General features: G+C 42.3%; 2 protein-coding genes across 5 annotated transcripts in view; one reads left to right on the top strand and one right to left on the bottom strand.

Annotated features, from left to right (window-relative positions):
* The window catches only part of THG1L (tRNA-histidine guanylyltransferase 1 like), a 10434-nt gene extending 2591 nt beyond the window's left edge, over window positions 1-7843 (top strand). Inside the window, exons 2-6 of one of the 4 annotated variants that reach the window (XM_018555597.1) lie at window positions 152-385; window positions 2229-2398; window positions 5744-5832; window positions 6938-7045; window positions 7570-7843. In XM_018555597.1, coding sequence (XP_018411099.1) covers window positions 152-385; window positions 2229-2398; window positions 5744-5832; window positions 6938-7045; window positions 7570-7728 — 760 coding nt within the window. In that variant the 3' untranslated portion in view covers window positions 7729-7843. Of the gene's footprint in view, window positions 1-151; window positions 386-2228; window positions 2399-5743; window positions 5833-6937; window positions 7046-7569 lie in introns of those variants that run through there. The other 3 variants (XM_018555598.1, XM_018555600.1, XM_018555599.1) reach the window with 3 other exon arrangements.
* Window positions 7844-17100: 9257 nt separating this feature from the next.
* On the bottom strand, window positions 17101-59027 carry CCDC69 (coiled-coil domain containing 69). Its single transcript, XM_018555601.1, has 9 exons — window positions 58798-59027; window positions 36204-36261; window positions 34564-34712; window positions 30604-30691; window positions 29337-29410; window positions 25914-26015; window positions 21002-21121; window positions 19677-19774; window positions 17101-17497 (listed from the first exon to the last, which is right to left on the bottom strand). Exons 1-9 carry the CDS (start codon window positions 58843-58845, stop codon window positions 17326-17328), a joined length of 909 nt encoding a protein of 302 aa, XP_018411103.1. The 5' UTR covers window positions 58846-59027; the 3' UTR covers window positions 17101-17325.
* Window positions 59028-61601: the final 2574 nt, after the last annotated feature.

Consider the following 61601-nt stretch of genomic DNA (forward strand, 5'->3'; position numbering starts at 1 on the left):
GCTCGAGGGACAAGGTAAGATACGCGCTGTGTATTCCCGAGTGTGGCTTGGGGTTACCACTTATGGTACAGAAAATTAACCCCGAGCCACACTCGGGAATACCGCCAGGAAGGGTAAGCTAATATTCCCAGAATTGATTGTTCCTGTTTAGGGTGTTTGCTTATCTGTGCGATCCTCTGTATGTTCTCACTGATCTCTGTTCCAACAGGTTCTCGGAGCAGCATAACTTTAGTAAACCCAATGACATCCGTGCTCTCCAGCTCATGAACCGCTGTGCACAGAATGTGATGGAAGAACTGAAAGACATCTGTCTGGCATATGGACAAAGCGATGAGTACAGCTTTGTCTTTCACAGGAAATCTAACTGGTACAAAAGGCGAGCAAGGTCAGTACATTTATAGTTTGCCTTTTCACTTTGAAGCATTGGGGTAAATTTAAGGCCTAATTCTTTTTGATGTGAAGAACATCATGTATAAAAAGCAAATGTTTTATCAGGTTTCTTTAAAAACTCTTAAATCACCATTCATGTCTAATGTAGGAATGTCAGATGGTGGTCTTAGGATTTCCAGCTTCATCTTTAACCCCTTCATGACTGAGGCCTTTTTTTCATTTTTTGCACCCATGTTATATTCCACATTTTAGGCCTGAAAATTACTTGAAACCCCCACACATTATATATTTTCTGAATGCCAAGACCCTATACAATATAATAGTGGTAGTTGCAAATTTTTATGTTGCGCAATATTAGCGCAACTCCTTATTAAACCCCAAAATTTCGTGATAAATTTAATTAAATGCCCCAAAACACAACAAAATACAATTTTTTTTTAATGAAATATAAAAGATGAGGTTACAACGAGTAAAACGATACCCAACATGCCCAGTTTACAAATTGCGTGCGTCCGTGAAACGGCGAAAAACTGCAGTACCCCAAAAAGTCCACAGAAGGCGCTTTAAAAGCCCCCACAGGGCATCAATTTAGAGATGCCCTAGAGTTATTGCTCTCACTCCGGCGTGCGCGGCAATACCCAACATGTGTAGCGCTTTATCGTTTTCATACGTAGGCGCACCCGACGCGTGTTTACGTGGCGACACGGGGGATTTTTAAAATTTTTTTATTATTAAATTTATTTGATTTGATTTTAATTTTAAAAAAATGTTTTTTTTTTGTTTGTTTTTTTAACTTTACTTTGACTGCTATCACAAGCCCCCCCATGTGATAGCAGATGGTGGTGACAGGTACTCTTTAAGGTGATGCTGGGGGTCCAAAAGACCCCCAGTGTCACCTTTACACTGGAAATAAGCTATTGAAGTGCAGATCGCACTATTAGCAAAAACCTAGTGAAATCCTGTCTAAAGCAAAACCCAGCACCCTTTTGAAGATCTGTGTTTACATTAGAGAGCTTTCCCTGTCCTGATGACTACACAGAAAGGGAAAAGACATATGCCCAGTTAGCATTAATGTGATACTGTCACTTTGGCCAGTTAAGGTTTTGAAATGATCCAAGTTGCTTTCTCAGCAGCTCAGCCCACCCTGCTCCCCACATTCAGCAGTGATTTATCAGCACCACTCCCTGAAAATGCTGAAATGCTGCTGATTTAATACTGGAAAAGGGGCAGCTGAGTGAATTGAGCTTGTGGTCTCTACTTTAAAACATATCTTTACTTTGCAGTCAAATTTGAGAAACTGCCACTATGTTTGTGTTTCATTTAGCACACATACTGATAACATGCACTGATAATGATCTGCCAGCACAGTACAGCAGAACCATCATTCTTGGAGAAATCCTTGCATTCATTTCTGTGATTGGCGGAGGGGAGATTGTGCTGTTCATCCACACCTCCTCCAATCACAGAGCACTTTTTTTCTGAATGGCGGATGTTTACTCACTGTGATCAGTGTACTATGGCTGGAACAAGAAATCTCAGCGCCGGACATTCAGTGCCAATGTCCGGCATCAGTGCTAACTTATTTTTTACTGTGCAAATCTACTAAATCGTTTATGACTAGAGTTCATTTTAAAGCTCATCTTTAATGTAACTATTTTCATTTAGTGTCTGGACAAAGCAGTCATTTTATATTTACCAACTAGTGCATTCTACATGAGAAAAATGTCTGACGTTGCATATTGATTTTGTGTGTGTGATTGATATTTATATTGCATTAAATAAACTTTAAGAATAATATTTGTCACAACTGAATGTTTTATGTTTTTTCTTTTTGCAAGCAAGTTTATGACGCACGTGGTCTCGCAGTTTGCCTCCAGTTATGTCTTCTACTGGAAGGAGTTCTTCCCGGATCAACCAATCTTGTACCCGCCTGGGTTTGACGGCAGAGTGGTCTTGTACCCCAGTGAGCAGAACCTCAAGGATTATCTCAGCTGGAGACAGGCTGACTGTAAGGAGCCATTGTAATACTCTTAGATCATAACAGTGACGTGTAAAAGTATCACCCAGATTTTGTTTTCATAAAATGTGGCCTTTGAATTCACATAGAACCAGCCGTTTGTACTGAATCTATAAGCTGCATTTACTTACAGCCAATTGTTTTACTTTATGGCTTCTGTGGATAAAAGAACATTTCTTAAAAGAGAACTAAAGTTTATTTTCTGTAATTTTTCCTTAAAGGAGAACTATGGGGTCAGGGCTTTTCCCCATACTTCTCCTAGGGTTAACGGGAGGACACAAACTAGCGTCCTCCCGTCACCCAAAGCTCAGTATACCGCGGTATACTGAGACGCCGCAGCCGGGACGGATCCTGGCAATTCTGTCTGGATTCATCGAGCTGCGTGAGTGACAGCTGGCTCTGCCTATCTAGAGGCAGAGCCAGCTGTACCCGCCCCCTCCCCCGTCCGTTCCGCCAGTCAGCCCTGGAGGATCAGACAGGGGAGGGGCGGGAATCCCTGCAGGGAGCCGTGAGTGACAGTCACGGCTCTCTGCACGGATAGATTGAGAAGTGAGCGAGCGCCGGTATGTGTTCCCTCACTTCCCGATCTACTGAGCCGACGTGTGACAGTTTCATTGTCACAGGTCGGCTCAGATTATGAGGCTGAGTGAAAATCACTCGCCTCATAATTCTCCTTTTAACACAGTTCTCTTCCTGCAGTCCTCAGAATCCACAGTTCACCTTTTTCTTTGTGCTATCCACACATGTAATCAATATAGAGCAAAGGCAGCCCACACAAGAGACGGGAGGAAATTTATCAAAATCTGGAGCAGCTGTGCAGTGCAGCCAATCAGCTTCTCTCTTCAGTTTGTTCAGTTATGATTTGAAAATGAAAGAAAGAAGATGATTGGTTGCCATGCACAGCTGCTCCATATTTTGTCTGCTCCCATTTTGATCAATTCTCTTCAAGGTCATCTCTGATAACAATTAGAAAAACTAGTAGGCCAGAGGCGCCTCCTTGTGAATTATGTTTTAATTGTAATTATATAAAATCATTATAGTATCATTACAGGTACTCACAATAAAATAGGATTGTCAAGCGCTCATCATTTGACAAAAACACCCTTGTGTCTCTCTCCGCTACGTAAATATTCTCTGCAGTTCTCCCTTCAATATGTCCAATTAAAGCAGTTAAAAGAAATCCTCAGACTGGGAGGCACAGGCTACACAGTTAGACACGCTTACAACTCGCTTGTCAAACCAAAAATGATCTGACTACCACGTTTTCAGGGCACGCTCCCTTCATCAAAATGTATCTTGTTCGGGACCAACGTGAAAGACTCTGAAGGGGGCGTGTCCCAGAAACGCATTAGCCAGATATTTTTTTTAGTTTGACATGCGAGTTGTAAGTGTGCTTATCTCCGTGTAGTAAGGTTTGTTTACCTCTTTGGTTGGACGCATTGCAGTGAGAACTGCAGATATTTACATAGGTGAGAGAGTGCTTGACAACCTATGATGAGCGCTTGACAGGCTATTTTATTGTGAGTACCTGTCTATTTTGGTTTTATATCATTACTATTAAACATATTTCATGAGGAGGCGCCTCTGGTTTTTGTGTTTGGTTTTTTTCTTCCTTTTTGTAATGCAAATTCTTTGACATCACAAGTAAAAATAGCTATGTGTGTTGTCTTTCTCTATAGGTTTCCCAGCTGATATGCTGGCTTAGCAGCATGACCTAAGATTCTCTATAACCTCTTGGTCATAAACATCCCACACTTTCCTTTTATTATGTTGTTATGCTCCTATATGTGCATAACAGGCAAAGACCATCACTGCACAGAACAATGTAGCTTCTCCCAGGCCTATCCTGTGTTCTGTCTAAATGATAGACAGCTGCACTTAGTTTAAAAAAAAAAAAGTAGCAATAGGAGCAGAAGAGGAAGGAGAATGGAGGGGATAGAGCTAAGAGTAAGGCCTTGTTCACACCAAGTGCAGAGCAGATCAGTTACAGACCGGATCAAAACTGTCCAATGTATTCCAATGGTATTTTTAGCTCCAGTTCACATCGCAGCGTGCAGGTCCAGAGCAGGTGAAAAAACTGCAGCAGGCCCTATTTTACCTGCTCTGGATCTGCAAACGCATGCAAATGCCGGGAACGCACTGAAAGCCCATTTTAAACTTTAAAAAAAAAAGACTAGCGTGCGTGTGACCGGATCTTCTCTGCATTTGGTGTGAACAAGGCCTAAAAGTAGTTGCTGCAGGGAGCTTCTGTGAGGGAATGATTATATCGCTTCCCCAGACAGAAGAACTGGCTTCATCACCTCCCACTAATGCTGAGGAAGTACACGGAGGAGACTCTGCAATTTTAAAGTGTTTGCATTTAAAAAAAAAAAAAAAGATACTTTAGTTCTGCTTTAGGGGCAAAGTTCACTGTAAATTGGTTCTTCTATAATGAGTGAGTGCTGGTGAGCTACATCATCCATTGCCTTCTTTATCTGGGGGACTCTGGTGGAGAGCTTTTCAGTGGTGTTCCTGACTCCACTCTCCCACACATTCCTCCATCACCAAAAATAAATAAAACTGCAGGCGAGAGGTTAGACAAGTGCTAATAACATTTCCAGAGCCCATGAGATATTGAAGGGAAGAGTTGGATCCATTTTCAGGTTTTTATTGCTGTCTGAGGCCCGATTAGGAAAATTTCCCCTCGTTTCCTGTGCCAGTGACAACATTGAAGGGACATCTTTTCATGGTCACAGACAGCAATTGAAAACTGTAAAAGGCTTCTAGTCTTTCCAGATCTAATTTTTTTTAAAAAATGTCTTAATGGAATATCTTTGTTGAAGAACTTTCACCTTCACTTTCTATTAATGGAAAACGTTTTGCAGAAACCTCAATAAAAATCAGACTGAGGCTTATCCAATTCAAAGAAAAGTGTTGCTTGAGTTCAACTTATTATGCAGTTATTTCTATAAAAATACATTTATAATATCTAAATAATGCCTTTATATCTGCCTCCTGTATTCCATATACAGCAGCACTAGCTGAGGAAGGGGCAGCACTTTGAGCTAAGGGGATAATAACCTCTTCATTATGTTGATATTTATTATTCAGTCTTGGGATTGCTCTTGGACCATACTGTATTTGTTTATCTGCCAGGAGGTCCACGACCTAGTTGTCCTGTCTGGCAGGGGTGTTTGCATCACAAGACTAGCTGAACAGAATTATGCATCCTTTGGCTAGTAAAACAGGTAAAATATATACATGTCATCTGTGTTTTTAGCTGATTGCCTGTACACGTTATGTGGCACTCTTACGCCCTTTGGTAACTTACATTTTTTTGTGCTTGCCTTCCTGCAGGCCACATCAACAATCTATACAACACCGTTTTCTGGTTGTTGGTACAGAGGGGAGGATTAACTCCAGCACTGGCTCAGGACCGGCTACGGGTAAGTTTTTTATGTCAATGTTTTTCACTTTTAGCCCTCACGTTTACCCGCACGTCCATGCGTGTATCCCTGCTCGGACGTAGACAGGATCCATCCTGTCAGCGTAGGAGTACGGACACCCACACAGACGTGCAGTTCAGGTGAGCGTACAGCCGTGTACTCCCATAGAGGAAAACGGGCTCCTGCGTACAATCACACGCAGCACCTGTCCTTGGGAGCGGCCCAATACGGATCTGTACTGGTCGGCTGTCGTGTGAATGAGGGATAAGTGTTTTCAGTCAGCATCACTAAGAATACTTTCAGGTCGTACAAGAATGTTCTCCTGCCACACAACCTACCGCCAAAGTTCATCCTGGAATATGTATAGCTGAGTGCCCTGCTCCTTCAGTGCAGGCACTGCATAAAAACCTGATTATTGGCCTGCATAAAAAATACAGACCAGCGTCTTCCTTAGTTCTGAGTAGCACTTTAAAGTCCTGGCAGTGTAAGATTGAACTTGCGTTTTCAGTTTAGCTGAAGTCGTCAGCTTAACTTCTGAATATATTCTGGAGGGATAATGTACTAGAAAAAAAATCATACAGGATTTCTGTGCCAGCACTCTCTAGTGACTTCTCCTTGGCGACATGTATAATTCACTTAGGGCCCAGTTATATTGCTGTATGTTTAAAATACAGAATGAGGGGAATTTGCTAAGACTGGAGCAGACACATTCTCAAGCAGCTGTGCATGGCAACCAGTCAACTTTTCAAAGCTTAAAGTGACTCTAAGCCTCTGGAGTTGAATCTTAAAAATACATTCAAGTACCTTAACAAAAATGTTTCTTATTTGTGTATCACTCGGCTGTAGATCCTCAAATCATCTCTGAATTGTGCTGATACCGTCCTTCCTTCTGGAGGGTGGATACATTTGTTCTCCATGGTCCTTGTGTGTGTTGTAAAGTAGTCACCGCTCCAAGCTCACTCCTGTGATAGGCTATAACTTCAATAGAAATTAGTAAACTAGACATAAGATTATAGTCTCAATCTGTTGTAGGGGGGAAGGGTTCCATGATGGATACTTTGCAGAATTACAGACCTGCTGTATTTTGTTTTTTCTCGCCCTACAGGGAACACTTGCTGCCGATAAGAATGAAATATTATTTTCAGAGTTTAACATCAACTACAATAACGAGCCGTTACTGTATAGGAAAGGATCTGTCATCCTAAAGAAGAAGGTAATAAGAACTTTTGTTTTACAGTCTATATACTGGTGAAGCTAAATAAAACATTGGGTTAAAACATCTGAACAAAAGAAAATCCTCCATGAGATTTGAAAACTCTGAAACCTTGCTGAGTGCTGCACTGACTCTTCAAAAATCTCACAGCCATGCATCTGTGCTTCAATCTCCATTCATTCCTATTAAAAGGTCATCCACCTTTCACTGTAGGGGTGCATGGCCTGTCCATAAGAATGAATGCAGATTGTGGTGCACATGCATGGGAAGAGGCCAGCAACGCATAGCTGGCCTAACACAAAGATCTCAGAGGAGTGATGACTGGTAATTGTAAGGCATGGAGGAAGGTGCCTGGCCTCAATAAGGATATCTGTACTAAAAGTAGTTATCCTTTAAGTGCTTGTTGACTGTTGTCATTAGAGATCACATGAGGTTCTGTGTGCTTCAAATGAGATGACTGCCTCTAATACTTGAATTGTTTTTGTACCTTTTTGTTTTTTCTTAACTTGTACTTTCTGTTTTAGGTGAATGAAATCAGCAAGAAAGTAATAAAGCTGAAAGGTGAAGAGGAGAAGGAAGTGGAGGTATCCCGTGTACGGAACCAGTTCGCCATTCTGCATTGTGATGTAATCAGCGACAAGTTTTGGGAGGAGAACCCAGATATACTTTCAGCTGAGAGCTGAATAAAGTGCTTTTTTCCCCTGCTTCTTGTTGACGCCCCATAACTGACACTACTGGGATGTATGGACCAAAGAAGTTGGCAGAAAGTTTAGTCTCTCAATTACTCAAATTATTTATGGGAACATTTTAGAATAAAACCTTTTTTTGTAAGCAAAGTCTGTGATTGTTGTCTGCGTAAAATCTCGTCTAAAGGTGTGCTGCAGGAGAAGGGCTGTTAGACTTGCCTTTTTGGCGACCCAAGTCTCCTACATCCCCATCCAGAGGGTTGAATGCCTGTGTTCCCACCACACATCTTGGTTCCAATCCGCTATCTCCTAAATCACTGTTGTGTCCTATTGGATGGGAAAGTAGGGAGCAGATGCTTGTGAGATTGGTAAATTGTTCCTTCAACCTATACTTGCTGCACAGGCATTTAAATACTTAGTGGTATGGTAGTGTAGAGGACCAGATGAGGCTCTCAAAGTATACTCCAGTCAACGTTGCAAATTAGAAAGAGAAACACTGAAAAGCTGCATGCTTTGTGTCCCTTTCAAAATCTCTCCTACTTCTACTGTGTTGTTGCTGACTGAAGTCTGTACAATATTTCTTGCCTTTGTCTCGGAAATAATACACAATAAAACCTGCCTCATCTCTCTTACATTGCAGCCCAGTAAAACCATTTACATGATGTGCAGCGTGTCTGTGTAATGTATCTGGCTTTTATCTTTGACATTATACACTATACATTTTGTGTCACACTAAAAACCTTCCTCGTCTCTCCCTCTTACAGTGCAGCAAAGTAAAACTGCTTGCATAGTGTGCAGCAAGTCTGTACAATATTTCTGGCTGCTGTTCCTTAAATAACATTTTTATTTCTTAATAAAAACTGCCTTACCTCTCCTTCCTACATTGCTGCTCAATCAATCTGTTTGCACACTCCAGCCACTGACCTTTATGTTTGGGTATTGTCTCTGAAATATGGCTTTATAATTTTTATTACACCATAGCAACTGCCTTGTCTTTGGAATGTGGGGTTGCAGTTTTGAAGTGGTTTTGTGCAGTCTGTGTCATTTTATTAAAGTTTGTAGACAATACATTGTTGTACTGCACTAAAAGATCACACGCTATGCTATAAAACATTTTTTGCCACTGTTTGGCAACTGTTTTAAAGTTGAGGGCTTAAGCTTAACTCTTTTTAAAGTGTAAACCGTCTAATAGTTTTTAGATCCCAAGCTTTTGGAGAATGAAAATGGGTAGAATTGATTTTTAGCATCTGCCCCAAATTGACTGCAATGAGGTTCAGATTAAAATTTACAATTTCTGGATTTTACAATAAATTTGTAAAATTATTTTACAATAAGTTTAATGGATGCCCTGCAGTTAGAACCCAGACACTTTCACTCATCACGACTTAGAAGCATCCTGGTCTCTTGGAGCAGAGACTTTTGCTGACTTCTGGAATGAAGATTGGCCACCTTTCCAGTTCTTCAGCTTCTGGCCCGGCCTGTAGGAGGGCATCACTTTAGAGCAATTTAGATTCTGGTTCTGGACTGCGTTCTTCTCTGTCTCTCATCAAAATAAAGGAAAAGAAGCATGGAAAAAATAAAACAAGGCCAGACACCACACCTACAGACTGGTAAGCGGAAATATTTTACAGTGTAAAATATATGTAAAACTCTAACTGCATTACATTGCGGTTGCAAAACCACTGTGTATCAACAGCCCCACCCACGATATGACTGTTTTTACCTTTTTATTTTCATCCTCTTTTGCAACTAAGTGATCAACAGAAATTTGCTAATTGCCGTTCTAAATTTTTATTTAACATTCTGTTTTGGCATGAATGTTTATAAATAAGTTAGATCGAGAAACATTTTCCAAATGCTCCTTCAAATTTTTTGGTCACTGCAGTTGAAATCGATAGCCGGTTTGACCCCATTAACGATTAAAACGTCGAACAAACGTTTTGTTCGTTTTAAATTCTAACCATGTATACCCTTTGTTATGGAGCTGATTGCATATCTACAGCTATGGGACTATAGAACAGGAGTGTTTAAGCACCGAAAGTGCGCTGCTATTTTTAAGGAGGAATTCAAACCAAATGGTATTATTCAGGGTGCAATTAACATTTCTAGACATTCCCTATATGATAGCAAATATTTACATTTAGAATGAAGAGGAATACCAACAAAGTTGTATGTGACTGTCATTGTGCAGGACTCTAAGGTCACTGGTGCATTTCACACATTGGTATGAATACTATAGCTGTACTGTACTATACTATACAAAGTCTGAGCTCAAGAAAAGCAGAGAGGTTGCATACCACATTTGGATAATAAAGCTACAGGGACCAGTGTTGAAATGGATACAATTTGTTTATTAAAAGGTATTTGAGAAATGGAAATGGTACAGTGAAACATCACTATAAATGATATAGCATACAGAACAATTTCTAATCAAGCCAAAAGTGGTCAGGCATCTTAAAAATAATTTACATGTTACTGAAAACGTAAGCATGGTTCATAAAGAACAGTGCTTTACCATGTATAGGGCTAGTAATGCTAAATCCTACCATTAAACTGGACTTAAATGAAACCTGTACTGCAAGGTATTTTGAAGGTGCCATGGCTAATCTTCTGAAAATGCTAACTGCAATTGTCTGGCTGCAGTATTTGTTTGGACAATAACATAGAACAAGTATCCAGATCAGGAAAGTCAGAGTGAAGTCAGAGCTCCTAATCTGCATACTAACTCCAGGTTAGTGACTTAGAAGCCTATCGATTAGCATGGCCGACAGTAAACTAGTCATTTTAGATTGGGAGGTCAGCAATGGCAACTTCCATACTGCTTCAGTGCACTTTTCCTTACAGGGAATGCAATAAAGTAAGAAACTGTGCAGATATGCCAATACTACCCCTTTGGGATCTGAGCCCAACAACCACACAACACATTTTAAACAAAAAAGCAACTACACAATACCTCTCTACCCTATGTAATGGTGATGGAGAGGGGAAGGTGTTTGTAGTTACAATCAGAAGAGAAGCCTAGAGTGACAACGCTACTCCTGCACAGATACAGAGTAGGCATGGTCACCCTTGGGCAGGAAGTGTGCTACTAGCAGGATCAGCAAATGAAAATAAAAGGAAAGTAATGGTGCAGTGAATGGCACTTTAGATGCGCTATAAACAGCTTTAATATTGGAAGTCTTATTTAATTGTTTGAGAATGTGACCTCTTTTATATACTACCTACATCCAGTCAGTCAGTATATGACAGTTGTTTCCATGGTGCAACTAAACAAATCAGTGGCTCAGCAAATATTTCACACTGCGATGGTGCAATAGTAGCAAATAAAAAGTGACATTCTTTATTACAAAATGTGCTTGCTATGAGTCAGTATGACAAAGTGCTCTTAAAGTGCTATAGCAGGGTTCTACACCACCTAGAGCATTCAGCAGAAAACATACAGGGTGTTGCATCTGAGCGAATGTGAGCCTACTGTTGGGCTGCTGTAAAGACTATTTAAAATGCTGAACAACTTGCCGAAACAAAAACAGAATACAGTTAGGATCATTGAAGTGACATTTCCACTCTAACACTAGTCAGTTTATATTCGTGTTGTCAGTTTACCTGGTAACAGTATCTACAGCCACTTTACATCTCTATTTGTGGTTCTATTTAAGCCTTAGGGATAAGTGCACTTTTGTGATAAAAACTAAAATTCTTACATTGCTGGCCAGAGTTGATTCAGTGGCAACAGCCCAAGCATTGTTTTTGTACAGCACATGCATTCAGTGAAGTGCAGAAAAGGATATGTGCGGAAGCAAAAGAGTCAGGGCATGCTTTCCAGTGTTTATGAAATAAGAGATCCGTGGTTTGCCTTAAGATGTGCATGCTTACTACCAGACAATCATGAGCTATCAAGTAGGCATATCAAAGGGTTATCAGGGATGCCTCTTTTGACTCCATATAAGAAAGTCCTGTGTAACAGGTCCGAGCACACACACTTTATTATTTCCAGATAACACTGGGACGGTATCTTCTGCTTCGACATTGTGGGAGCATAAGTCAGTCATTCGTGGTCACTTGATTTAGATTGCCTCTGAACATAAACACAACCAACAAATCCAGTGCTTTGAAGATGATCTAGATCGCGCGTCCCATGCTTTTATGTCAAACCCTTTGGTTTCTAACTGCAAACAATTGGAAGCGATTTTAGCAGACCTTGATTTGTGTCTCAATGATAGGGCTGAACACTCCCTGCGATGGGCAAAACCAAAATTTTACTCTAAAGGCAAGAAGCCGGACTCTAAGCTGGCCAAGCGGCTTTGGACGTTCGACAATGCTCCAACTCCTATGTCCCTTAAGACTAGTCTTGCTACTTGAACCAGTGATCTGGTCCAAATCCTAAGCGAATTTCGCCACCAACCTTCTAAAATATACTCTGCCTTTTCATTGGACACCATCCGCGAGTTTTTTGCTTGAGTCACCCTTCTGGAGATCCCGCAGAGTGGTCACGATCTTCTGGAATCGGAGATCACTGTTCTTGAAATACAGGCCAAAAATATTTTCAGTGTAGTAAGCAGTCGGGACCGGATGGTTTCTCAGCATTGTTCTATAAAAAAAACCTTTGAGGATTTATCTTCTCACTTGGTTGCCCTGTTTAATGGTCTCCTGAAGGGTGACTATGTTCCTGGAGATGCTCACGGCTAACATTGTTATGTTACCCAAACCTGATAGGGATCCCCACTCCTGGACCAATTACCATCCTATGTCCTTAATAAATGTAGATATCAAAATTATTTCTAAGGTTCTCACTGCCTGTATCAATCGGTTCCTGGGATGTTTGGTTAAGAAGGATCAAGTTGGCTCTATTTCCTCTGGTGACAGCGTTCATAGAGTTCTGCATTTAATCCATCTGGCCAAGTCTCGCTCGCAGTAAATAATAATATTATCTTTAGATATTTCCAAGGCTTTTGATATGTTGTCAAGGCCTTATGTTTTTGAGGTCCTCCGTTACTGTGGTTTTGGCTCTCATTTCTCATCATGGATTAAGGCCCTATACTCTTCTCCCCAAGCCAAACTCATATATTGTCGCTTTGAATCTTCTCTATTACCTATTGCTTGGGGCACCCATCACCCATTCTTTTTAACCTGGCCCTTCAGCGGAATACATCAGATCATACCCTGATATTAGCGCCCTTGAAGTGGCAAGTGTACATAACAAAGTGTCCCTTTTCGCTGATTATGTCCTTCTGACCTTGACTTACCCTCTTTTGTCTCTTCTAAATCTCTTTAAAGCGCTGTCTGACTTTGGTTAACCTGCAGATTAGAGATGAGAGCAATCTAAATCCCGGGCCCTTGATGTCTCTTTACTGCCCAGAACGCTCCTTACCATTCACTTGGACCTCTTCTCTCAAATATTTTGGTACTCATTTAACCTCTTCTTATGATACCTTGTACACAGTTAACATCCCTTCCCTCTTGAAGTCCCTCGGCAGCTTACTTACTTCATGGAAGCAGCACCCTATCTCCTGGATTGGGCGAATCCACCCAGTTAAAATGACCTATTTGCCTAAACTACTCTATATATTCCGAGTCCTACCGAATCATATCCCTAGTCATGTCCTTCGCACCTCGCAGTGTAAGGTTATTTTGTTTATCTGGGATAACTCTAGACCCAGGATAAACCAAAAAGTACTTTATCGCCCTAGATCTTGCAGAGGTCTAGCTGTCCTGAATCTTCGACTGTACTACGCTGCTGCAAACATAGCCCCCCTGGCTTTTTTGCATTCAATGGTTCAGCTCCCTCTCTGGGCCTGTTTGGAACTAGAGGAATGCCATCCCACTCCTATTTCATCACGGTTATGGCTACCACCTCCTAATCATCCAACAGCTCTTAATCCTTTTCTTTCCCATTCTTTGAAGGTATGGGACAGAGTAAAGTATTCTGGCAACTTGATGTCACCGCATTTTCCCTTGCCTAATTTATTTAATTGTCCCCTTTTTCACCCTGGTGCTTCTGGCCCTCAAGCGTTCTCTCGGTGGGCGCACAACGGCTTATGCACCGTATATTCTTTTACCCCTTCGGGAATTATATCTTTTCAGCAGCTATGTGACTCTTATACTATCCCCCTCCGAGAATGGTACCGCTATACCCAAATTAGTCACTTTATCAAAGCTTTGATAAAAAATAATGCTACTGCTATGCAATTAACTCAGTTTGAACATTATTGCCACACTAACCTGCATTCTCCTTGCCTTATTTCTATAATCTACTCCTCTGTACTTTCTTCATCTTCCCTTACTCTTACCCTCTACCAGCATAGGTGGCATAAGGAATTGGGTAGGTCCTTGACTTCTGAAGATTGGCAAGCCATTTGGCATTCTGTGGCTCGTTGCTCTCGCAATGTGCTGGCAAAATTCGTATAAGGTGTTGTATCGTTGGTATTATACACCTGCCCGCCTCGCAAAATGTATCCCATTGTACCCTCCACATTGTTTTAGGGGATGCCTAATATCTGGCACTCCATGCGGTGCACCTGCCCCTGCGTATCTAATTTGGATTAGAGTTTATAACTTGATTCTCTCTCTTTTTCATGTATTTCATGTATCCTTGCAGAAGGATCCGTGCGAGGCGCTGTTACTGAAACCCATTCCACAATTAAACCGGTTGCAGAGGATCCTGGTTTCTCACATTTTCATTGCTGCTAAATTGACTATCGCAAGATCGTGGAAGACACCGTCCTTGCGTTTCGGAGAAGTCAAAAATCAACTTAACGATATCCTAGTGAATGAGAAATTGATGGGTGTCCTATCTGACACACACGATCACTTCTTGGCAATCTGGCAGCCCTGGATCGACTATTCCAGACAGCAGTCATTTGATTCTGAGTTGTTGTCCATTTAGGGATTCTGTGCTTCCCTTCATTCTATACTACCCTCTCTTATGTTCCTTTTCTCTCCCCTACCTTCGGGTTCTATTTTCCTGGCTCTTTGCTTGTTGATCTGGAATTCCCCTCCCTTTACTATCATTTTATTTCTTTTTTTTTTTTATCTGTCCACTTAATACATTGCCGCATGTTGACTGCACTGTAGGCTTTCCCTATATGGGAACTAGGCCGCCTATATGCCTCCTCAGAATGCACTTTCCTTCAAGTGCCCTTTTTCCGTAGGCCGGTACGGTTTTGTGTCTTTGCACAGTGGTGTTTTAGGACATCTATTTACCCATACTGTCGATTCGGAAATGTATTCTACTGTGCTCTGTGCAGCATCAGTCATGTTTTTGTTTTTATTTTCTTCTTGGCATATGGCCCTTACTTCTGTTACATTTATATTTTGGAAAAAAAAAATCAATAAAATTATTGTCAAAGAAAGAAAAAAAAAAACTTTCAGAGAATTATTTCCATGATTATTCATTGCTCTGGTATGCAAATGTATAGCAGATTCAAGTCTACAGGTTTGCATACATGGACCACTGGATGGAACCTTTAAGACTTCCGTTAATTTCATCTACAGTCAAACATGACAAAGATTGTTAAACTGGAAGCAATCAGTAGTGTACGGCAAGCTGATAAAAGGGATTCAACTCATATTCCAAGAATATAAAGGAGTTATAAATGAATACACATGGAAGATGTAGCAATTTCTCTGGTTTCTAACCAGTCATATAATTAAACTCTTATAATGTAACATTCAAAGACATTATACAATTGGGAAAACTGCAACTGCCAGATTTTGAGCCATTAGGAACTCTGTATTCAATCATGCTTGGCTCCTAGAGCAAGCTGGGAACCAGGCTTTAATGAAATCCACAGGCTGTCTCTACACAGTAACAGAAATAAAAATATAATGATTTTCATACAAAAAATGGTGTTAGCAACACACAAAGATGGCTAAAACTATACCGAGGACAAAAATATATACATCTGTGACTTGCCAGGACTGGTGGTGTGAAAAGGAAAATTAAAAAAGCCCATTCAAACACATTGCTCATTTTTGGGTAGGCTCCATTAGATTTGATAACCAAATATCCCAAGTTGTTCTCAACTGGTGGGTCACTGCATGCCTTCCACTTTTCTAGGCGAGAGGCTCCTCAGCCTCCCCCTAGCGCAGCACTGTTCGTTCTCACGCCAAGCAGCCATTCAAAATTTGCTGCCCGGTGCCAAGTGTCAGCTTGAGGTGGGGTGGATTGGGTGTATGGCTGCAAGGGACCTCTATTTATACATGCATTGCTTACAGCTTCCTCGCATGTCCCGTAGAGGTGCCTGGACCGGAGTGACGTCACATTCTGGCTACACGGCGCAAAACATCAGTTGTACAAGCAATGCACACATGGATGGAGATTCGTAACAGCAAAGCAGCCAATACTGACACCAGGCTGAGGATCCAGTTCTTGTAAGATAGGGAGACTGGGTGGATGTGTCATAATGTGTCTGTGGTTGTGTGCGTCTGTCAGTGTTTTTGAGGGCTTGTTCACACGCACTGTAACACGCAAAATTGCACCTACCGCAAATTCTGGTGTGCGAAGTGTGTTGCGTTGCCATTAATTTGAATGGCACCCCAAACGCACCTCCCACCCACAGTTCGATCGCCCACACTGGAATGCGCGGTACCGCAATGCCGTGTGTTCCAGTGCGGTGAGACTTGGGTCATGACTTAATGACCAAGGACAAATGTAGGTCCTGAGGTTACACAGGGTGAGAACCACTACTCTGCATCATATCTTAAGCTGGTCATACACCTATAGATTATCTGCAGATTCTCTATTGTCAGATGGAAAAAGTGCAACAGATTCCTCCATCTACGCTAAAATGTGTGTATGGAGGAATCTCCCACTGGGCCAAGTTTCAGTATCTTGCTAGTCAGCTCTACTGGCTCTCAAAACACCTGAACAATGCCTGCATCCAATCAGATTGTTCAGGTATTTTGACAGCCAGCAGGGCCGACAACCTAGAAGGAGATCAAACCCGCAGAAGCCTAAATTTAAATATTCACTATTGGGTGAAAAACTATATGTCCAGACAAAACATTTTCTTTAGTTTTTGATAGAGTGGGGAGGGATAAGAACCCATGTAAGGTTTTTACTGCTGTCTCTCTGTTAGGTTTCCCCTTTGCTTTTTTTGTCTCTGTGACAACAGTTTTACCAGACAGGAAGCAAAGGAAAATCTGCAAAAGGGACACAGCGGTAAAAACAACCTTCCCCTCCCCTACTGAAAAAGAAGCTTTTTTGTTTGTCTGTGTTGCTTTGGAGATTTCCACTCACCCTTGGTGAAACCAGTGTCACTGGAACAGGAAGTAAGGTGGAATCTCTACAATCCCGCGAGAGCAGTAAAAACCTGACCAGGGTTCTAACCCTTGCCCCTCCCCCATCCAAATCAAAATTTTGGAAGGACATAGACATTTTTGGTTTTAAATAAAAGATATTGCATAGAAGAACTGTTACCAGTCATGGATACCATAAACATGTATATACAGTTTCAATAATTAAAACAAGAAAATAAATATGAATTGCTTCCATGAGAGGAAATTTCTAGCATGTTTTAGGTTATCAGTATTGCTTAGGTCCTCTGAATAAAAAAGGATTTTGACCCTTTGTCCATGATGCGAGATCTCTTTCTCCTAGGTCACTTTAATGGAGTCCTGTGTAGTCATTGGCAGAGAAAATGGGAGTGGGCCATCCCCGTTCACCGTTCGGTAAAAGTGCTGCTCCTTGTCACGCTGTAGTTGTTCGTGAAGCTGTTTCTCTTTTTCTAGGGCCACCTGAGCGTCCAGCAGCTCTTCTGTCAAACGGCTACAACAAAACAGAGAATGAAACGATGACTTATGTGTGTACGAGAATGTAGGGAACTCTTTGGAAGTCACAAATACTTTCGGCAGAAGGTGACCTTTAAAAAGGTTTTTTTTTTAGATGTGGCTGCCGTCGCCCGTTCAAGTTAATGACCGTGTGACAGCAGCTGCATCTGTAAGCGGCAGTCTAACGTGTGCCCAGTAGCAGTAATCTATTCCAAACCAAACGTAATTGTAGCACATACGATTACATGTGGACTGACGCTTACAGATGAGACTGCTGTCACCTGTTCAGTAACAGTGGCCGCATCTAAACCAGAGGTTTAGGATTACTGCTGGAAGGAAGCAGAGATCTTGCGGCACTCCTTACCTGGACATCAAGGGGCCCGTGAAGACAGGTGGGTGCTTGTAGTGACCACGGATGGCACCGTGAGAAACTCAAATGAAGAAATAACGTCACCAGCACTCCAAATGATAATTTAGCAATAGTCCATTTATTGACATATTGCCATTCAATGCAAGCGCTTTCGGGGCCTCAAGGGGTCCCCTTCATCAGGCTCAGTCATTCTGAATGCATTGTTTTATTCTTCACATTGCTGGAAGGAATCCCAAATCGCACATTCACGCATAGTGTGAATGTAGCCTGACAGTCCAAGTTTCCAAGTGGAAATAAGAAAAGTGATAGAAATTATATTCAAAAGTATACTCCAATCATTTTTAAGGCAATTCTACTAGTTATATCTGTGATAAATAAGTCAAGGCAACTGGACTTGCTGTATTTTTTTTTGAAGACGTTTCACTGGTCATCCGACCAGCTTTCTCAATTCAGAATTACATTCTGAATTGAGAAGAGTCATTCTGAATTGAGAAAACTGGTCGGATGACCAGTGAAATGTCTTCAAGAAAAATAGAGCAGGTCCAGTCGCCTTGACTTATTTTTTACAGATATACCATGACCTGGATAAATGAGAACCTTCACAGACACAATTCTACTAGTTATTCCCCGTTCATTAACGAATTCACCTTTGGGGTCGGGTATTATTTAGTCATCCATCAGCCTATTTAAGCACGTCGTTACTGGATCAATTTTAAAAAATTTCACACACATGTTAAAATTTGAGTTTTTTGCTAGAAAATAGTTTTAAACCCCAACAATTATATATTTTCTGAAAGCAGAGGCCCTGAAGAATAAAACAAAAATGCTAGTTGCGAATTTTTATGTTGCACGATACTTGCACAAATGTTTATTAAATCCACATTTCTAGGAAAAAACACACTCCAAAAATTTTTCGTGCAAACTATGGTAAAATCGAAACTGGCATATATGATGCAGTCAGTCACTGGCATTAATACTGTGCACATTGGTACAGCAAACCTGGTATTTTTCTATTTCCAGTAATAAGGTGACAACACTGTTTGTTCTGAGGTGAAATTTCAGGGTTGTCGCCATATGCGGCAGGGTAGTCTTATGCTAACCATACGTAGTCTGAATTTCAGTCATATCCATTTGGAGCCATGGGTGGCCGATTCGGCACCAGCAGGCTTGACAAACTTAAATTTTAAAAATCAAAGGATCTGGGTGGAAAATTGTCAGCCAAACAGTGTACATCCAATCATACAGACTGCATCATATATCTCATTTTATTTTGCATAGGTACATTTTAAAGCCTCCAGGACACTGCCAGAGTGACCTCCTATACTGCCATTAACTCCATACTAAGCATCATTGTCACTCAGCTATATGTAATCCTATGTGGTGTCTACCACCAATATGCCACAAAAATCATTTCTGAATAAGAATATATGTAGAATCAAAGTGTTGCCAATGCAGAAAGCAGTGGGCAGGACTAGATGCTGCCAAGTGTTGATTGACAAGCTGCCGGCTTGTAACAATGCTGATAGTCATGCTCCTTGCAACATGCATCATGCCGCTATAGTGCAAGCAGGCAAAGCCTACAGAAGAGTAACAACACGGCACTGAAATCAGTAGCATTGTTGCCTTGCCATCACTGGATGCTGCATTAGGTGGACTTCACTAGTAGGATAAACAGGCATTCATGGGACTTTGCATGGGGGAGCTAAGAGAAAACTGTAAGTGCAGATGCACTTATAATTAAGTGTTGGAAAACATTTTTTGAAAAGGAGGCGACATTTTCATTTTAATGATTAGTGTCAAAGCTTACATGGTCATTGCTGCCTGGTTCTGGGCCTGGGCTCGTAAGGCTTCAATCTCCTGCTGCAGACTGTGGACTTTCTCTTCCAATATAACATTCCTGTCCATCTACCATAAAAACAGAAGGAAATCATCATCATCTGTGAAAGCAAAACCCAGGGTGATACAAATAGGACCATCATACAGAAAAAACAGTGCTATGGAGCCAAGGTAGATCAGATTCGGATTGCCAGGTGCTGTAGAACTACAAATCTCTGCAAATTTCTCCAGCAAGCTGCCCAAGCTTCATGGTAAGCAGAGTGATAAACAAAGAACAATGAAACCAAATGAAAGATGTGGGGTAAGGTGGCTGCACATAAAAATCGAACAAGAAAAATACTAACTCCCTCTGCTTTGTTTTTGTAAATGGCCAATATGAAAATGCTTGGATAAAGCTATGGCATGTGACCCATCTGCCTGTTCAGAGAAAGTCTTGGAACATTTTCCTGTTAAAGTGAATCTAAACTTTATTACAAGACTGTAATCTTTAACTTATCAATCGGCATACAGCATATATGTCTCAGACAAAATCAGGGTTTCACGCATACTTGTGCTTAATCATAGAGCATTGGATCCAAGAGGACTGACCTGGAGCAGCACCTAACACACGTATCTGACTGTGGGCCTAGGCTCCATCCAGATCTAGTCCCCGGTGAGCCGGTCACAGTGTTGGCCCAAATTTCTTAGGCAGTCAGTAGCACCTCTCACTTACATATCCCACCCAGCTCATTGACTAGGTAACTGATGAAGCATATGAACTACAGCTGGAGGTAGCCATGTCCTGCTGTCAGGCAAGTGTTAGAGGCATTTTAGGTGGAAGCTGAAGGCACAAACTGTCAAATCAATCACAGGAGTAGCCAAAAAGGACAGTCCTTCCATTACTAATAGATGGTGTACAGTTTGTTCACCCAATGTCACTGTATATCTTTCTGAATCTCTAGTTGTATATTGTCTACACCTGAGTTCCCAGCTCCACCCACCTATAACAACGTCAGGAAGTTAATACTCTCCTGCTGGATTTCTCATTTATTTTACATTACAGATGACCTTGGAAAGGTGAAAAGTCTGAGACTCTACCATAGGGAAAGGCTGACCTTATTGCCAGAGACCCTGAGTTATGTGCAAAGCCATTGGGTAATTTATGAAATGCGGCAGCTTCCAAGTATGTGTTTCATTAAAATAGCTCAGCTCCTCCCTTCAGCAACTTCATATAAAACAGAAAATAGTAAAGCTGAAACAATTAATTCCAAAATGGTCACCACAATCAGCTAGCATACAGCACATTTCAAATCTTACCGTAGCTTGCTGGGCCTGGAGCCTTTTTTCTTGTTCCCTGATCCGCTCGCTTTTCATTTCAATTACAAAATGCAGACTTTGTAGCTCCTGTTCCCAGAATTCACCAGGGCTACCATGATCCTATGAATTAGAAATCCGTATTATTAATAACTTACAACCACCTGCGATTCAACATGATTTAGAGAAGACAAAACGTGCTTTGTGGTAAATGTGAAGGTGTTAATGGAAATGTATCATATTTTAAAATCTTCCTTTGAGGTGCTTGTCAAAATAAAAAAAAGAACATATTCAGTACATCTGCAGTATGCGCACATTTCCCCACGATGCTGCAAGTACACAAAATACCTTTTGATCTGCCATTGAGATCCTAACTTCCTGTTTGAGCGGACAACACAGTGCCTTTGCTGCACTGAGCAAGCAGTGTTTTCAGTCCTGTCCAGGTCTTCTCTCTTGGACTGCAGAACACATTCCCCTCTGCTAAATTCCATCAGGGGGATGTCCTGTAGTCCAGCAGGGGAGAATACAGGTACGCCTGACAACGCTGCTTGGGATATCAGTGCAGCAGAGGCTTAATACAGAAGTTAATGGCACACTGAATTTCTGGTAGAGCATTTTTAAAGGGATACACATGGAAAAATGTGCAGAGATCTACTGAATATGTTTTTAAACGTTTTATAAAACTCCAAAGACATGCTGGTAGGTTAATTGGCTCCTCTCTAAGTTGGCCCTCTATGTATGCATGTGAAAAAGGGACCTTGGATTGTAAGCTCCTTGAGGGTAGGGACTGATGTGAATGTGCAACTATGCAAAGTGCTGCGTAAATTGTCGGCGCTATGTAAATACCTGTAATAAATAAATAAAGAACATGTGCATTTCCAGACAAAGCGCACTTATTATTATTGCCTTAAGCCAGTGGTTCTCAACCTTTCTAGGGCCGGGACACCTTGGTAACATTTGCCAAGTTGAGGTGACCACCAAAGGTAAAATTTAGGGATGACGCGGCTGCTGCAGCGACATCTGGAGGCGTGGCGGGAGAACTGACACTGCTGTGCTAGGAGAGAGCTGAGGAGGACTCTCACCTAGCACAGCTACCCACAGGTTGAGAACCACTGCTATAGGCAAAGACAGGACCGGGCTCTGCAGCTGGAACTAGAAGAATTGGATTTAAAGTGTGTGGCTATATAACGTATGAGGTACATACTCCGCAGTACTGTCACTGATAGGGATGGGCTCGGGCGTGTTCGCAGCTCCACGTGCCGAGCCCGCCAGGAAGCTGACAGCGCCAATCACAGGCACTGAGACATTTCCCGATCTCTGCAGCTGCGGACCGGGAAAATGGAATGCATAGCTAGAGGTGTGTTTTACATATTTTTTTGCTTGAATACATACATATTGCACCCGCCCTCTGCTGCTGTCAATCACTAGAAGGGGACCTGATGGAGAACTTCAGGTCCCCCTCTGCTGATTGGCAGCATCAGAGGGCGGGTGCAATAGCTAGTTTGCTATTGGCTTTTGCAAAGTGAAAGTTTTTTTCTGACTTACGGTGGCCCCCGATTTAAAAAAAAAAAAAACAGAGCAGAGAAAGGTCCCGACCTTTCTGGGAGAAAGTGTTTCTCTCCCGGTGGCCGAGAGCCACTAGGCGACCCCTGGCAAATCGTCATTCGACCCCCGAGGGGGTCCCGACCCACAGGTTGAGAACCACTGCCTTAAGCTCTTTTTTTTTTATAATGTTTTAGACTTTTTTTTTTGGAGTCCTATAAGTTCAGTTCACACCCCTGTGCTGTAGTGTAGCTAGAAGAAAAAAAATATTAGGAAAAATAATACTTGTTTTCAGCACAGCGTGTTGTGACAATTCAATAAAGAAAAACTTAAAACATTTGATGTGTCATAACAGTGTTCACTTTACAGCACATGCCAGTCGCTGTGGTATAACATGCAAACGAGCCCTTAGTCACTTTGTCGTTTGTATGCAGCTAGCAAATATAAAGGTAATGCAATGCTCAGGTTTGAACGGGCCCATTGAGAATAATGGGATTCTTCATCTTGAGTGTTGTCATACTTTGGGAATCGCGTGACAAAACGATCAGGTTTGAACGGGCCCATTGAGAATAATGGGGCTCTTCATCTTGAGCACTGCCACGCTTTGGAACTTGAGCGTCAAAACGCTAATTTTTAAATGGGGTCAACAGGTTTTGTGCTCCTTAGAATTGCTTCTCTCCCCATCTAATGTAAATGGGAGTTCAAAACCATTGCAAAGCAGGTTGATGCCGTTTAGGAGGTCAAATGAAGGCCAAAAGAGGTCAACTGCACCTGTCAATTAACAGAATGATCTCAGACGCTTCTCAAATCAATGTCAACATGCAAGCAGAATGCACCTGAAATCCAGCTTCATTTGCCCATCGACATGCCCCAAAAAAGTCAACGCAGACACTTCAAATAACCTAGCCCCGAGGACTGCAAAACTCACAACATGACGCTCCTGTGCCATGACCTGTTCTCTAACAGATAGGTATTAGGGCATTTTTAACTCCAAGGTCTGCATTCGGTAAAAAGCAACAAGTGTTGTCCTCCCCTTTCCTGGTTCCTGAGCCCCACATTCCAAAGCTGCAAAAGAAATGTGGTAATCACTTTGCCAGTGTACCACCCACGTCCTTGCGGAAACTTCACCCTGCACAGACAAATCCGACATCAGTGTCCCGGCTCATGACAGTGAAACAAAATATGTATTCGAGAAACTGGTATTACATACTGAAATATGTAAGCATCTGGTTTAAACTTTTGAACTTCTTAAAAGGCACCTCCTGCATTGTCTGCTAGGAACACAAGTCGGCTCCTTTCAAATTCCTTCCTGCGTGATTACAGGGAGGCCTGGAATCTGGCAGCGCACCTAAGTGTGGACAGATTACCAAAGGCAAAGGATTACTGTACTGTGCCCTGAAGTAACTGTTTGTGTGTGAGGAACACCGGATAAAGAACACTTCAGTGAAATAAACAGAACCTACACGGAGTACCGGTTCAAAGCCAAGAAAGATCTTTCATTATGCACGTAGACAATACTCTGCTCAACAGAGGTCAAACCATCACAAGCTGATATTTCCAGTGTATCTTTATCTAAATTATATATTTTTTTTAAATTTTGGATGGAGTGTGGGAAGGGTAGAACCGTTTGTCTCTGCTAGGGAAATTTACCCCTCTGCTGATAACTGTGGTCACTTGGATGAATAAAGAAAGTGATGGGAAATCCAAAATGTTACGGGTGCATGGGCGACCGAAAGCGAGAGGACAAAATATCCTTGAATTTTCGTGCTCTGCCCTTTACAAATCCGCCATTATGAAACCAGTAATGTAAAATAATAAGAAAACTAACATCTGAGAGTCAGAACCCCTTCATATTGGCAGGTGGGACAACCTGTTAATAGCATCCACCTAAAACTAACAAATATATTTTGGGTTTGGGGTCAGTATATGAGATTTCCTGGGGTAAAGTGAACCTGTAATTTGTCCATGCAGGAATTCGACAGGTGATCTCTACCACAGGATGGCATCCACAGAAAGATAGCCAATCAGCATCTCTGCCTAAACTCTAATCCAGGTCAAACAACCGGTCAGTTTTAATAGATTAGCCCATACACAGGGGGGGGGACGGGACGGGACACACACACACAAAGAAACGGCTGTATGACGACCACATACTGTACACTGGCCAAGTTTTTCTTGTCTCATATCTATTAATATTGATCAGTTGCAAGAGTCATGACTTAACAGCTTAAAGGGACTCTGCCCTTTAAGCTGATAAAATAAAATAAAATAAAAAAAACTGCTACAGGTGTAAAAAAAACAAAAAACCCGCACATAGCAATTGCCTGCACAAACCGCAGCAACTTAAAGAACCCATCAGATACAGGTAGTGTCACAGCTTGAGGCTATCCTCTGGCTCCACACAATCCTATTAACCTTTAAGTATGGGCTGCCCCACTGGCCAATAGAAAAGGAGACAAGAAGGGGCAGACAAGCTTCAGGAACTATGAGGAAGTACCGAAGTTTTGCCAGAATGTTAAAATGGCTGCAGATATGTGCAGGCATCTCTAGATGCTATTACAGCTATCTAAACCAGCGTTTTGCAACCTTTTTTCAGCCACGTCACCCTTTAAAAGTATGCAAATATCTCCAGGCACCCCAGTCTAAAATGTAAAAACCGTAAATGTAAAAATGCATACCAGACCCTTATCCCAGATAGGGGTCTGGTATGGATTTTAAGGGACAAGCCCACAAAAAAATGGAGCCCCCCTTCTCATTTGAGTTCCCTTTTAAAATCAGGACCCCCATTTTACATTAGGAGCCCCCTTCACATCAGAAGTCCCTCTTTTTTACATCAGAAGCCATCTTCCCATTAGAACCCCCCTTTTATATCAGGAGCTGCAGCATGGCGGAGGTTGGGAGGAGGTGCAGGCCTGGAGAACTACCAACCTTTTCTGAATGGATTCCACCCTCACTGGATTACCACCATTCATTTCCATGGTGCTGGTCAAGACTTTGAGGCACCCCTGAGGAAGCTAGAAGGCACCCTGGTTGAGAAAGGCTGTTCTATATACACTGGAGTTTCTAATAAAAAGGTAACCAGTGATACTACCTGCTGTCTACTATGAAAAGAAAAAACAAAGCTGGGTTAAAATAAGGTCCTTCATATAAACCATAGAAAATCTAACAGTGGGCCTATGCTTTGCCCCTGCAAGAGCAAATTACAGGTTATCTTTAGGAATTTTTCAGATGGTTATGCAAAATGTAAATCATTCATTGGGTTACCCCAATTCTTTGAGGGTTCTGCTATGGTCATAAGATGCGGTATTTGATGTGTTGTTATAGCCATAAAATAAGTTTTATTAGACTGGCTGTAAGAATTTTAATATAATACCTGAATGTGTATTTTGTAGTCTTGATTCAGGACTGACTCTTCGACCCGTTTCATTTTCTCTTGGAAGGATGCCAACTGCCCACTTAACTCAGCGACAGTCTCCTGCAAAGAAAATAAATCAGTTACTATGCTTATGTGATAGGCAATATAAAGAACAATGACAGTATGCAAAGTGCAATAACCACAGGAACTATCCAGTATTAAAGCTCATTCACTACTTTCCTTATGTTAACATAAGCCCATTCATTTCAATGCAGGAAAAATTCACCTATACAATTATTCACACTAGAGCACACTACAATGCACAGAACATTCACATGTGTGTTGTGGTGTGCTATATATCAGGTGTGTTAAGGTCTACTGTAAGTGTGTTGGGGTGCTATTCAGAATGAATAGCACTGAACTTAGATGCTGACTCTTTAAGTCTGACCACTGGACCAAGTGAGTTACACTATATTGCCAAAAGTATTGGGACGCCTGCCTTTACACGCACATGAACTTTAATAGCATCCCAGTCTTAGTCTGTAGGGTTCAATATTGAGTTGGCCCACCCTTTGCAGCTATAACAGCTTCAACCCTTCTGGGAAGGCGTCCACAAGGTTTAGAAGTGTGTCTATGGGAATGTTTGACCATTCTTCCAGAAGCACATTTGTGAGGTCAGGTACTGATGTTGGACGAGAACGCCTGGCTCGCAGTCCCCGCTCTAATTCATCGCAAAGGTGTTCCATCGGGTTGAGGTCAGGACTCTGTGCAGGCCAGTCAAGTTCCTCCACCCCAAACTCACTCATCCATGTCTTTATGGCCCTTGCTTTGTACACTGGTGCACAGTCATGTTGGAACAGGAAGGGACCATCCCCAAACTGTTCCCACAAAGTTGGAAACATGAAATTGCCCAAAATGTCTTGTTATGCTGATGCCTTAAAAGGAAAACTATGGGGTTAAGGCTTTTCCCCATAGTTCTCCTTAGGGTAACAAAGAAGTATGATTCGTCACTCAAGAGAACACCATCTCCACTTCTCTCGAGTCCAGTGGCGGCGTGCTTTACACCACTGCATCCGATGCTTTGCATTGCACTTGGTGATGTAAGACTTGGATGCAGCTGCTCGGCCATGGAAACCCATTCCATGAAGCTCTCTACGCACTGTTGTTGTGCCAACCTGAAGGCCACACGAAGTTTGGAGGTCTGTAGCTATTGACTCTGCAGACAGTTGGCGACTTCTGCACACTGTGTGCTTCAGCATGCGCTGACCCCGCTCTGTCATTTTACGTGGCCTGCCACTTCGTGGCTGAGTTGCTGTTGTGTCCAGTTGCTTCCAATTTGTTATAATACCAATAACAGGTGACTCTGGAATATTTAGTAGGAAGGACATTTCACGTAACACCTGAATCCAATGATTTGGAGGGCTGTCCCAATACTTCTGTCAATATAGTGTATGTCAATATATGGCCTTTGCACTTCTAAGTGTCTTCACCATTCAGAACATCACTGAGTACAAAGTCACTGCTCTTTGCACTCCCTTACTGATTAAGGCACAGATATCATTATGTCAGCAGCTTTTACAGTCTGATTTCATCGTAAAGTGCATTTAGACTCACAGCCAAATTGGGATAACACCTATTTAATCTTTGTTGCATGTTCTCATTCACATAGCATAAGCTAAATGAAAATATTTTAAAAATGCATTCTCCAGTTTAAACAGCTCTTACTTGGGTTACTCGGTTTCTTGGCTTGGGGTTAAAATTTCTACTTGCTTCTCCTTTGTAATGCTAGGAGGGGTTGTGATGGGTTTAACCCTGTCTGTACGGTGCTGGCTGATTTAGTTATAATTTGTAATGGTGATTTGAACATTGCTTATTCTAAGAAATGGTTAAAGAATGTATAGCCTGTCTTCTGAATTGTATGTTAATAAAGTTAATGAGAAAAACACAATCCTCACATTTCAGTCCCTTTCTAAAAAGGACAGATCACTGTGAAGGTGCTCAAAAAAACCTGGATTCAAGCATTTTGCCTGCTGCAACAAAACATAAAAAATTATAAATATATTTTTTTGCATTCGACTGCAAAAGTGGAAATACACTAAGATAAGTTATCATTTCCAGTTATCCAAACCCTATATACAACCTCACCCAATAATTATTAGTGGCCTGTACGTTATATGATCTCACGCACAACACAATTTTTGTATAATTCAGCTACCTCATGTATCATTTCCCCCTCCTCTTTTAGATTGTAAGCCCTCAGGGGCAGGGCCCTCCTTACCATCTTGTCTTGAATTGTATTGCAACTGTAATGTCTTCCTTATATTGTAAAGCGCTGCACAAACTGTTGGCGCTATATAAATACTATGTAATAATAATAATTCAACTTTAGTCTAGATTGCATAATCCAGTTGAATCTTTCATCTAGATTGGCCTCTTTCCTAGCAACTGGAGATTAGTTAATGGACAACTGTCAGAAATATGGGTGTTACCCTTGCTGAATAGCTTTCAAAACAAAACAAAAAAACTTAGGGGTTCAATTATCACCATTCCACCATTTAGGAAATTCCTAAACTCATCAGCACCTCTAGGGGCACTAATGCCATAAGATAGCAGGGCAGAACTTTATAAATGAACCCCTATGGGACTGTTAAGACTATCCTTACTTCAATACTCAGTCTCTAACCAAATAATCCGGCCAGCAATCTCAACTACACAGGCTGTATTCTTGTTCTGGAACAGCGAATCACTAAAGCAGTGAGGCAAGAATAAAGATGTCACTCAATGAGCGTGCACCCTCAAAAGGAGTTACTGTATTTTCATTCTGACGGATTCCAGACAGCCTGAAAAATATATACCTGTGTCTCCATCACATCACGGGGTAGACAAATGCACAAGGCGACCCCACAAAGGCTCCAGCTTTTTGAAATTCTTTCCACCAGTGCCTAAAGCTGGCCATATACCTATAGATTTCCTATGGTCAGATGGAAAAAGTTCAACAGATTCACCATCTACACTAAACTGTGTGGATGGAGGAATCCCCCACTGGGCCAAGCTTCAGTATCTTGCTAGTCGGCCCCGCTGGCTGTCAAAATACCTGAACAATCTGATTGGATGCAGGCATTGTTCAGGTGCTAAGCAAGATACTGAAGCTTGGCCAAACGGGAGATTCCTCCATCCACACAGTTTAGCATAGATGGAGGAATCTGTGGCACTTTTTCCATCTGGCCATAGAAAATCTGCACAAAATCTATAGGTGTATGTCCTGCTTAAATCTACTTATCATAGAAAGGGCTATTTTTTTAAATTACATTTTATTGGGGTGATATTATATGACCAGTTTAGATTCTGCTTCCTTCTTATATTCTCATGTTGATTATGCACTACTTCATTGCAAGTTAAACAAGCTTTTAATTATGTTGCAAACCGATAAAATCAGCAGACCTGAAGGGAAGTGGTTAACGTTTCGTACGTTTCTTTGAGAGATGCCTTTTCATCATCATAGTGCTTCTTTAGCTCTGTTGGAATAAATACAGTGCAGTCATTTCCTCCCAAAGTAATGCTGTACACACATATACATAAACCCTAAGTGCAAAACACATAAGTGCAAAAAGGTTTCACTTCCTTTATAAGAGATGGTAATCCACACTACACCCTGCTACATATAACATACTACATTTACAGCTGCTACATAATAATGTCCCCAAGAATTCGAAAGACACCCAAGATCTAAGAAAGATCTAAGACAAATCCTATCACAGCCGCAAAAATAACAATAGAATGATGCCAAGGATTCTATACACATCTCTAAGGGGCCCATTTATAAAAGCAGAGGTGTGGTCTAACCATGGCCATACTGCTGCTTTTCTATTGAAAGCATCTCTGGAACATTCAAAAATGCTAAGCAAAGGTTTGTGCCTCCTTTGCTTCGAGACTCTGAAAGCATGCTAAAAGCTATTTAGTCTAATAAATGGGGGACAAAATGTGGCAGGGGGGGAGAAAAGCTGTCACATGATGTGTAAAAGATCATGTGGTGGTGTACATCCATATAGATGTGGATGAATGCCCCTGGATGCAGACTGTCTGTACAGATGTGCACGCTCGCAGCAGCAGTTACTCGCATACTGCTGTAGCAGGTCATCGACTTATACAGCATGACACCTGTGGCTCCTGGGTTCATAGATATGGACAGCTTTTGCGGTACATAAACACCTCACCTAAGTGTATGAATCCTAATACATCCCTAAGTTCACAGCAATTTAAAAGTCAACCTTGGCCTTGCCTTCTCCCTAGGCTCTTGGTTTGTGGGGCTGCCCATAACATTAAAAGGACCAATTAAGGAGGTGGGGAGGGGTGAATCCAAGCTCACCTTTCTTTTAAATTATTTAGCTGTATATCTACATATTTTATTAAGTGGTTGTTTTCACAGAACATAACCATTGTGTGTGCATTTTTTATTTTATGCTCAGTGTAAATTGCCCCAGTTTGTGACTTATGAATTTAAAGGCGCATCGGGATAGAACAAAAAAAAATGCACATTTATGAGTAAAAATAAATAAACTTGACCAAGGAATGTTTTTTCCTCTATTTGTGACCAGCCTATAATGTACATTTTCACTACATTTCTTATAAAGTTATCTTTTGTCCTTCAGAAGGAATGAAAAAAAGATGACTCAAACCTGCATGACACCCACAGCTGCTTCTGTTTTACCTTCAAATCTGTTATCCAGTTCAGCTTTCAGACATGAAGCCTGTTCTGCAAGACGTTTTTCCAGGTCTGCTTCCGCATCTTGTTTAGCCTGTAGAAAAGCAACAATATTGATCAATGACTGTGTAAAAAAAATCCAAACTTCGAGCAAATGAGTCCACCATTGTCAAGGCACCTTCTTCCCAGAGTGGAGAACGAGCACTGCAGTCCGGGATTGGCACTGACCAGTCTTGTTGCAGCCCACTGTCATGATATCATCACACCATTGCCGGCTTATGGTGTCTGAGAAGACCCCCATACTGGACAACTAATGGTAAGTGATCACATCACCCAAGCAGTGTGGTGGGCACCTGAAGAAGGATTCACTGCAGTCCAGAAGGGAGAAGACTCAGTACCCAGGAGTGTCACATGACCACAAATACAGGAAAAATAAAAAAGGTGTTTTTTTTTGTAGTGGGGCCGGGGTGGTGGTGGTGGTGGGGGGCTGAGTTTCCAGACAAGAGCTATAAAAGCTCGACTTGAAGTAACTAAATACACATTTTAAATACACATATGCACAAGGCATTATAATTCCATCCAGCCATTTTTGTTATTCATTCACATCTACCAGACAGCACACCCAGGAAGGTGACACTACTTTCTCTGTCAGAATTAGGGAATACAGTGGTGTCACCTCTTCAGCCTGCTGAAGGAGCACCACTATGATTAGTTATCAGCTCTTCCTGGCAGTACATGTGCATGAAGCAGAGCCTGGTTGGCTGCTAGTGCTGCCCCCCTTCTATCAGTATGAGTATTGCAGACAGAGCTTGACAGTATAATATATAAAACAGAGCTGGGTAGTCATGCTATTTGTATTTTAAACACAACTCCAACCAGAACACAGACCGAAATAAAAAAAAAAGCTCATGGAAGTTCTAGCCCTCCCTAACCTACTGAAAAAAAACATGGTTCTAAATTGTCTGTGTTCCTGTTGTTCTTGTCTGAAGAAACAGTTGTCACCAAGACAGGAAGTGAAGGGAATTCTTTCTAACAAAGCCCCAGACAGCAGTAGAAACCTGGAAAGGGATCCCTTTAGATCCAAATCAAAAAGTTTTTGATGGACATTCACTTACTAACTTAAAGGGAATATACAATTGCTTTAAGTGGCGTTTGTTCATATATGGCGATTATATGTCAGTTTTAAAATAAAGAGGAAGTTGTAAAAAAAAATGTTTATATATATATATATATATATATTACATATATACACATACATATACACAAACTGTATATTAGGGTTATATATTGTGTCTAAAAGTAACAAGGGATTTGTACATTTTAATATTTTTTGGACCGATTAAGACCTTTGTCAGGTTTTTTTTTTCTGTTCTGTCTGGTCCGTTTTCTTTCACTTCCTGTATTAGAGACACAGCAAGAAGTGACAGGAGATCTCTCCAAAGCCAGGGGATAGACCCTCTTAGACAGCTGCCACCAGAACAAGCCTCCTCATTGGAAGATTTCCCCTTACACATTTCCTGTGGCATTTCAAAAACATTGGATTTCCCATTACTTTTTTAACCGGAGTCACCAAAACAAACAAACAAACAAACAGAGAATGTACCATCCCAACGGGGACACAAAACAATAAATTTGATCCAAAACTTTAAAAAAACTTTTTTAAAAAGGAAGTTTTTGTTTTACATACAATTATGTTCAGCGACAATATAATAAAATCAGAATGTGTTCAGAGGCCTTGCCATGTGACGTAAAGGTAAATACACTTTCACTGTGCAATGTTCTAACAATTTAGAATAAATGAACACCCTTTTCCGTGCTGACTTCTATTGTCAACTGTCTCTCTGACAGTCCTATACCTACAGATTGCACCTGTATAAGCTGTTCTCACTGGACTCAAAGTTCAGATTAAGGTAACAATGCAAATGGATTCTTTATACAATGCCATTACTCACAAAACAAACATTTTGCGGTTTAGCGTCTTTCCCAAGCAGAACAAAGCTCCATATTGGCAGACAACATTAAAAGAACACGTCAGTCTTGTTCTATCCATTTCTCTATCCATTAAGTCGTAAATACGTACACGGAACACATACGGTCAATGAGCTGACGTAATTACTTGTTGTGGTGAAGGTACAAGTGAATGGGACACAGCATCAATATTTATTAACTCTTTTCTAGCACCTGCTGATAATAGGTGTTCAGGAGGCTACTTGACTTGGTGTCTGTGTCATCAAGGCCTTTAAGCATATCTGTACTTTGCCCATGCAGAAGAGAGCAAGAGGTTTGCGGTTAAGTGTATGTATATCCAAAAATGTTTTTTTTCTTCTTTTGGATAAAGGGAGTAAGAATTAGTGGGAGGTGACTTCCTTTCATACACTATAGGACCAAAAGTATATAGCTACCCCTCCAAATTATTAAGTTCAGGTGTTTCCAGTAGGGATGTTCAGATATCAGTATGTGTTGGTGCCGACACTTGGCATTTTCACGAGAACTACCAGGGTTGCAGCGGTTGCAGCTGCGTCTGGACCCTGGCGCTCCACCACTGTCCCGAAATCAGTAGTCTGTATTGTTTTAGAAAAACTGTCACATGACACTTAACAAAAATGTATCAGTAGTTGGTATCTGTGCGCAATTGGACAAGTATCGGTGCTTGTACTTGGTCTGGAAAAAATTGTATTGTATTATCTATCTATCTATGGTCATACATTAAAACTGGGATGCACAAATCCCAGGAGCTCCGTAGCCAATGCTCCTTAAAAATTACAGCGGCTTCCTAACGTTTGAGTTTTTCTCTAGTCCAGTCTTGGAGCTGGAAAAGTATTAGTACTTGTATCAAGTAAGGTACTTGGCATCTGTGCATCCCTAGTTTCCAGTAAAGGGTACTGTAATTACTATAGAATACACAGACATTTTAGACAACTGCGTGCGCTTTTAACCTTGTGGAAATAGTTTGGGAAAGGCTCTTTAATGTTCCAGCATTTATGAAGCCAGCTTCATAAATGTATGGTTTGATGAGTTTGGTGTGGAGGAACCTGAGTGAGTTGCACACTCCTGACCTCAACCCTACTGGACACCTTTTGTATAAATTGAAATGCTGTTTGCGAGCCAGGTCTTCTCGTCCAACAACAGTACCAGACCTCACAAAAACTCTTTTGGCTGAATGGGAACAAACTCCCTCAGATACTCCAAAATCTTGTAGAAAAAGTGAAGTCTGTTACTGGCCACAAAAGTGGTGGTGGGGGGTGCATGTGTCAACTGTATATTAAGGTACATGGTTTCGGAATGGGATATCCAATAAAGTCATAAAGGTGCGATGGGCAGGTGTCCATAAACTTTTGACCATTTAATGAATATACCCTAAGGGCCTGTTCACACCAGATGCAGTGCGTTCCGGCCCGATTCTAGCCAGAACGCACTGCCTCGCATTGCATCCGGCTCACTTTTTTGTGGGGCAGGAGGGGGCGTGGCGGGCCACACGGATCGCAAGGCACATTATGCCTGCAGTCCGGTGCGCTTAAAATAGTGCTTGCAGCATTTTGATCGGAGCAAACCGCAGGCATAACGTGCCATTCAATCCCCTGCGGCCGGAGGGCGTGGCTACGGTGCCATTCACTTCAATGGCCCGCCACGCCCCCTCCTGCCCCACGAAAAAGTGAGCAAACCGGCAATGTGAGGCATTGCATTCTGGCTAGAATCGGGCCGGAACGTACTGCATCTGGTGTGAACGGACCCCAATTCCGGGTACTGCCTAGGCTCAAACCAACTGCGTGTGTTAAAGTGCAGGTAACTGAGCCACTGCACAGGCCACTGATTTGAATTTCCCAGCTTCTCTGTCCAAATTAAGCAAACACTGCAGTCCTTTCAATCCATTGTCAGCCACACTATAGTCTCCCACTGCAATAATACTGCTGCATTGACACCTAGCTCTTTTAGTGAATCAATACTTCAACCAATTCTACGTCTGACCTTTTCCCTTAACTCCTGTGCCTGCTCCTCCAGCTTCTTTTTGTTGGCCTCTTCAATGGATATCTTCTCCTCAAAGTGGGCCTGAAGGAGATTTCTAATTTCTTGCTCATAGTCTTTGATTTTCTGCAAATTTTCACTTGATCCATTTCCTGTAAGATGACAAGAGTGAATGTCAGGCCAATATCTGTGTTTACAAAACAAAACTACTTTTTGATGGCCAGGGAACTCCATAAATGGATTTCTGGACTACTCTGACTAGCTATCAGTGATAAATAGACGGCATTAAGGTTTTGAATGGAACTAATATACACAACAAAAGGAGGGAAGGTATAGTCAATGTGTTGCCTACAACAAACAGTAATTCCAAAAGATGTCACCAGCACTCCAAAAGTAGATTCAATATATTTTAATGACAACGGTCATTCAAAATCATAAGTACTTTCGGGGCCACGTTGGGTCCCCGTCATCAGGCTCAGAATGAGCCTGATGACGGGGACAGAACGTGGCCCCGAAAGTACTTGTGATTTTGAATGACCGTTGTCATTAAAATATATTGAATCTACTGTTGGAGTGCTGGTGACATCTTTTGGAATTACTACTTGACTACACGGTGCCTCCGTGGTCGCTACAAGCACCCTATTACAGACATCATCTCCTAGTAGATCCGGTAAGGAGTGCAGGAAGATACACACAATTTTGCCTACAACAAACAATCTCATCCTTGCCCTCATTTTCTAACATGCTAAGGCAACTAAAATCAACTTGGAATGGCTGATAATCAATTAAATTAACCACTAGTTTCCTTTACTATAATATGTGTGGATCGTGGAGATCTTTCCCCAAATATGTTAGATGCACAATCAGCATCTCCCACATCAGTACAGGAAGTGATGGGAAATCAGGCCAATAGGGGCACAGAACTAGATAAACACACACATATTATTAAAAATAATTAACAGAAATTATAATAATTATAGCAGTTTAAGGGCCTTTATTCATTTTATTAGTAAAGTTGTCATTTAAGTAAACCTCCACACCCCTCAGTGAAAAATGTACCTTCTTTCCCACTCCAGAGATCTTCACTGTGTGGCCCTACCTAGTGCTGCACTGCTTCTACAAGCAAAACATCTGAAATAGGTTCTCTCTGTTATGGTGGCCTACAGACGAGTGCTGACCATCCATAGGGATGAATGGGGCCAAGGCACACATGCACACTAAGTTTTTTTTAACCTTTCAGACATCACTGATCAGGGTGGGGGGCTTACTTCACTTCAATTAAAGTAAAGTTGTTTTTTTAAGTTCTAAAAAACACAGCAGGGTACACAAAAAAACCCAGGAATCACACAGCCCTTTGTATTATATGCATGTTTAAAGCAAGACTAATTTGGTCTTTTTTCCTATACCTGTAATATATCTGCTAAAACAGTGCTACTGCAAAATGCTTTTCCATTTGAAGCAAGACTTTTCTTTGCCACCTGCTGCAATGCTGATCGATCTGCCTTCTCCATCTTCCAGCTGGGAGTAAGTAGAAAATGACAGCCACAAATGGAGAAGACTGATCCTGCATACCACAATGACATACATTTGTCGCTGGTCTTGCCATAGCTTGTCAGATAGAAGATCAAAGCCAGCTCTCTTACCAGCTATGTTGTTCAGCTCTTGAGAGGTCTGCCGGTTCTCCTTTGTTTTCTGACGACTCTGAAAGAAAGTGGGGACTTGTTTTTAACATGGTATTTGACAAAGTTTCAGGAGGACCATAGATACTTAAGGGTGGTTATGATGTGCAGCTATGTATTGACTACCCTCTGGCATCTGTTTTGGCCATCATATCCCTAACCACGAATGCCAACATGCCAATGAAGAAAGGTGAGGAAGGAGTGTTGCAGACAGCAGTAGTAGTGGCTTATTAGCAGAAACCAAAAGCGACTGGAGAGTTTTATGGCCTTGTTCCTTTCCAAATGAGCTGCAGCAGTAATGTCTGTGGGTTCCCCGAAGTCATAACATTTTTGCATAATACACAAAAAAAAAGCCAGATCAGGAAACTGTCCAAGGTCTATGGATGACAGTGGAATCTAAATTCAGATGGCTGTGGTTTATTTGTCTAGTGGCCTAGCTTTAAAGTACACCTTTCCTGAGAGAGATCTAGTTAGTGCCATGGATGACCTCCTATATGTGCTAATTGCCTGGCTGGCCCACTGGCTTCAACACAATCACAGACCTAAATTTTGCAAAGGAAAGTTGGAGGTCCTTATCTGTATACCTACTCCAGGAATGTACAGTATTGAAGCCAGAGGGTCACAAACAAAGCATGTTGCATGTGCAAAATAACAGCCTTCCTGTTTCAGAAAAGGCAAAATCCACCCCAAACTTTTACATTTTCTTTGTATAGAATGCAGTAGAATTAGAGCCTTTTATTGCGGTCTGTGTCCCTTTTGGGAAAATTTCCCCACACTTGCTGTCGAGACAGAAAGTGATGAGAGATCTTTCCAATGGGGACACAAGCAAAAACAAAAACATTTTTAGTAGAGTGAGGATGTGTAAAAATGTCTGGCAAGGTTTTTTAATCCTGTCCGTCTCTTCCTGTGCCAGTGACAACTGCGCCCCCTTATTACATGTACGGTCACCTGATCATTAACTTGAACGGGTGACAGCTGCCGCATGTAAACGGCAGATTAGGGATTCCTGCTGCAGGAAAACACAAGTTCCTGATGCAAGAATCCCTAATCACACCAAAACTTACAGCCTTACTCTTTTCCATCTCAATCCAAAACGGAAAAAAAAATAATATAGGCTGGAATTAAGCATTAAAAACAAAGAGACTTCTCACAAAAGGTGAATGTGGATTACTTCCTATTTAGATGAACAGTAAATTTTTATACCCAAGAATAAAATGAACACATACAAGTCAATTGGGAAGACAAAAGCAGCTTGAAACAGGCTGAGTCAGCCTAGGCAGTCAAGTGTAGGTCAGAAATAGATCAACTGCAAGAGATGCAATGAACTTTGTATGACATCAAAAACATCTTAAACCGATGTCAAATGCAAGTGAAATCCCCCTCATATTTGTCCCTTTCACCTTAGGTACAGCACCTTAAACCCTGATTAATAGAGTACCAATAAGGCTTTTTATATGCAATACCGGTCCCTTTTTGGGGGGCTTGCATGCATGCCTTGGATCCCACTTACATCACAAAGTGTACAAATTACTTTGTCCAAAGTTCTTTGTGTAAGTGCATCCATGGTTAGTTGTGGAAACTACTGTATATGCCCAATGTTTTTGTTTTTTGGGGGTAAAGAGTTGGGGCGGTTGTGATTTGTGTTGGTTTTTTTGTTGTTGTCTATCAAAGAGGTTTGCCTCAGTCTAAATTAAAATCAAGTGGAATCTATTTGAAAACAACTTACAACCTAGATTTTCCCTTCAACACAAACTCAAAGAAGGAATCCTATAATGATATCCAAAGCACTGAAAGAATTGTATTATGTGCAAAGACCAATTTCTGCATGGGCATCTTAGGCCGTGGCTACTTTCAATTTATGTTGACTCTCTCTAACACATTCCCGATGTATAATATAAGGTTCGAGACTACCATCACACCTGTCAGTGCAAGGTCGGTTCATCATTGCTACTGTTCCAGCACAAATCTGCCCCTTTTTTTTGATGGAATAGTGTTCTTACTTAGTGGTTGTCACCACGACAATAACCATCCAACCTGACAGAAGTTCAAACCCCATTTCACTGAAAAAAGTTTGTTGTGTTGCAGCCTGTGACCTCAACAAGTAAAAAGAAATCTTCCCAATGGGAAAACACAAAGCAAATAAAAACATGACTTACCAATCTTTTTCAAAACTAAAAAGAAAATAAAGTTTGGCTTTCGGAGGAAATGAGTATTTTCTGTCTAATAAAGGTAATAGCAGATGTGTCGGCTTTTAAAAAGGATGACAGGTTCACTTTAAAAATTGTTTATATGCGACATGGACCAAATGTAAGAGACCATAATAAAATCCCTAGAGCTTATTATCAAATAATGTGTAGCCTAGAAAGCCTTTCATTATAAGGGAAGGAAACATGAACACATAAACAACACAACACAACACACACAAAACAAATCTGCAAAGCAAGGTTAAGTAAAACATAAACCCAAGTATATTAACAAGGGAACCTGTCACACCAAAGCAAGTGTGTGACATATTAAAACACAAGTCCAATACCCTAGCATGCCATTTTAAAATACAAACAGCTTTCCATAATGCATAGTGGGATGCAGGGGATGTAGCATGGCACTCAGATATCAGTGCTGGAAATGCCTGCATTCCATGATGCAAAGCCTCTGGTTAGTCTGTCCTAATGACAGGTCCTCTAAAATGTACCGAATATCATCCCAACTATATGATCTAACCTGCATCTGGTGATGTCTATGGGTACCAACGGACACCCCAACCAACCACTAAGGAGAGAATTGCCGGCGACTGACGGGACGTTTTCATATGATGCTATTGTAAACTCCCTAGTCAAGGCTGGTGTTGGCACTGTATCCCTCCCTAATTAATATGGAAGGTCTAATAATAATAATAATAATACAAGCATGCATGTGAAGACAATTCCAGACTATTCAGGAGGCAATACAACTGTTCCGAATTCAAAGAAAATGAATTCTATTTAGGCTAATATGTGTTCTATGCATCCCTCTGCAGCAAGATTTTACATAGCTTCTCACCTGTGGTATGGGTGGGTCTGCTTTCCAAAGTCTGTGTTAAGCTGGCCATACACCTACAGATTTTTTGCAGATTTTCTATGGTCAGATGGAAAAAGTGCAACAGATTCCTCCATCTTCCCTAAACTGTTGTGGATGGAGGAATTTCCCACTGGGCCAAGCTTCAGTATCTTGCTAGTCGGCCCCGCTAACTCTCAAAATACCTGAACAATCTGATTGGATGCAGGCATTGTTCAGGTATTTTGAGAACCAGCAGGGCCGACTAGCAAGATACTGAAGCTTGGCCCAGCGGGAGATTCCTCCATCCACACAGTTTAGCGTAGATGGAGGAATCTTTTGACATGACTCCCGGAGAGAGATGCATCATGGGATTGTTGACCACAGCTGGACGGCCGGAGTTTGGCTACCCCTGCTCTAAAGAGCCAACCCACTGCTTGCGTCAGGGCTGAGTGGTCTTGGGCGGAGTGATGTTTTTAGGAAGCTATGCACAGCACCCTGCTGGCACCTCCTACCATGCCTGATCTGCCTGTGTTACATACAGAAAAACAGAGACCCAATGATGACATCACTGTGCAGGGGCGTCCCCAGGCCGGGTGCCACCTGGAGCAGAGACCGGGTGACACCCCGCCGCGACTTCATTGCCCATGCGCGGCCGTCTAATTGACGCCTTCCGGCGGCCATCTTTGTGATCGGCCCCTCCTCTCTCCCGACACTGTCGGGCTCTCGGTCCATGAACGAGTGCCCAACTTTTTAGAGGGGGTGACACCAAAATGACTGTCAGTCATTTTGGTGTCACCCCTCCAATGGTTGTAAAGGATGGACATCGGCACTCCAAAGCAAGTTCAGTACGTGTTTATTAACGTACTAGTTGCAAGTAGAACACTTTGAACTTGCTTTGGAGTGCCGGTGTCCATCCTTTACTGATATTTTGTCGAAAGCCACCCGCTGACACCTGCTGCACCCACCCTCCATTTTTGGAGCAGCGGCTCTGAGTGAGATGGGTACACAGACTGTACCCTTCCAATGGTGTCACCCGGGCGCGGGCCGCACCCCCCTTGTGACGCCACTGTCACTGTGTCAAAAGTAAGGAATGTAATGAAAACGTTTCTTCCCTTCATGTTGATTGGGGAGGAATTAGGTAAGGCAAATATAAGCAGATTAAAAGTCAGTATAGCTCATACTTCACCAGGTTTTCTGGATGGAATTAGCAGTCACTGAATGATTTCACCATTGCCTGCAGCAGCTTTATGTTTGTTCATGTCTCTCCTTTCACCTAACATATTTGGGTAATTATCTGCCAGTATACCATATCTCTTCTTCTGTATGTGTGAAATCATCACATGTATGAATATGATCAGGGTGTCTCTCCCATAGATCACATACTTTCTTCCTTACACCAGCATTCTCCAGTCAGGTCTGATAGAGGAGATATATTTTTAATGTGGGTGAGGAAAACAGGAAGCTTGATAACACATGAAACGCAAAGCATATGTGCTCATCCTAGCCACTCACCGCTCTGCATCAGGGGTGAAGGTGTAAACTAAGAACAGTGTGGATTCATTGGGTGCAAAAAGTGAATGCAATGCTCTAACTTTGCAAATAAAAATGTGTAAAGGGTATCTACGGTGAAAAGCTAAAAAGAAATCTGTATTTCTATATTGCATTTCCATAAGTTCTCTTCCACTCCTAATAACTATATCACGTATGGGCCCTCTTACACCTCACAAGTCTGCCTTTGGTTTGGGAACACAGGTTGGGTGTAAAGTAAGGTGAGCGTTGGCCATAATAACTTCTTACAGGAACTTCTTACAGCTGGTTACACCTTACAGGTTACAGCTGAACTCCGGGAAAGAAAATAAAAAATAACAGACCAGTAAAAGTGCAAAGGGAGGTGCATAGCAAGGTCTGGGGAGGGGGGGGTCTTTGTAGGGTAGAGTTCTGCTTTAACTTCAATTGCCTCCTCCCCAGCAACACACTCTAAGCTGTACAATAATAAAGTATATGCTAAAGTTAATGTAAACCCTATCAATTAACTTCTCTTGTTTGGTTCCTTGTGGTCTGTTAAAGAACAATGCAGCACCAACATTTTCTTAACCCTTCCAGTGGGGCTACTCCTGTACTGCCAGGGTTAAGAGCTAAAATAACTAAGTCATACTAAGCCGATCCTCGGAGCCAGCCGATCCTCTGAGCCAGCCAGCTGTGACAGGCCTACACAGTACGTGATGACTAAGAGCAAGCTGGTTCCGAGGATCGAGTGAGAATAACTATTTTAACTATTTTTGACCCTAGCCAAAAGGAGCACTTAACCCTTGTAGTGCTGGTGTAGCCCTACTGCAAGGGTTAAGAAAATATTTAAATGTACCCAGCGTTTTGCTTTAAATTTACCATTGCAAGGGTTCTGTTATATGTTTGTCATACATTCAAAATATACCTGTTGATCCTGCTCAAAATCTTGTGAGCTGATAACTTCCTGTGCTTTTAGCTGGTGCCGACTGTTATCAGTTACTTTGTTCTTTAGGCAATACAGAACCACCCCTCTCTAAATTCTGGAAAATAGGGGAGGGGAAGGGTATCTAAAGTCCTATGATGCGCCTGTTCTGATACATAAGAAGGAGGAGGGTGTCTTCCTTTCCTGTGCAGTAACATCCCCATTGACTTCTTTAGGGTTCATTTCCCAAAAGGATAAGTACCAGAGTCGTAACAATCACCATACCGACCCAGGCAGCCGCTATGGGGCCCGGGGCACAGGGAGGCCCGGCCAGGACATTCCCTTGATGCCGTGTGGGCCGCTATGGCATCTCAGGCTGCTGGCTGTCAATAGCGGCTGTGAGGAGGAACGCGCCGCTATTCACATGTGCAGCAGTGCGTTCCTTCTCACAGCCGCTGCCGAGTCGGTGACAACCAGCAGCTTCGGAGGAGGCGGGGCCCAGTGATCGAGTAAGCGGGGCTTAGCGATGGGGAGGCGGGGCCTCATCACTGGGGCCCGCCTCCTTGATCATCCTTCCCATCGCTAAGCCCCGCTTACTCGATCACTGGCCCCCACCTCCTCCATCGCTGCCGATGATGGAGGAGGCGGGGCCCGCTAGCGATCGTGGAGGAGAAGGAGGTAGACAGAGGATCGGAGCAGACAGGTAAGAGTGCTTGACCGCCCACCTGAGACCCTGCAGAGCCCACCATAGAGAGTCCATGGTGGGCTCTGAAGGGTCACCCTCAGGTGGGCTGTGTGGGATCTCAGGTGGGCTTAACACGAAATCACAGGGCCCCATAGAAAAGTTTGCTATGGGGCCCTGTGATTTCTAGTTACGCCCTTGATAAGTACCCTTTGTTTTAAAGTGAACTTATCCTCTGAGGGAATGTTATTTACTAAAGTCTCAGTATTGTAAAATCCTTGTTTTGTTGGGACAGCTCATTTTATATTTCATTAGCATCTAAGGTACCTGCACCCAAAAATTCCACACCTAATGCACATCTCCAAAAGTTACTCTTCAGCAGTCAATGGGCATGTGCCCTCATCTTCCTCTTCATCACGAGCTGCTGCTGTACCTCTAAATAAGTGCAGTAAAATGTGACCCTGCCTGCTCTGGGCAATACTTAGGATTCTTCACACTTCTGATACATGATGGTCTCTTGTGAGTTTTCGGCGCACAGTCCAATTTTAGAGCTTTGCCATGAAAAGCGTAGTGGGTTTAATGGTTCATGCAGGTTATTTATGAACCTTTATCACGTCTCCTGAAAAGGATTTCTTTCGGAATAACACCTCTTTGTATATATGGGTCTGAGGTTTATGATTGTGCTGTGCTTTTGAAGATGTAAAATACAGGAACATCAAACCAGCTAGAGAATAAATAACATTAATCCCGTCCCAACATCGCACATTCCCCCTGCTCAGTGTCTCATGACAAGTGACCCTGCTGGCAGCCTTCTCACTCCTGGAGAGTACACAGTCACTGTTAAACATTCACTCCCAGAAGTAAACTACTAGAAGTTATAAATGTAACACAGAACCTCTGCGGAGTCTAACCCACGTATTTGAAGAGTAGGGGATGACTTTAAAGTGATTTTAAATTCAAAAGGTTTTCAAGCTATTTCAAATGCCGATGGAATCCCTTACAATGGATGCTGCTCCTTGATGTTTAAACTGTTTTGGCTTCCTGAAAAATCAGCTGGTCCCCGAGCACTGACCCCGATTTCCTGTTTTAGGGAAGCTCCTTTCCCTTGCAGGGTCGTATGGCTCCATCCTTGTGTGTGCTAGTAACCTGTGGGTAGTGTGTCTCCACAAAACACACAGACAGCAAGGTAAGACACTCCCCTGATCCCTGCTCCTCCTTCTTCCTGTCTCCATGTTAGTAGATGGACAGCTACTGGAGACTGCTCTGTCCCCTGTGATCTTGTACTGGACAGGGCGCTCGGGGAAGTTGAACTGAGAGACTTGGAACGGTTTCAATGAACATGATAACTAAGTGCTTTGGCAAAAATGCAAAGAAATACTTTGCTGGGCAATGTATATGTGTTGGATCTGGATTCATTATGGAAAAAAAGTCTGACAGTTTAGTATTAAAAGTGCATGTATAGGCAAATGTTTTTGTTTAGTTTTGGATAGAGTAGGAATGACAACTCCTGCCATATTTGTATTGTCCCTTTTCCTTCTATGTAAATTCAGCTTCTTGTTTTGGTGACCACAGCTTCCAACTGTTCCTCATTCACAGTCTTTTATGCAGGGAAACGTACATATCAGAATGATCAGTAGGTCCAGAGACACAGGCAGTTGAAATTATAATAAATTCCAGACAATTCTTGTAAAGTCAAGACACCCTCTTATTACACCTCCTTAATGGTTGGGGAACCCAACAATCACATTAAAAGAACAGAGATCCCTGCCCATTTTGCCCCTGTAAACTAGAGAATACCGCCTTATGCTATGCAGATAGGGCAAAGGGGAGGAATTATGTAGTCTTAAAAGTCCATTTCCACCTTTGTGGGGGTATTTTTTTTTTTGTAAAAGCCAGCAATGCACAACAAGTGTACATGAAGCGGGCATATGCAGTTGCTGTATACGAACACAGAATCTTATTTTTTTTCTGTCCTCTTCATGGCTCCTATTGAAAAAGCTACCTCTGTGCTCTGCAAGCAGTCTGTGTAAATTAACACTCTCTCCCCCTATTTATTAGTATTCATGATGGCAAGGGTTGGAGTGTACAAGAAAAAAGCAGCACATGGAGGCAATCAGTTCATGTGCTGACAAGAAGCATGCTGATAAGAGAAAGCTGAGTGACAGAGATGAGCTCATGGCTGTGCTGCTTCTCCTTTCACTATCCAGTCGCAGGTTGGGCCAGGTCGAAAATGACCTGAGCTCAGAGCAAGTAGGTTGAATGAGGCTTTCCATCAGTGAGAAAAAAAAAAAGTAAAAAAGTACGGCAGAGAAAATATCTGGATTGAAGTGAAACATTGCAGAAAAGGTGTTTTTTTTATTTTAAATCTTTTAAAGGGCTATTCGTTTTTACTTATCTATTTTTTAGTGTTTGGGCTTACAGGGGAGGCCTTCTCTATGACAAAAACTACCAGTGATCACATCTCTGCTATTTAAAAGCAGATATTGACAATCTCGGCTCCGGAAAACAATAGTTGTATTTTGAGACCTTAGTAGCATAATTATACGCACACTGTGTGTAATTTATATATATATATATCTATCTAGATATATATATTATATTTCTTTGACTGCTGGGTTCATTTGTAAAAGTAAAAATGGCCTGCGATTCTTTTATCAGCGTGTGGATGTCAGTTACTGTAATAGTAGGACCCACTCCCCTCCCTGAACATGTTCTTGTTGCAGCAGAAGTACAGAGAGCCCTCCCCGCACCAAGCTCCATACTTCGGACAGATCCCTAGAAGGAATGTACAGTCGGCTGCACTGGAAAACAGATTCCCGTCTCATGCCAACTGCATTTGTAATGTCAAGAAGTGTTTACGAGATTTGCGCTGTCTGCTAATAAAAATGGTATGGGGAGTTTCTGTGTACATCCACGGTGAGCTCAGGATGGCAGAGAGTGAGCCAATACTATACCAGATGCTCTGTGTGTGTGAATTGAAAAGTATTTTACCCCACTAACTCACCCCACTACGGTAACAATGAAACAACGGTCTGAAAAGACCTGAATTGGCAGAGAGACCAACGTCATAAAAAACGGATAATTTATTAGTGTGTCCGTCACTAAAACTAATACCTAAACTTAGAGGTACTCAGTAGAACGTGGATACGCAACTCTGTTATTGCCCATACTGCTGATCGGTGTGTAAGTAAAGAGAGCTCTCCTTACGAGTCTTCAGAAATCAACATTTATTAATTTATATAGCGCTGACAATTTACATAGAGCTTTTTATATGTGCACATTCACATCAGTCCCTGCCCTCAAGGAGCTTACAGTCTAAGGTCCCTATCTCACATGCATACATATGAAGGCCGATTTAGGCAGGAGTCAATTAACCTACCAGCGTGTCTCTGGAGTGTGGGAGGAAACCGGATTACCTGGAGGAAACCCACGCAAGCACAGGGAGAATTTGCATACTCCTTGCAGATAGTGACCTGGCCGCGATTCGAACCAGGAACCCCTGATGCTGCAAGGAAGAGGCACTAACTGCTACACCACTGTGCTTCCATCAGTATCAAGATTCTAGCTTGCCTGTCCTGTAATGACAGAGGATGGTAGAGCAGTGACGTATTCAGGGCATGCCACATATGGCACATGCCCTGGGTGCAACTTGAAGGGAGGGGCATCGCTCAGAGAGTCAGCGAACTTTCAGGGTACCGAAGACTGCCCAGTGGTTTAACTAGCAGCAGCAGGGGTTGAATAATGAGAGCGGCAGTCACTGTTGCTGTCAATATTCAACTCTAGCTATAATTAGTTGCTAGGACCACCTAGCGTCCTAACAACTAGCCAACAGCAGTCAGGGAGTTGAATGATCCGCTGTAATCATTCAGGTCCCTGGCTGCTGGTGACTGCTGCTGTCATTATTCAACCCCCAGTGCTGCCAACCAACTGCTAGCAGCTAGGAAGTGCAATGACCCCGCTGTTTTTTGGTTTCTAGGAGGGAGAACTGATGTAAGAGGAGGGGGGAACTGATGTAAGGGGAGGGGCGACGACTCTGGGCACTGATTCTCCCCTTACATCAGTCTCCCCTTATAAAGTCTGATGTAAGGGGGAACTCTGATGCAAGGGGGACCTCTGAGGCTTCTCATGCAAGGGGGACTCTGATGTAAGGAGGGAGCCTCATGCAAGTTTGACTTGTATTTTTAAAGGTGATATTATGGTAAATTTATACCAAAATATGGGTTTCTATTTTTGGAAAGGGACACAGTTTCTGTGCTCGTAATAGGTGCGATTATCTGTAGATACACCTCTGCAGCAGAGGAACCACAAAAAGGTGAGGACCAGGAAATCAACACCCAAAATATTGGCGTATCAGTTCTACTTTGCAAGGAACCCTTCAGTTTAAGTTTTAGACTCACTTTAAATTAAATCACATGCACCCCAGGGATGGATTTACTATTAAGCACAGAAGGCTTGTGTCTATAGGCAGCAAAAGACAAGAGGTGTCTTTATTTTGTATGGTTCCTGGCCATGTATCCCCCCCTCTTCTCCCCATTATTAGTAAACCTACAGTACCCTCATATAAGTTTTATTTACACATTATTACAACATCCTAGGTCAGGTTATGACCAGTAAGGCAAGGCCATGTTCGTTTTAAAAGAAGAGATCCTAGCAGAAGGGTGCTGCAGTGTTCACCAGAGGCTGTGTGCCAATAGGCTCCTGATGTGGAAGTCAAACAGAGTGCAACCTTCTTTTATGTGCCAGTGATGAGATATCCACAACAACTGAATGCTCAATGAGGCACAACTGCTGCAGCCATTACAAAGCTGAAGATTGGCGTCACTTCCCAGTGGATTAACTGTAATGCATAATAAAAAGAAACGGCATAATCCAGAGCCACCTTTGATATGACCTTGTGGGTCAGAGACTGTAGAGAAATCTCACTGTTGAAGTCGGTAAGTGGTTGTTTAACTGATGTTCACCTCACCAAGTCTCAAAATGACGCCCTAAATGGATTTGGATCTACGCCTTAACATGATGACACCCAATTCACTAAAGCACTGTGTATGACAAACAACTGCCATGTTTTTGGTTTTATTTAATAAATACTGTGTTTCATCCCTTTTAGAATGTCAACACTATTGATCTCCTCCTGCCTTTTTCAGCCACTTCTTATCTACACTTGCACGAGTGGGAAACCGACTAATTTAAACATGGCTGTTTACATACAAGCTGTAGAGCCGCCCGATCGCTTGTATGTTGTCTGCACATGTGCAGCCCCCACCCGCTGTGACCAGAGATTGGAGCACATGATCTCACAATCTCCAACTGATCTCCCCTCCGGTCTCTGAATGTGGAAGTGATGGTGTAATGAGGGCCTGGATCTGTAGATGGAAAGAAGCTGGTGAAGCAGATCTCTGCTTCATCAGCTTCTCTGGGGCTCCCTAGGTGACATTAGTGGTCTTAAAGACCCCTGATGTCTCCATGAAGAGGACCTGTCACTATAAATTTGCTATCACAGAGAGGGCTTCTTAGCAAAGAGGACAATTGCTCCGCACCTGTTAAATATCACTGCAAACGTCAGAGTGGGAGAAATAATTCTAGAGAGCTCAATCACTGATAATACTAAACTGATGAGCAGTAAAAGCTTTTAAAGCGTCGCCTATGGCCAATTTTGGGTATGGTAGTTTTTTGCAATTTTAAGGCTTTGTTAGGGTGACACCCCTGGCAGGTGACACGGGCTTCCATTAGAAGCGGAGTCTAACTACCAGCCGGTGTTCACCAGAGCTCCTGATGGTGGAGATGGGCTTGGCTGCTTGCTGGTACCAGGTCGCGATCCCCAGGCTTGCCCCGCCAAGGGATGGACAAGAACAGGAGGGCTCCAATGAGGAGACAGTCAGATCCAGGCAGAGTTCAAGGCAGGCGGCTAGCAGAGGGTGGTCAGACGGTCCCAGGTCAGCAACGAGTAATTTGAGGATAAACGCAGGAGACAAGAGCAAAGTTGGGTCAAGGTAGAAGATCAGGACGGGCAGCAAGCAAAGAAGGATCAGGTGGTCCAGGACAGCAACGAGAAAACAGCAGAAGTATGAACTCTTTAGACAAACAGGAAGCTGGCAAAAAGGCACAGCACCAGCTCCTTGTAGAGCTGGTGCTTAAATACCCTTCGACACGCCCAGCCTCAGAGTACACTGGAAGTCCTGGTCTGGAATAATTTACTATTACTAGCCATAGTGGCCTGGACTCTGTGAGATCCATTAGTAGCAGATCTTCTGGAAACCCTGTCTGGGATTCTCAGAGGAGAACGCAAAACCCTGACAGAACAGGCTTGACATGTTTGGTGTCTATGTACCTGACTTATTGGGTAATAATAAATGTTCCAACATAACGTAACATAACATAACGAAAATAGTTTTTTTCAAAATTTTCAGTACTTTTTCCTTTATAAAGTAAAAAATAAAAACCAGTGGTGATTTAATACCACCAAAATAAGCTCTATGATTTCAGTACAACGTTGCATGACTGAACAAATGTCAAAGTACTGTAGTGCTGAATACTGAAAAAAGGTCTGGACAGGAAGGAGGTTTAACACCCCGGTCTTCAATTGGTTAAAAGAACCATTAACCTGTGTGTTTGTGAAAGCTGGCCTTGTTTTTTGATACTTTGTCCCAAAACCAAAATAGTTTAGTTGCACTGTCAGGGTTATACTTCAGTGGGGTGCAGAATACTGTCAAGGCAGAATACTATTTGGATACTACTGGAGGTCAGATCTTCTTTAGATAATAAGAGAAACAAAAAACAGGCAATGTACATACAAAGCTTGCTAGTAAAGTGACATTAAAGTAAATTTTTTCCCCCTCCCCCCAATGTTAATGTCAATGTCGTTTTCATTTGTCTCTCCAGTGCTGCTGCGGGTCTGCGATCCAGCGCCGACTCCTCTGTGCTTGCTGGTACTTCTTGTCCCACTGTTTCTGCATGCGGGCGCACGCTGTCCATAGACTTACCTTGTGTCTCTCCTCGTCTACCGGCCGAAAATGTGAACTGTGCATGCGTCCGCCCCAAGATGGTTTGCGGCTGCCCAAGGATATTCACATTTTCGGACGGGAGTGCACAGGGAAGACACAGGTGAGTATTAACCTCTGTTAAAGTTTTTTACACTTTTTGCATAATTAAAGCCTCCGTTTTTTTTTGTTTTTTTTTTGCATAGATCTACTGCTAGTAAGCAGTAGATCTATGCAAAAAAAACCGGAGGCTTTAATTATCCTTTAAATTGAGCCTAGTGGCCCTCATTACACCAAGATAAGAACATCACTGAGTGTCTAGGCCTAAAGCGTGCTTGTCAGAGCCATCTAGGGGCTATTACAGCTGTGCACTGGTCATGTAACCTTTCCACAATACCTGGATTTTATAGGTCACTAAATAGTAACCACATGTTGCTTTATGTTAAAGGTATACCCCTGCCAAACCACACCAGTCTTCCATAGGGTAGACCTCTGCCACAGCCACACCACACAAGCACAATTCAGACCCCCGCCATTCTAAGCTTCCACACATTTAGCTTTTTTTTTTCCCCAAATGCTTCCAACCCCCATTTTTGCTGATCAGAGTCAGCCGTTATGTGACCCTCCATAATGGCTCTTCTAGGAATTAAGAGTGGTGATCCTCACTGCACTTAATAAAGTAACTATTTCATGTATCTTTTATTGCATGAAACTCGCTCTTGGGTTACTAGTTAATTGCAGTTCTCAACTCCAAGGACAATGCCTGTCCTACCACATGATACATCAAGGAAGATAAATATAAATCCTCCACCACCTTTGCTTGCTCCTTACTGGGAATGACAGAGAGTGTGTGGGTGTGCAAGCAGAGGAGTAAGCATCATCTTAGCAGTGTGTATATATATGTGTCAGAATGTGAGGGAGCAGTGCAGGTCAGTGCTGCTATGACTGAAGCGCTTAAAACAGCCAATGCACATTCCTGCATATCAACACGACCGAGAAGGGAGATACAATGAGCAAAGCGACTAGAAGGCAAAGAGCCAGCTGTTTGGAAGAGTAAAATAGCAACTTTAAGGTGTGACTTTAGAGTGCAAAGACATGCTGTAACCCACAGCAACCAATCAGAACTGTGTTTTTAGGGCCCATTCCCACCACATCCAGATCATCTCCAGACCAGATTGTTTCCAGACCCAAAATGCATCCTAATGGATCCCTATGCTATTTCTGGCCTCTATTCACACCAGCGCAGTCCGTTCTAGACCAGACCAGAAAAATATTGCACGTCTCATTTTGTCTGGTCTGGAATGCACTGGAACTGCGGGCAGGTTCACACCATTTTCCGGACCAGATCTGGTCCGGAAAATGGTGTGAACCTGCCCTTAGTCTGGAAAATTGTGTGAACCTGCCCTTAGTCTAGTCAGTCTAATGAATGCCAGTCTACGATTGGTTTGGGCTGTTGCATGCTAGTGCTCTTTACACTATGCTCAATTGGAAAATCCTTCCACATTTGTGCCAAGGATAAAATGAAGGGGGTCAATGTCGTCAGACCATCATCCCTGTTAAGGTATCTGTGTGCTACAGAGCTGCAATTTGAAGTGTGAAAGTGCTGGACAGCTTGATGCTGTTTTTAATCTATTTTGGTACTATGAGATCACCGTGTACTGTTTTCCTACGCAAATTGTTTATTGTAATTCTTTTGCAAAGTTATTTACCTGGAGACATGGGAGGGAGAGCACGTGGTAGGGCAACGGTACTGCTACTAACTGCAAGGCAGTGGCTTAGCACTGCAACAGAAGGTGTTGTTACCAGCAGGGTCGCCATGTAAAATTTGCAATAGATGCACACAAAATTAAGAACATTGTATACAGTTAGACATGATGCCAAACATACAAAAAAATTCTAATACATACATTATATGATGCACATACCTGATTTGTTCGTGAAGGGTGGCTTTATGCCCACAGCATTAGGGCTTATGTTGACAGGCATGGTTTTCCTGCATTTGGCGTGCATATGAAACGCACATGAGATACAGTTCAGCACACTGCTATTGACTTGAATGGAACTATACATGACGATTCAGAGGTTGCATTTGAAGTGCTTTGCATTCTGTTTTTCTGAATGCAGTGTGTCCTTTTGAGGCGCGATTGAACTGCAGGCAAAGCAGGTCAAATGCAACCTTTCCTTATCAAACACTGCACCTTCATGGGTTTGAATGGAAAATAAAGCGTTTGACATGAGCACCGACTGTTATGACCCTTAATCAGCCACTGGTTTTTTTTACATCTTAAAAGAACTACACCAACAGGATTCTTGAGAACCCACCATACACAAGCATACTTTGCTCTACTCTGCAACCTAAAGTGTTCTTTCAGGTGAAACTTAGTACTGGAACTCAAAGTTCATTTGGAAATGACCAAAATGCTGTTACTTCCAAGGATCATAGTTCAGCACATTAATGTTATACAAAAAAAAAAAAAAAAAAAAAGAAGAAGGTCTACAGCAATGGTTCACTTTTTATTTGAAATGGAAAACACCTTTAAACATTCAGTCCACCCAAAACCAGTTACACTGGTACAGATGAGCAATGGTGTGCATGTGAATTATACAGTTGACCATTGTCCATCTTAACCTTGGCAACTTTATACTTGCAAACTCTCCCCCCCAAGGTTGCTGGCCCTGCCCTCCCAAGCCATACAGTGCCACTTCACCTACTGGCATCAGGTGTTCCAATGCTCCTACTACATCCACTGTAATATGGCACAGATCAAAATTTAACAATGGGAGTAAGAGATCCTCATTATAGCCATTGGGGGTTGTGAGAGCCATAAACCACAGATATCGCCACTTGTGTTAGCTGAGCACTTAAAATAAACCTGTGCTTAGACTCCACAGGACAAGGCAACAGATTCAATTTGAGCCCGTCCACCAGCCTTTAGCTGCTGGGAGAAGGAAAGGAAGCCCTGGAGCTTACATAGGGCAAAGGAAGCCCAATCACGACCTGTAGCTCACATAGAGCAAAGAACAATCTCCTCACCCTTATGTGAAAGTACCGGCTGCTTGAGCAGCCAGTCACAAAGCACCAGGGCTGTCACATGGGAGGAACGGTAGTGAGTCATTCATTTTTCTTTGCTCCCCAACAGAGCAATGAGAGAGTAAAAGGAAGGTAGCTATGAGCTGCTGATAGCATTGCTTTGCCTGACATTTGGACAAGAGAAATATGAGGGATGCCATTGCTGATCTCCTTCTGAAAATGCTGATCCTCTGGCATCAAAACTTTCTGAGTCACTAAATCCCAAACGTAGCAGCATCTACTGAGGTCTGAAATATTGTTTTATAGCCTAGACCTAGAAGCAAGTTGTCGGTGCTCATCAACCAGCCAAGTGCCAGTCAGTATTCACACCAGCACCTTACTCTACAGTTATGTCCATGGTCTGCTTGTATAGCTGCATACTTTAAAAAGCAACTAAAGTACACAAGTCAGTACAAGACCCACACCAATACCATCTAAGTACTAACTGCTCTGTAAAAAAAAAAAAAAGTTATTTATATATACACAGTTATATAGATTTCTCTCTCTCTCATATATATATATACACATACACATACACACACACTGAGTGGCCAGTTTATTATGACCACCTGACGTTTGTAGGCAAATTAGCTATAACTAGCTATAATTTCGTGCTGAAGTTGCTAGAGGGCCAGACCATTATAAATAATAGGGAAGCAGGTTGTTTACCACGACAGTAGAAGTGATTTTTTTCTGAAGATATGGGTAAACAACGCAATTTAACAGCCTTTTAACGTGGGATGATTGTTGGAGCTCGGAGCCATGCAGCGAGTATCAGCAAAACAGCAGAATTCGTTAAATGTTCAAGAGGGGCTCATTGTTAAAGTGTTTAAAGACTGGACTGTCAGCCGAAATCTGGGTCTGAACGTGTGAATTGTGGCCGTCAGCGACTAGTCAACATCTCGTGGAGTCACGAGGCGTGACTCGTGACTCCATTTTTTTTTTTTTAATTAAATTTTTTGTATTTTTCCTTTTAATAAAATGAAATTTTTATTTTTTTTTAAATTAATTTCTTTATGTTTAAGCTTTGACATTTTCTATGTCAAAATGAATGTCAATGCTCTCATGTCAGCTTTTACTGGTTCAGCTGAATGCATCTGACATTTGAGGTCAAGGGACCACCACCCAAGCCTTTTAACCTAGGTCAACGAGGCCGACCTCAGTCACTTTCAGCAAGCAATTATGTCCCTTTATGTCACTCATTCGGCTTACTAAAACAACCTCCTCCTGACTTCTACTAGTTTGCCATCAGCAGGGCACAGTAAGTGCACATACTGTAAATGCAGTCTAATGACAACCAGTTTTTTTTTTGTTTAGTTCTGGACTGAGCAGGAGAAGGAGGCGATCTGCTTTTAGGGCTTGCCTACACCATGTCTGGATCATGTTCAGACCAGAACAGTTTGTTTGCGGACCAAAAAAGCATCCCAATGTATTTCTGGGCTCTGTTCACACCAGCGCAGTCCATCCTGGACCAGACAAAAAAATACTGCTCTAGGGCTGCAACAACTAATCGACATAATCGATTATAATCGATTATTGAAAAAGTTGTCAACTTTTTCAATAATCGATTAATCGGCTTCCGATCAGTTGGCCCTGTATCGTCTCCTTTTCTCTGGTCTGGAACACATGGAAATGCATAAAAAAATGGGAATGCACTGGACCGCACCTGAAAGCCCAGTTTAAGCAACAACAAAAAAACCCCCGGAACGTGGCAAAATCGCAGTAAAAATGCAACAAAACACAATGCACAATGTTCCAGATCTGGTCTGGAAAATGGTGTGAGCCCGGTCTTAGTGTGTCTGCATCCTCATTGGGAAGATTTCCCTTTCTAAACCCTCCAGAATGTCTAACCATAACCAGTCCCTACAGCAAACTAAAAAGGTTTTGTCTGGAGTACTACTTATTCTTGCTATTCTGTTTATTCCCAGACACTTTGTCAAATTACTAAGCATGCAGCAGTACTTTGTTTCCACCAGTTGTATTCTGGTTCAAGGGCATACCTTAATATCAATCAAGTAAAAATATCTTCTGGCAACTCCTTAGCGTAAACCTATAAAGCGTAATATGGTGGCGAAAAGCTTTAGGGCCTGTTCACACTATATGCAGTGCGTTCCGGCCACGTTTTGTGCGGCCGGTCCGATCAACATAGTGCTTGTAGCATTTTTATCGCAACGGAGCGGACCGCAGGCACAATGTGCTTTGTGATCGCCCGCACGGGATGGCAAGGCACATTGTGCCTGCGGTCCGGTCTGATCAAAATGCTACAAGCACTATGTTGATCGCACCGGAACGGACCGGGCCGCAGGCATAATGTGCCTTGCGAGCCCGTGCGGGTGATCACATTGTGGCCGGAGGGCGTGGCTACGGTGCCATTCACTTCAATGGCCAGCCACGCCTCCTCCAGCCCCACAAAATACTGAGCCGGCTGCAATGCGATGCAGTGCGTTCCGGCCAGAACGCACTGCATATGGTGTGAACAGGCCCTTAAAGGGTATTTCCACTTTTCCAAGCGAATTTGGGAAAATGGACTTACCCCCACCAATCTGCCCCCTCTCTCCCATGCCAACGATCGGTCTCCCCCCATGTACACAGATTACAGCCCTGCGGTATGCATTTCAAATTTCACTTGCAAATGCTGAGCACTCACTGGTTAGCGAGGTCATCTGACCACACTGACCAACCCTCAAATCACCCCACTTACCTGAATTGCGGGGTGCGTATTCCAGTAGATTCCTGTATTTTATCCAATCGGCGCGACTGTGCGTGGCTCCGCACCATCCAATCACAGATCAATTCACAGAGATCTATGAATGGACAGACTACAAGTCCATCTGCCAGCTCAGCAGGGAGAATTGTAGATCAAAATGAAACACAATTGCCCTTGTAGGATTGCTTCCTACAGCCCATAAAGATCCTACCTCCGTACAGATCTGAGACTGGAGGAATAATCTGCAAGAGCCTGTGTATTGCACTCACATTCCACTCATCATGGTTGTAATGCTCTGCGGCACCAACAATTAACAAATCCGCATGTTTTTCTTTTTCCAATGTGGGTGCAAAAGCTGGACTGTGCCTTTAAAGTGTCATAAATTCTAGCGCCAAGTTCAGTATTCTGGGCATCTGGGTAAACAGACTTACAAATGAAATGTTGTACGACACTCTGCTTATGTCAGCTCCATGGCTCTGCGCCACAGTCACATAGCACAGGTGAACTGTTGAACACATTTAGATGAATGTTGTGCAGTCCTAAGGACACAACTGTTAAGGCTGTACACAGACAAAGAGTAGGACAGAGGTGAATGACAGTTTATAGAAGGGTCAGGCTATGGCTTTTGTTTATCAGGATTGCAAAATATGTTTTACAATCATGCGTCTATAAAAACTCATGAACATATGACACAGGAAGTAAAAACACAGAAGTCAACAAATGTTACTTTCAGGTACAAAAATAACCCAAAACATGAAATGACACAAAATGCATTATAGTCTCCACAGCCATGTGGTCATTCAGCCACGAGGCATTTTCTATTGAAATAAATAGAAACGCATCAAAACACACGAGTTACAATTTGTCAACGTGCGTTATTACGTCTTCTTTCAGCACATGACCACTTTATATTGCATGTCGACACTCATTAGAACTAGAGGTGAGGCTGAGCTTGGTGCAAACCCAGTCCGTCTAAGTTCACATAAGACTGCTCAAAACAGTGACCTCCACCCCATCCTGCGGACTCAATCATTTGTGGGGAGTCGCGTTCCCCACCCCAGCCACATGTGACAAATGGGCAGTGAATACCCTCGCCGCAAATGCCACCATCAATTGGGATTGTCGGTCATAGTTTTGCCTTAGCTTGGGTGAACTCTGGGCACCTGGGTTCACACCAAGCCCAGCACTCATCACTAGTGTTCACGTGTATGGTGATGAACCGACATGCATCAAGACATGCATTGACAACGTCTTAGGCCTTGTTCACACCAAATGCAGAGCAGATCTGCTCAGGTTTCTGCCCACGCAGTGCAGTGGGTTGTGCCGCGTTTTTGATGCGCTTCGGGCCGTTTTTGGTTAAAAAAAAAAAAAAATGTTTTGTTTATAATGGGCTTTCAGTGTGTTCCAGGGCGCTTACATGCATTTTTGATGCGTTTGCATGCGTTCCAGAGCAGGTAAAATAGGGCCTGCTGCAGTTTTTTTTACCTGCTCTGGAACTGCACGCTGCGATGTGAACTGGAGCAAAAAATACCATTGGAATACATTGGACGCAGTTTTGATCCGGTCTGTAACTGCTCTGCACCTGCTCCGCGCTTGGTGTGAACAAGGCCTTATGGTATGCACCGATATGCTTGATATGAATGTTTGCTTTAAATGGTAAACGCATCAAGCAAAAGTCAATGTACTTATGAAGATGTAACGGGATTTATAATGTACCTTCTGGATTATCAGCAATGTGTCCCTAGAAAACTTTTTAAAATTCTTTCATTCAGTCTTCAAATGACCATTCACTGTCAGGGGCGTCCCGAGGCCGGGTGTCAGCCACAGCGGAGGCTGGGTGTCACCCCGCCGTGACGTCATCGCGCATGTTATTTTGGGGTCAGCCCGGTCCGGGCCGCACCCCCCTTGTGACGCCACTGTAATTGAAATCGTTCGTCAGAACCAGTGATATGAAGGGGCTTGGTATGAACCTAGTTTGCCCGAGCCCAAGCAAAACTCTGACTGACACACCTCCCGCCTGGTCCAATCAGTTGCAGCCGGGGCATTTCCAGCAGCCACACATCACAAAGGAGAGGGGAATGTCCCTACCGCAACTGATTGGGCTGGTAAGGGGGAGTGGCAGTCACAGTTTTGCGTGGGTTTGGATGAACTGGGTTCACGCACATCGTTAGTCTGAACATTGGATGATGCCCTCATTGAGTCAACTAATGTTGTTCAAAAGTCCGGCTACTTCCACAGAATCTCAGGCATATTAAAAAGGCTTCTTTACTGCCTATCATGTGCGCACAATATGTATGACTTTTGCCGTATGAAAATCACATACACGGTTAGAATTTTGTTTGCTCAGATCCCATTTACACCCAGAACGCGTGTGAACACATGCAACATTATGCACTTTTTTATGCCAGTATTTGCCAATGCCACTCTAGCTGTGCAGTCAAAAAGTGCACCATGGGGGGGGGAACTAGTGACCAAACAATGTTGGGAATGCCTTGGGGGGTGTTGACTTTCAGTCTCTCTTTTTCTTTGGGACTGGGTCGGTTCTGCCCTGATTATTTGTACTTTTTAATTGTACTGTACAACTATGACACTATGTTAGTGTCTTGTTTTGTTTTACTGTAAAATGAATAAAAAAAAAAAAAAAAAAAAAAAAAAAAAAAAAAAGAAAAAAAAAGCAAAAAAAATTTACAGTTGGGTAATATGGCAGATTAGCCCTGCAATGAGCTCCAACTAATGTAAAGCATATTAATTACGGTGGTGGTATTTAAGACTTTCAATAAAACATTTTCTTTACAGATAAATATAATTTAGTTGTTTTTTTTTTTTTTTTGTAAAAAAAAAAAAAAAAAAAAAAAAAAAGAAGAAGAAGAAGAAGAAGAAGAAAGAGTGCACCAAGATCACAGCTTAAACTGCTGCATGATCTTCTTTAACGTGTATATGGCAGCCTATTGGAATGAATAGGCTGCCGTACACTGACGTGAAACAAACGCAGGAAGCTTTGGGGGCCTTAAGCCGGCCATACGCTATACAATTTTATTGTACAACCTCTGTACAGTCTTCTTTAGAGTTACCAAAAGTATGTAAAATAAGGACGCCTCTAAGCAATCCAATCAAATTGGATCAAATCAGGCAGGCCCTTGTACTATATGGTTAATGGCAGATCTAAAGGAGATTGTGCAATCAGATTGTATTGTAGTGTATGGTCAGCTTTAGATGAGAGACAAGAAAACATTTCCATCCTGCTCTTTTGATTTTCCTCGTCGCTATGGTGAAAAAAGATCAATTAGACCCCACCTTTAACCAAAACTAAACATTTCCAATGAACTTCTACTGGTATGGCCGACTTTAAAGTCTGTCTTTAAATTGTTGTAGTTACGGCAGGTTTTTGAAAGTAAATATATGTTTAGAGGGGATACTTAAAATTTTCAATGCACTATGTAAGTTGAAGCATGCACTAACAATCATGGGACAGATTCATGAACTGCTGACACTTCCAGGTACAAAGTTTTCAACACTGGAACTATCCCCAAGAAATCAATGACAATGGGCATGTGAGCATCAGAGTCAGGGAGAGTTGAAAGGTTCAGATCTGCCCATTACTCGTCTTCTGTGCAGGCAGGAAGAGACAGAAGAAGTAACAGTACTCGAATACTCTTACCTTGTTCCTGGATCTAGGGCAGCACATTCTGCTGGCCTTGCAGCCCATGGCTGCACCCCGTTTTAGAGCCTTGCAGCCACCGGTGGAGTATAGGTCACATCTCGCCCCCCTTCTCTCTCCTCTATACTTTGGCTGGCAGGCTGCCTGTCTCCTACACACCCCTCTGTCTTCCTCTCTCACTCTCACATTCTAACTAAACCTGCTGCTGCTGCTCACTAAAGTTTAGGCAACAGAAAACTATTGTGGCCGTAAGTATCAGAATAGAAGCGCCTGCTGGCAGTGGACAGACTGGAAGGGGCCGGAGAGCGCTGATGGGACGTAGCTGAGTGCACATCTTGATGAAGGTGGTGGGGGGTGAACTGTTACAATGTAACTCCATATCTGTTGTGTACAGCCTGGCACTGACTGCAGGGGGATCCATAACTGAGATTATACCAAGCTGACTTTACAGGAGGCTCCGGTGTGTAGAGAAGTAATAAATACTAAATATTGCATGAGGAAAAATACAAAGTTATGATAGGTGAGGGTGCATTTCATCCTCTGCACACTAATGTGATAGTATGATTGGTAAAAGGCACTAATGACTTGTTATTCACCACTAGTTTATTTTTATACCACGTTTTAAAAAAGAACACATTGCATGGTTTATGGTTGAATTTAAAGCCAAAACGTTTATAGATTTGGAAAAAGTGAGAGTTATAACCACTGTCAGCTTTTTTGCCACCTGTGGAGAGATTCCCGTTCATTTCCTGTGTGATAGCCAAAACAGGAAGTGAGGGTAAATCCCTCCAAATAGAAGGAAATACCTGCTGGGTCACCAGAACTGGTGTCCCGATTGGAAGATTTCCCATCTAATCCTGTTCTGATGACAACCCAAAATGTAGGATTTTGTTTTACCTCCAGTGATAATGTTCAACAGGTCACCTGTCAGTTTCCGTTGCTTTCCCTGTCTGCTAATGGGGACACTTCACTTACCACCAATGTAAGGGGGCACTTTACTGACCACCAATGTAAGGGGGTGCTTCACTGACCACCAATGTAAGGGGGCACTTCACTGACCACCAATGTAAGGGGGTGCTTCACTGATCACCAATGTAAGGGGGCACTTCACTGATCACCAATGTAAGGGGCACTTCACTGACCACCAATGTAAGGGGGCACTTCACTAATCACCAATGTAAGGGGGCACTTCACTGATCACCAATGTAAAGGGGCACTTCACTGATCACCAATGTAAGGGGGCACTTCACTGATCACCAATGTAAGGGGGCACTTCACTGATCACCAATGTAAGGGGCACTTCACTGATCACCAATGTAAGGGGCACTTCACTGATCACCAATGTAAGGGGGCACTTCACTCATCACCAATGTAAGGGGTCACTTCACTGATCACCAATGTAAGGGGGCACTTCACTGATCACCAATGTATTTTCACTCGGTGATTCTGCCAGTATTTCACTTCCTGTCCTAGGGTGACAACGCTTACCCTACTCTGTCATGACAACAGGAACACAACAGGACTATAGAAACCTCCCCCTCTTCTTTAGGGTTCTGCAGTTCTCAAAGTTAACAGAGAACAATGTGACAGATAAAAAATGCAGCACAGGCAGAGAGCAGACAAAGTTATCGCCTCACAAGATTTCTGACACGATCAAGCGGCCTCCCACTTAGTAAGGTAAATGTATAGCTCCCACATGCTCGCTGTACATAGCATGTAAATTTGGACAGTTTGGCGCTATCAACAAACTTTATTAAGAGACCTGAGAAATGGAAGCATCAGTATTGACAGGTTGAAGGTATAATTAGATAAGAGCAGCCTTAGGTAACGGTTTGTCAAAACACTTAATAATTACACAGCCTGCAGGTTGCTAGGTCAGACATTTGAAATCATATGTAAATGAACAGCATTCTGAATGTAAATTACAGACTACTACAACTACAACAGTTCCTAATCCTACGTGTGTCTAACAGGTTTTTAAACAGCAGACATAACTTCTTGATGGACTAGTAAGCAATAAGGCCTCCTTGGCAGCAGTTCAGTTGAGCTGCGTTGATCTGCACAGATCAATATAGGCTCAACCAGGGCCGTAGATAATTTTTTTTGCTGGGGGGGGGGTTCAGCTTCCTCAAATCATAAAATGATAAGATTTTATCTAGCAGACACACAAAGGTTTGAAAAAAATATACCAGCCATATCATTCCTAAACCATCCTTTACCCTGAGCAATACCGATTTTGTTGTTCGACACCATATGGATAAAAACCATGTTTTCAAAAGACTTATAATTGGTACAAATTCACACAAATCACCTAGTATACACTTATTGGGATTTTTTTTTTTATACCAAAAACATTTAGCAGAATAAATGTTGGCCTAATTTTATGAAGAAATTTGATTTTATTTGATATTTTGTATAACAAAAAGTAGAAAATATTTATTTCCCACGATTTTTTTAAATTCATTTATATAAAAAAATGAAATAAATAAAAACCAGCGGCGATCAAATAGCACCAAAAGAAAGCTCTATTTGGGTAAAAAATTAGGCGCCCGTGGGAAAGTCTTTCATTAGCGCCCCCCACAAATTAGTCCATAGTTCAATGCTCTAGACAAACTGTTCCCTTGCCTATGTTTTCCCTTACTGATCCACCTTCAAATCCCCTTATTCTCCAGTGCTGCTTTGTTAATTTAGGAGCCACTTCTGGGCTTGTTTCAATTTTCAAGACATTGCCCCTTCTAATCTGTCATGGAGGAGAGACTTGAGTGATTTCAAGCCTACACTCCATGGTGGTTCCGGAGGGGTGC

This window comes from Nanorana parkeri, unplaced genomic scaffold (assembly GCF_000935625.1).
Source record: "Nanorana parkeri isolate BGI_ZX_2015 unplaced genomic scaffold, ASM93562v1 scaffold203, whole genome shotgun sequence".
In the NCBI taxonomy this organism is placed as follows: domain Eukaryota; kingdom Metazoa; phylum Chordata; class Amphibia; order Anura; family Dicroglossidae; genus Nanorana; species Nanorana parkeri.

What these genes read in the sequence shown, in the direction of transcription:
- CCDC69 (XM_018555601.1), bottom strand. Translation starts at nt 58,845, where the DNA reads ATGGGCTGCAAGGCCAGCAGAATGTGCTGCCCTAGATCCAGGAACAAG. An exon ending in CGTTAACCACTTCCCTTCAG is followed by an intron (nt 26,016 to 29,336) that starts GTCTGCTGATTT and finishes TTTTCTTTGCAG; the next exon opens with GAGACTGTCGCTGAGTTAAG. An exon ending in TCCAGGCCCAGCAAGCTACG is followed by an intron (nt 19,775 to 21,001) that starts GTAAGATTTGAA and finishes TTTTTATGGTAG; the next exon opens with ATGGACAGGAATGTTATATT.